Below are 72089 nucleotides of genomic sequence, written 5' to 3'. Positions count from 1 at the left end.
GGGAAGGTTTAGGTCTAATAGAAGTGACTAATTCTGAAGTTATCACAAGACTCTGGGTTGTTTTTGCTGCTAAGGACTAACAAGGCTTCTCTTCCTCCCTCCCGCTCCAGAAATCGGACCACAAATTAACGAGCCAGACTTCTAGAACGGCATTCGGCAACAAATAAGATCTGGGAGTTAATACACAACTTTGATCTCTGGTCCACAGTTGTTGGGGTTCTGACAAACACATGGTTTATCCCTCAATGCTGGAAGCGATGGAGATAAAAGTAGGCATGACTGGATGCATCACAGGATCATTTTGTTTCTTTTGAAATTGGTCTACATCACAGTTATACAACATACATTTCTTCATGTGATGCTTTTACCCATTGCACATCACGGCAACATCCTTGGAGGGCAAAGGGACAAGAAACAAATGTCCAAAGTGAATAAACAAACCAATCCATAACACTATGCAACATGATTTTTGTTGCTTATAAATGCCATTTCCTAACTGGTTCCATCATAAAAACATAAGCAAAGTGTTATGGTTGAGCCTTCGGGCTCCGATAATAGAAGAAGGGGGCATAAGACTCCTCGAGAGTCAGACTCTTTCGAGGAGCGTGAACGAAAATGGCTCCGGGATTTGTTTACAGACCCGATAGATGAGGACTCATTTGAGGGTTTTTCTGAGGGTTTGGAGGAAGAGATGGCCAGCTCGGAGGAGGATGACATGGAATGGACTCGTGTGAGGGAGGATTTGGGTGTTGGGGAAACAGGCAATGAAAGCATGGGAGGTGAGTGGCGGGTTGCAGGATCAGACCCATGGACTGGCTGGAGGGATGGAGCGGGATCCACAGCTGGGGATGCTGTGGGGCGTAGTCAAAGGTGCTTTAGCTCTGATGAGGATGATGAGTTTGGGGCGCCTGGAATTGGGATGGCAGCTGACAGCGATGATGAGCTTGAACTGGGATAAATTGGGGTTTGGGATCAATGTCTAATTGCGTTGGGCAAGGTAATCTGGACAGACGCTTGGGCTTTTGTTGGGGAACTTCCTGAAGACGGGTGTGATTCGTTGCTGGATACGTAAGTTTACCAAGGACACTGGGCATCGACGGCGGGAGGAACTGTGCGGGGTTTTTCTCTGTGCAACTTGTGTTTAATCTCAATAGCTTGGACCTCCGTCGTCTTTTTGACGGGCAATACCTACTCACACTGGATTGACGCTGGACTGACTGACTTCGATTCTGGATTATCCCTTCTGCTGCTTATCGGTGAGACCTTTGGATTCCTAGACGGCTACGTTTGGCTATTGACCTCTGGACCGGATTGGGACCCTGCTGACTGCCGTTTCCCTGACTGCTGAGCCTGGACCTGGATATCATTGGCTGTTGAACCTTAAATTGAATCCTGACTACGACCACGTTTTCCTTCGCTGCAGGGAGGAATAAACAAGCCTGGTTTAGTCTCCTGCTGTTTCTGAGTAGCAGAGAGGAATCTGCTACCAGTCTGTTGTTTACATTCTGACTCCTGTTGATCCTCCTTTGTTTGCATTGTTTGCCAGGCTGAAGTAAGCACTTTTGATTTAATCCGGATTATACTTCTGTTTAACCCGGTTTTTTCCCTTTGAGTTGTTTAAGCTCAATCTGAGTTGTTTTTTGTTACCTATCACACTGAAGTCAAGTGTTTGCCCTGTTTTTTGTCTCCTACGGGCATTTTTAGTTTTGTAATCTCAATAAACTGAGTTTTGCTTTACTCACTGGCGTTCTGTCTCTGACACAAAGTTTATAAACTGCAAAAACATTGTTTTTGCGGGAGGGACATCCTGCGGCACATTTTACTCTAGTTTTCAATGAATCTCTCATAGGGTTGTTGTGTGTTTTCAGAGTTGTATGGCCATGTTCCAGAAGTATTCTCTCCTGACATTTCGCCCACATCTATGGCAGGCATCCCCAGAGGTTGCTATGCCTCTGGCCATACAGTCTGGAAAACACACAACAACCCTGTGATTCTGGTTATGAAAGCCTTCGACAACACAATCTCTCATAGAGGCTCGACCACTTCAACATGAAAATGAACAAAATCTGGCTAAGAGTATTTTTTAAAAAACAATTTTAAAATCAGACAGTAAATAAAGAGCAACACCCCAAAAACAGGGCAATTCCAGACAGGAAACAATTAGGGCCAGCTAACACCTCCTAACAAAGGATTCTCCCCAGAAAGGAAGCAGCCAGGCATTGAAGCTGCAAGGCTATTCAATGCTAATCAAGTTGGCCTATTGCAACATTTACAATTGTCTCAAACAGACAAGAGTTCTTTCTCCCACCCTGGGCATTCCACAGATATATAAACCTCACTTTATGTGGGTGAAATGTCAGGAGAGAATGCTTCTGGAACATGGCCCTACAGCCCGGAAAACTCACCGAAACCCAATTCAACATAGTTTGAAAAACGAAGTTCCCGGAGTATAACAACTACTTCCAAAGTAAGGATTGTACAATTGAACACGAAATGACACTTTCAAACTAGGAACAGAAACACTTTCAAATTTTGTTACATGGTGTAATAAATCCCTTGATTGTGTGTACATACCATATTAATATTAGATACACAACAAAATTAGTACACAGCAAACAAGATCACTATCATCTTGTTTGCTGTGTACTAATCTTGTTGTGTATCTAATAATAATAATAAGATATGTACACAATCAAGGGATTGATTATACTATATTATTTTATTATGACACAGCAAACAAGATAGATATGCTGGATATGTGATACGAAATGCAGCACACTATATTATTATTATTATTATTATTATTATTATTATTATTATTATTACTGTGTTGTCGAAGGCGTTCATGGCCAGAATCACTGGGTTGCTGTGAGTTTTTCGGGCTGTATTGCCATGTTCCAGTAACGTTCTCTCCTGAGGTTTCACCTGCATCTGTGGCAGGCATCCTCAGAGGTTGTGAGGTCTGTTATTATTCCCGGGTGTTTTCTTCTCTTAAATGATACTCACAGCATTAAAGCAACATAATTAAAAACATATAAATATGCATATTAATATATGGATTGAAACTGTTAAAAACCAATAGCTGAAATTATTTAAAACCATTAAAACTGGTTTATTCATGTGTAGTGTTTATTTACAATCAAGGCAGCTAACACCTCCCAACAAAGGAATCTCCCAGAAAGGAAGCAGCCAGGCTTTGAAGCTGCAAGGCTATTCAATGCTAATCAAGGTGGCCAATTGAAACATTCACACTTGCCTCAAGCAGACAAGAGTTCTTTCTTTCTTCCACCCTGGACATTTCATAGATATATAAACTCCACTTGCCTAGTTTCCAACAGACCTCACAACCTCTGAGAATGCCAGCCATAGATGTGGGTGAAACGTCAGGAGAAAATGCTTCCGGAACATGGCCATACAGCTTGGAAAACTCACAGCAACCTACGGTAGTGATTCTGGCCATGCAAACCTTTGACAATACAAAAGCAGTATAGCTTGTGTAGTGTGAAAGGGACTCCAATTTGTGCAAAAGTTTGCCTGGATCTACACTGCTAAATAGTACAGTTTGAACTGCATTATCTGGTCAGTCTAGTAGCCTTATATAATGCAGTTCGAACTGCAATATTACAATAATATTTATTACAATATTTATATTCGGCAGTGTAGATCCAATTCTTGTCAAGGCTGGAAACTTAGGGAAAATACAACAAAAAAAAGAGAGGAAGGGGTAAATAATAGAGAGAGAAAGAAAAAAAGAGAGAAGAAAAACAGCCCCAGAAGACTCCTTAGTGTATAAATTCAATTTTGCTTCTTTTTTTCCACAGAAAAACAACCTGGTCCCCACCCCTGGAATCTGGAATCTCATGACCAAGCAGCTGATTTAGGAAATTGGATCCTTGGCATTTCGCTAGCTGCTGTTTTTATGAGGACCAGATGTAGAAAGGGGAAAAAAAGAGAGAAACTTTCCCCCCAGAACACCAGCCACTCAGCCCCGAGGAATGTGTTTTCTTTTTTTCAAAACTTCCAGACATTGCTAAGCGAATTAATCCCCTTATATTGTCAGGAGGCATCGCGCACTGACTGTCATGGAAAAAAGGGGATGACGTCACAACAAGTCTAATTATATTTACTGGGGATGGATTGCAAAAGTCTGGTTTAGAGTCTTGGTCGGGTGCATCAACACCAGACATGGGCAAACTTGGGCTCTGCAGGTGTTTTGGACTCCAACTCCCACCATTCCTAATAGCCTCAGGCCCCTTCCTTTTACCCCTCCTCCGCGCATGCGCATAGTGCAGTTTTCGGGTTTTTTGGGTTTTGAGTGACTTCCAGTTTGAATTGGTTTTTTTTAAAATGTCTAAACAGAGCCGGGATGACCATGTCTTTTGTGGCCAAGTTTCATGGGTTTTGGGTGTTTAGTTTTGCTGTTTACCTTAAAGCGGAAATGGTCAGAACATATACAGCAATGCAATACATAATAATAATAATAATAATAATATTTTATATATATATATATATATATATATATATATATATATATATAATTATTATGATGTATTGCATTGCTGTGAGTTTCCCGGCCTGTCTGGACATGTTCCAGAAGCATTCCCTCCTGACGTTTTGCCCACATCTATGGCAGGCATTCTCAGAGGTTGTGAGGTCTGTTGGAAACTAGGCAAGTGGGGTATATATATCTGTGATTATTCAGGGTGGGAGAAAGAACTCTTGTCTGCTTGAGGCAAGTATGAATGTTGCAATTGGCCTCCTTGATTAGCATTGAATGGTCTTGTAACCGGCTGCTTCCTGCCTGGGGGAATCCTTTGTTGGGAGGTGTTAGCTTTCCCTGATAGTTTCATGCCATAAATTTCCCTATTTTTTGAGCATCATTTTTTATTTACTGTCCTGATTTTAGAGTTTTTTCAATACTGGTAGCCAGATTTTGTTCATTTTCATGGTTTCCTTCTTTCTGTTGAGATTGTCCACATGCTTGTGGATTTCAGTGGCTTCTCTGTGTAGTAAGACAAGGTGGTTGTTAGAGTGGTCTAGCATTTCTGTGTTCTCAAATACGAGGGTTATCCAGAAAGTAGATTACGTTTTGGAATTAAAAATGAACAAAGTATAGGAGAAAACATTTACCATATGCAGTTGAAAGCCACACCCAAATACCACTTCTCAACATAGTCGCCATTCAAATCTAGGCACTTATCATAGCGATGAATGAGCTTGGCAACTCCTTCCCCACAAAACTCTGCCGCTTGCGTCCTCAATGCAGCGTTTTTGCAACGATGCGCAGCTGCGGAAAGGGCTGGTTGAGGACAGAAGCGGCAGAGTTTTGTGGGGGAGGAATTGCCAAGCTCATTCATCACTATGGTAAGTGCCTAGATTTGAATGGCGACTACGTGAGATGTGGTATTTGGGTGTGGCTTTCAACTGCATATGGTAAATGTTTTATCCTATACTTTGTTCATTTTTAATTCCAAAACGTAATCTATTTTCTGGATAACCCTCGCAATATGCTGTTTCCAACAGACCTCACAACCTCTGAGGATGCCTGCCACAGATGTGGGCAAAACATCAGGAGAGAATGCTTCTGGAGCATGGCCATACAGCCCAGAAAACTCACAGCACCCCAGTGATTCAGGCCATGAAAGCCTTCGACAACACATTTATTATTGTATTTATTTATACCCTGCCGTATCTCTCCTGCCGGAGACTCAAAGTGGTTATGCCATTGCAATCATGTCAAGATGCCAACAAAATTCCAGCATTTCTCTCCAAAACATTTGCTTTTCCAAATGTTTTGGAGCATCTTAAAAAGACGAGAAGCATAGAATAACAGAGCTGAAAGAGACCCCAAAGGCTATCCAGTCCAACCCTTTTCTGCCAGGCCAAGTAGGCACTCGACATCACAATCAAAGCACTCCCGACAGATGGCCATCCATTGGCTTTTAAACTACTGTTTCACACTGTTGACTCATGTTCATCTTGTGTACTTATAAGACTCTTAGATCCTTTTAGCATGGGCTGTTTTCGAGCCAGATGTCACTCGTCCTATATCTGTGCATTTCCTTTTCATTGCCTAAGTGTATCCATCATTTCTTTCTTCCCCATTTTCTGCCATTCTTGCAATGAAGTATATGCAGCCTTCTTCTGCCTGAATGTGCTCATTGTCCAATGGGCATTCCTTGCTTCTGCACAGCAATATACATATATACATATACATATGTGTGTATGTATATCATGTAAATTATTTGCATAAGACATCATTAGGATGTTGACGTCTTGATTCAGTAAAGCAAAGGCAGTAGGTTTCCATGCTTTTGGCAGTCTCCTCCCTCTTTTTTATGTTAATGATTCTTTTAGTGCTTCATCTCCTTGGAAACATGAGTCTTTCAAAGCATTTATAATGATTCCAGATCTCGTTATAAGGATTTAAGGCAAAGCATCAAGAAAATAGGGAAACAAAACGCTCCATGCCTAGGGATTATCCAGGTTTGACCTTGTTATGACACTCTTAATTTATGGGTTGTGTGAGTTTTCCGGGCAATATGGCCATGCTCCAGAAGCATTCTCTCCTGACGTTTCGCCCACATCTATGGCAGGCATCCTCAGAGGTTGTGAGTTCTGTTGGAAACTAAACAAGGAAGGTTTATATATCTGTAGAAGGTCCAGGGTGGGAGAAAGCACTCTTGTCTGTTTGATTCAAATGTGAATATTGCAATTAATCACTTTGATTAGCATTGAATAGCCTCACAGGTTCAAAGTCTGGCTGCTTCTTGCCTGGGAGAATCCTATGTTGGGAGGTGTTCACTGGCCCTGATTGTTTCCTGTCTGGAATTCCCCAGTTTTCTGAATGTTGTTATTTATTTACTGTCCTGAGTTTAGAGGTTTTTTTTTTTAATACTGGCAGCCACATTTTGTTCATTTTCATGGCTACCAGTATTTTTAAAAAAACTCTAAAATTAGGACAGTAAATAAAGAACAACATTCTGAAAACATGGGAATCAATCAGGGCTAGCTAACACCTCCCAACAAAGGACTCCCCCAGGCAAGAAGCAGCCAGGCTTTGAAGCTGTGAGGCTATTCAATGTTAATCATGGCAATTAATTGCAATATTGACACTTGAATCAAACAGACAAGAGTCCTTCCTCCCTCCCTGGACTTTCCACAGATATATAAACCTCACTTGCCTAGTTTCCAACAGACCTCACAACCTCTGAGGATGCCTGCCATAGATGTGGGTGAAACATCAGGAGAGGATGATTCTGGAATATGGCCAGACAGCCCGGAAAACTCACAGCAACCCAGTGATTCTGGCCATAAAAGCCTTCGACAACTCTTAATTTATGTCTTCAGGATGTACAGTAGAGTCTCACTTATCCAACATAAACGGGCCGGCAGAACGTTGGATAAGCGAGTATGTTGGATAACAAGGAGAGATTAAGGAGAAGCCTATTAAACATCAAATTAGGTTATGATTTTACAAATGAAGCACCAAAACATCATGTTATACAACAAAATTGTCAGAAAAGGTAGTTCAGTACACAGTAATGCTATGTAGTAATTACTGTATTTACAAATTTAGCACCAAAATATCACGATGTATTGAAAACATTGACTACAAAAATGCGTTGGATAATCCAGAATGTTGGACAAGCGAATGTTGGATAAGTGAGACTCTACTGTATCTATATTGCAGAATTAAAGAACTTTGATACCACTTTTATCTCCACGGCTCAATGCTTATGAGATCATGGGGATTGTAGTTTTGCAAACGTTTTGCTACAACTAACAGGAGTCCATGGCACTGAGCCATGGCAATAAAAGTGGTGTCAAACTGCATTAACTCTACAGTGTAGATGTTCCTTTGGTGCATTTTTCATCTTCGCCTTGAGCTCAAAAGAACTTGGTGGTTGCTTTGGAGTGGTTGAGGCTTCCCTTTTGTTTTCGTTTTCCCTTTCAAGGCTTGTTCTTTGCAAGGCATGGGCAAGGAAACCACACTGGAAATCCCAGACAGCAATTAGTCTGCAAACCACTGCACATTTGTTCCCTGGCGTTGACTTGGGCCTGGTTTTGCAAAGCTTTGATCCCTGTCTTCCACAATTTGAGACAGCCTTGCCTTCAAAGAGCATTTGTGGCAACAGAAAGAATTACTATGAGTAGCCAAGCCATTGAAAGCTCAAAGTGGGAGGAGCCATTAAGTCCTTTTGAGAGTATCATGAGCAGAGGGCGTGGCCAATTCCAGAATGGGCGGAGCCAAGGGAGGAGCCTTGGCTTTTCTATAGATCAGTGAATGCAGGAGGGAGAAGTGGGCGGGGAAAATCCAAGAAAGGGCGGGACCCTGGCTTTCCTTAAACCAATGAATGTAGGAGGGAGAAGTGGGCGGGGCCAGGTCCAGAAGGGGCGGGGCCAAGGGAGGAGGGTTGGCTAAACCAGTGAATGCAGGGGAGAGAGAAGAAGTGGGCGGGGCCAGGTCAAGAAGGGGCGGGGCCAAGGGAGGAGGCTTGGCTATAGACCAGTGAATGCAGGATGGAGAAGAAGTGGGCGGGGATAAATATAATAATAATATTTAATATATTATTGTGCTAATAATATAATATGCATTATATATATATAGTATATTATACATAATATGCAATAGAAAGTACTGTACAATAATATATACAGTAATAATATTACATATTGTATATACATATAATATTGCTAATACAGTAGAGTCTCACTTATCCAAGCTAAACGGGCCGGCAGAATGTTGGATAAGTGAATATGTTGGATAATAAGCAGAGATTAAGGAAAAGCCCATTAAACATTAAATTAGGTTATGATTTTACAAATTAAGCACCAAAACATCATGTTATACAACAAATTTGGCAGAAAAAGTAGTTCAATACACAGTAATGTTTTGTTGTATTTACTGTATTTACGAATTTAGCACCAAAATATCATGATATATTGAAAACATTGACTACAAAAATGTGTTGGATAATCCAGAAAGTTGGATAAGCGAGATTCTACTCTACATATAATATTGCTAATATAATGTAATGCAATATAATATTAATAATTATACAACATAATAATATTAATTATATATTATATATTAAATGTAATATTACTAATAATATAACAATATAATGGTATAATACAGTATAGTAATATATAGTACTAATATTGTGCTATGCTAATAATATAAGCTGATCCCAGAAGGGCAGTTGGTTCTCGCAGAAGCAGAGGCAGCAGGAGGACATTTTTGCTCCCTGGCTTCAGGTAGGATTTGGCTAAGATTTTAAACTGAGTGTGGGCTTGGCTCCTGTGGTCAAAGTCTAACTGTTGTGTGACTGTTGTGTTGAAAGAGAGCCAGGTACTTAAGTTGATTGACAGCAGGCATTGTCCCCTGTTAATTGAGTTTCTGGGAAAGCTTTATTTGCCAGTGTGAGTTTCTGCCAGAGCCTGATCCCAGAAGGGCAGTTGGTTCTCGCAGAAGCAGAGGCAGCAGGAGGACATTTTTGCTCCCTGGCTTCAGGTAGGATTTGGCTAAGATTTGGCTAAGATTTTAAACTGAGTGTGGGCTTGGCTCCTGTGGTCAAAGTCTAACTGTTGTGTGACTGTTGTGTTGAAAGAGAGCCAGGTACTTAAGTTGATTGACAGCAGGCATTGTCCCCTGTTAATTGAGTTTCTGGGAAAGCTTTATTTGCCAGTGTGAGTTTCTGCCAGAGCCTGATCCCAGAAGGGCAGTTGGTTCTCGCAGAAGCAGAGGCAGCAGGAGGACATTTTTGCTCCCTGGCTTCAGGTAGGATTTGGCTAAGATTTGGCTAAGATTTTAAACTGAGTGTGGGCTTGGCTCCTGTGGTCAAAGTCTAACTGTTGTGTGACTGTTGTGTTGAAAGAGAGCCAGGTACTTAAGTTGATTGACAGCAGGCATTGTCCCCTGTTAATTGAGTTTCTGGGAAAGCTTTATTTGCCAGTGTGAGTTTCTGCCAGAGCCTGATCCCAGAAGGGCAGTTGGTTCTCGCAGAAGCAGAGGCAGCAGGAGGACATTTTTGCTCCCTGGCTTCAGGTAGGATTTGGCTAAGATTTGGCTAAGATTTTAAACTGAGTGTGGGCTTGGCTCCTGTGGTCAAAGTCTAACTGTTGTGTGACTGTTGTGTTGAAAGAGAGCCAGGTACTTAAGTTGATTGACAGCAGGCATTGTCCCCTGTTAATTGAGTTTCTGGGAAAGCTTTATTTGCCAGTGTGAGTTTCTGCCAGAGCCTGATCCCAGAAGGGCAGTTGGTTCTCGCAGAAGCAGAGGCAGCAGGAGGACATTTTTGCTCCCTGGCTTCAGGTAGGATTTGGCTACGATTTTAAACTGAGTGTGGGCTTGGCTCCTGTGGTCAAAGTCTAACTGTTGTGTGACTGTTGTGTTGAAAGAGAGCCAGGTACTTAAGTTGATTGACAGCAGGCATTGTCCCCTGTTAATTGAGTTTCTGGGAAAGCTTTATTTGCCAGTGTGAGTTTCTGCCAGAGCCTGATCCCAGAAGGGCAGTTGGTTCTCGCAGAAGCAGAGGCAGCAGGAGGACATTTTTGCTCCCTGGCTTCAGGTAGGATTTGGCTAAGATTTGGCTAAGATTTTAAACTGAGTGTGGGCTTGGCTCCTGTGGTCAAAGTCTAACTGTTGTGTGACTGTTGTGTTGAAAGAGAGCCAGGTACTTAAGTTGATTGACAGCAGGCATTGTCCCCTGTTAATTGAGTTTCTGGGAAAGCTTTATTTGCCAGTGTGAGTTTCTGCCAGAGCCTGATCCCAGAAGGGCAGTTGGTTCTCGCAGAAGCAGAGGCAGCAGGAGGACATTTTTGCTCCCTGGCTTCAGGTAGGATTTGGCTAAGATTTGGCTAAGATTTTAAACTGAGTGTGGGCTTGGCTCCTGTGGTCAAAGTCTAACTGTTGTGTGACTGTTGTGTTGAAAGAGAGCCAGGTACTTAAGTTGATTGACAGCAGGCATTGTCCCCTGTTAATTGAGTTTCTGGGAAAGCTTTATTTGCCAGTGTCGCGCGCGCCTCACGGCGCGCACGAAAAAGGCACCTTTACTAACTATCCTTTGCAGTACATACAGGAAACAAAGCAACATAAACAAATACACAAAGAGGTGGTTTGTTGCAGTTTGCACATAAAGTGCGTGCATATTACTTAACTGTACAAAGATCCCACTTGGCCACCACGCTCACCAAGAGATGCAACAAAAGCAAAACATTCCCATCACATGCACCAGCTGTGGCATGTTCCGCTTTTTCACACAAAAACTAGACAACTACATCTGCTCCAAATGCAAACAGATGACTCTGATGGAGCAGAGGATCCAACAGCTCGAGTACCGTATTAAGACCCTTAAGGACATTCAGGCACTCGAGCTCTTCTTGGACACTGCACAACACGCTGCTGTAGATCAGCAGCCTGCATCACACCAACACCACCAAGACCATGATCAGGAACCTTATGGGGAGATCAACTCAAAGGTAGACAGCCCTCAGGCTTGGAAGGTGGTCACCCATAGAAGGAGACGCAGGACCAGGCAGCCTCCGCAGAACTCCTCTGCTCAGCTGCATTTACACAACAGATTTGAAATTCTTACATCATTAACATACAATCAGGAAACACATCTTGTGGAGGACCACAGTTTCTTAGATACCACTCAGTGGACCACCCTGGATCAATGCGCAGGGGATAGCCCTGACGGGGAGAGTGCATCACCACAGTCACACTTATGTAATCATGCAAATGCTCCATCCCCAATCATAGACCAGGAGCAACAGGAACATCCTTGGGAGAGTAATGGGCTCTCGGATGTATCTCAATGGATTGTCATTGATGAATGCACTGGGGATGTTGAGGAGGAGGACAACACTTTACACCTACATGATTCACTTCAACAGGAACACTCTTCAGGGGACATACACACTGTCTTGCACAAAAGGGACCCTGTCAATCCTCAAAGGAAACAGGCCTTGGTAGTAGGTGACTCCCTCCTTAGAGGAACGGAAGCCATCATTTCCAGACCGGATGGGATGGCTCGAGAAACATGCTGCCTCCCGGGGGCAAAAATACACCATATCACTCAGAGGCTCAGCAGGCTCCTAAAGCCCCATCACCCTCCCCACCTTATGTTGATTCATGTAGGTACCAATGACACCGCTAGGCATACTTTTCAAAAGATCACAAATGATTTTCGAGCTCTGGGAACAAAGCTAAAACTGTATAATGTACATGTGATCTTTTCATCCCTCCTCCCTGTTGTAGGACACGGCTCTACAAGGGCCGGAAAAATAGTACAGGTCAATAACTGGCTCAGAAAATGGTGTCAAGAGGAGCATTTTGGCTTCCTTGACCATGGTCTACTCTTCCAAGAGGATGGACTACTGGCAAGCGATGGGGTGCATCTCACACAAGTAGGAAAACATCTTTTTGCACACAGACTCACAAACCTCATCAGGCGCACTTTAAACTAGATCCACTGGGGGAGGGGAACAACAGCCTGGCGAACACTATATTACCCACGACCACAAAGAACCGCCGAAAGGCTAAACGGAGGGCTGCACAAACACAGCAAGGACCAAGTACAGAGAGCACAATAATCCCAAATAAACAGTTCAAGGGGAGGTCACAGGGGCTTACATGTCTTTACACTAATGCTCAGAGCATGGGAAATAAGCAAGACGAACTCCAACTCCTAGTACAGCACCACACATACGATGTCATAGGCATCACTGAAACCTGGTGGGATGACTCCCATCACTGGAATTTAACCATTGAGGGCTATAACCTCTTTCACAGAAATAGAACAAAGGGGAGAGGAAGGGGAGTAGCTTTATATGTCAAAAACAGTTACGTTGCAGAAGAAATGCAAGACTGTAATCCGGGAAACCAGCTTGAAAGCATCTGGATAAGAATCAAGGGAACCGGGACTCAAACAGATCTTGTCGTGGGTGTCTACTACAGACCTCCGAGTCAGGATGAAGGACTTGATGAAGCCTTCTGTCAACAGCTGACCAAACAGGCACAAAGAAGAGATATAGTAGTCATGGGCGATTTCAATTATCCCGATATCTGCTGGAAAACAAACTCAGCCAAGAGTACAAAGTCCAACAAATTCCTCACTTGCCTTGCAGATAATTTTATGGTCCAGAAGGTAGAAGAGGCAACAAGGGGATCAGCAACTCTTGATCTAATCTTAACAAATGTGGAAGACCTGATCAATACAGTTGAAGTGGTTGGATCCTTAGGGGCAAGTGACCATGTGCTCCTGCAGTTTGCAATACAAAGGAATGCTGAAACTAAGACAAGTCAAACACGCATTCTGGACTTTAAGAGAGCTGACTTCCAAAAAATGAAGGAATTACTGAGCGGCATTCCATGGACGCCGATATTAAAAAACAAGGGAGTTAAGGATGGATGGGAGTTTTTCAAAAGTGAAATACTCAAGGCGCAAATACAAACAGTGCCAACAAAGAAGAAAAATAAGACAAGTGCAAAGAAGCCAGAATGGATGTCCAAAGAACTTCTAACTGAGCTAAAGCTCAAAAGTGACATGCACAAGAAGTGGAAAAGGGGAGAAATCACCAAAGAAGAATTCAAACGTATAGCCAACACCTGTAGGGAAAAGGTTCGCAAGGCTAAAGCGCAAAATGAGCTCAGGCTTGCCAGGGACATAAAAAACAACAAAAAAGGCTTTTTTGCTTACGTTGGTAGAAAAAGGAAGAAAAAGGAGGCGATAGGGCCATTGCAAGGAGAAGATGGGGTGATGGCGACAGGGGACAGGGAAAAGGCAGAACTACTTAATGCCTTCTTTGCCTCGGTCTTCTCAGAAAAAGAAAGCCATCTTCAACCTCAGCAACACGGAATGGACGAAGGATTGGGGGAAATCCAACCCCAAATAGGGAAACAAGTTGTCCAGGAACACTTGGCCTCTCTAAACGAATTCAAGTCCCCAGGGCCAGATCAGCTACACCCAAGAGTACTGAAGGAACTAGCGGAAGTTATTTCAGAACCACTGGCAATTATCTTCGAGAGTTCTTGGAGAACGGGAGAAGTCCCAGCAGATTGGAGGAGGGCGAATGTGGTCCCTATCTTCAAGAAGGGAAAAAAGAACGACCCAAACAATTACCGTCCGGTCAGCCTCACATCAATACCAGGCAAAATTCTGGAAAAGATCATTAAGGAAGTGGTCTGCGAACACTTAGAAACAAATGCGGTCATTGCTAATAGTCAACACGGATTTACCAAAAACAAGTCATGCCAGACTAATCTGATCTCTTTTTTCGATAGAGTTACGAGTTGGGTCGATACAGGGAATGCTGTGGATGTAGCGTACCTGGATTTCAGTAAAGCCTTCGACAAAGTCCCCCACGACCTTCTGGCAAACAAACTAGTAAAATGTGGGCTAGACAAAACGACGGTTAGGTGGATCTGTAATTGGCTAAGCGAACGAACCCAAAGGGTGCTCACCAATGCGTCGTCTTCATCATGGAAAGAAGTGACAAGTGGAGTGCCGCAGGGCTCCGTCCTGGGCCCGGTTCTGTTCAACATCTTTATTAACGACTTAGACGAAGGGTTAGAAGGCACGATCATCAAGTTTGCAGACGACACAAAACTGGGAGGGATAGCTAACACTCCAGAAGACAGGAGCAGAATTCAAAACGATCTTGACAGACTAGAGAGATGGGCCAAAACTAACAAAATGAAGTTCAACAGGGACAAATGCAAGATACTTCACTTCGGCAGAAAAAATGGAAATCAAAGATACAGAATGGGGGACGCCTGGCTTGACAGCAGTGTGTGCGAAAAAGACCTTGGAGTCCTCGTGGACAACAAGTTAAACATGAGCCAACAATGTGATGCGGCTGCTAAAAATGCCAATGGGATTCTGGCCTGCATCAATAGGGGAATAGCGTCTAGATCCAGGGAAGTTATGCTCCCCCTCTATTCTGCCTTGGTCAGACCACACCTGGAATACTGTGTCCAATTTTGGGCACCACAGTTGAAGGGAGATGTTGACAAGCTGGAAAGCGTCCAGAGGAGGGCGACTAAAATGATTAAGGGTCTGGAGAACAAGCCCTATGAGGAGCGGCTTAAAGAGCTGGGCATGTTTAGCCTGCAGAAGAGAAGGCTGAGAGGAGACATGATAGCCATGTACAAATACGTGAAGGGAAGTCATAGGGAAGAGGGAGCAAGCTTGTTTTCTGCTGCCCTGCAGACTAGGACACGGAACAATGGCTTCAAACTACAGGAAAGGAGATTCCACCTGAACATCAGGAAGAACTTCCTCACTGTGAGAGCTGTTCGACAGTGGAACTCTCTCCCCGGGGCCGTGGTGGAGGCTCCTTCTTTGGAGGCTTTTAAGCAGAGGCTGGATGGCCATCTGTCGGGGGTGCTTTGAATGCGATTTCCTGCTTCTTAGCAGGGGGTTGGACTAGATGGCCCATGTGGTCTCTTCCAACTCTACTATTCTATGATTCTATGATTCTATGATTCTATAATACAGTAGAGTCTCACTTATCCAAGCTAAACAGGCTGGCAGAAGCTTGGATAAGCGAATATCTTGGATAATAAGGAGGGATTAAGGAAAAGCCTATTAAACATCAAATTAGGTTATGATTTTACAAATTAAGCACCAAAACATCATGTTATACAACAAATTTGACAGAAAAAGTAGTTCAATACACAGTAATGTTCTGTTGTAATTACTGTATCTACGAATTTAGCACCAAAATATCATGATATATTGAAAACATTGACTACAAAAATGCCTTGGATAATCCAGAACGTCGGATAAGCGAGTGTTGGATAAGTGAGACTCTACTGTACATATAATATTGCTAATATAATGTAATGCAATATAATATTAATAATTATACAACATAATAATATTGATTATATATTATATATTACATGTAATATTACTAATAATATTACAGTATAGTGGTATAGTACAGTATAGTAATATATAATGCTAATATTGTGCTATGCTAATAATATAATATATTGTATGTACATATAATTTGTAAGCCGCTCTGAGTCCCCTTCGGGGTGAGAAGGTCAGGATATAAATTATTAAATAATGAAGAGTATTGTCGAAGGCTTTCATGGCCAGAATCACTGAGTTGCTGTGAGTCTTTCAGGCTGTATGGCCATGTTCCAGAAGCTTTCTCTCCTGACGTTTCGCCCACATCTATGGCAGGCATCCTCAGAGGTTGTGAGATATATTGGAAACTAGGTAAGGGAGGTTTATGTATCTGTGGAAGGTCCAGGGTGGAAGAATGAACTCTTGTCTGTTGGAGGCAGGTGTGGATGTTGTAATCAATCACCTTGATTAGCATTTGATGGCCCTCTGGCGCCATGGAGAAGAAGAACTCAACAAATTCCTGGACCACCTCAACAGCATCCACCCAAACATCCAATTCACCATGGAAAAATAAAATGAAGGAAAACTGCCATTTCTAGATGTTCTGGTCATCCGCAAACCCAATCAACAATTGGGCCACACAGTCTACAGAAAACCTATACACACTGATAGATACGTACATAAAAACCCCAACCATCACCCAAGTCAAATAAAGAAGCACAATTAAAGCCCTGGCAGACCGTGCACAACGAATCTGTGAACCTCACCTCCTCCAAGGTGAATGGAACATGAAAGACACTGCAGACTCACTCAACCAGAGAAATAAGCCATAACAGAGCACTTGATGAACCAACCTGGACACAGCATATTATTTGAAAACACAGAAATGCTGGACCACTCCATCAACCTCCATGTCAGGCGACAAGCATGTGGACAATCTCAACAGAAAGGAGGAAACTAGGAAAATGAACACAATCTGGCTACCAGTATTTAAAAAACTCTAAAATCAGAACAGTAAGTAAGGAATAACACTCTGAAAAAAGGGGAATTCCAGACATGAAACAATCAGGGCCAGCTAACATCTCCAAACAAAGGATTCCCCCAACAGAAAGAAGCTGGCAAGACCTTTGATGCTAATCAAGGTGATTAGCAGACAACAGACAAGAGTTCTTTCTCTCACCCTGGACCTTTCACGGATATATAAATCTTCCTTGTTTAGTTTTTCCAATATACCTCACAACCTCTGAGGATGTCTGGCATAGATGTGGGCGAAGCGTCAGGAGAGAATGCTTCTGGAACATGGCCATACAGTCCAGAAAACTCACAACAACCCTGAACACAATATGGCAACCAGTATTTAAAAAAACGTCCAAAATCAGGAGAGTAAATAAAGAACTACACCCTGAAAAGTAAATAAAGAACAACACCCTGAAAACAAGAGAGTAAATAAAGAACAACACCCTGAAAACAAGAGAAAAACATGAAACAATCAGAGCCAGCTAACACTTCCAAACAAAGGATTCTCCAAGGCAGGAAGAAGCCAGTCCTTGAGGTTACAAGGCCATCAAATGCTAATCAAGGTGATTAATTACAACAACCACACCTGCCACAAACAGAGAAGAGTTCTTTCTCCCACCCTGGACTTTACACAGATATATAAACCTCCCTTGCCTAGTTTCCAACATACTCACAACCTCTGTAGAAGCCTGGCACAGATGTGGGCGAAACGTCAGGAGAGAATGCTTCTGGATCATGGCCACATAGCCCGAAAGACATACAACAATCCTGTGATCCGGGCCATGAAAGACTTCGACAACCCATACAGCCCGAAAGACTCACAGCAACCCAATGAAGAGGAGGCTTGGCTTCCCATAGGTAAAGGTAAAGGTTTCCCCTGACGTTAAGTCCAGTCATGTCTAACTCTGGGAATTGGTGCTCATCTCCATTTCTAAGCCGAAGAGCCGGCGTTGTTCATAGACACCTCCAAGGTCATGTGGCCGGCATGACTGCATGGCTTCCTATGGACCAGTTGAATTCAGGAGCGAGTAGTGGGCGGGGAAAAGGTAATAATAGGCGGGGCCAAGGGAGGAGCTTTGGCTCTCCCCAACCAGTAGACGCAGGAAGAAGAAGAAGTGGGCGTGACCAGGTCTGGAGTGGGTGGAGCCAAGGGAGGAGCCTCGGCTTCCCCGAGAGAAACTGCATCAGTCGACTAGCGGCAGCCGAGGAGGAAGGATCGAGCGCGCTGCTGGTACTGTCCTGCTTCCTCGAAGGCTGGCGAGGAGCCACCGCAGCCGGGATGAAGGCGGCTCCAGAGGCGGAGGCCTTGGAGCGGGCCCGGACTCGAGAGCGCCTGGAGGCCACGTTAGCCGGCTTGGCGGAGCTGTCTTTCCTCCGGCGGCGGCAGGAGCTGCGCGTCCAGCGGTGGATGCCTGCCGCGTTGCCCGCCCAGGAGGCGCCCTCGCCGGCTGCGAATGCAGAAGGAGCCGCTGCCGCGCCGCGGAGCTTGGAGGAGCAGTTCTTGGAGGAGAACATCCTCCTCTTAAGGAGGCAGCTGGTGAGCCAGGCCTGGGCCAACTTGGGCCCTCCGGGTGTTTTGGACTACAACTCCCACAATTCCTAACAGCCTACCGGCTGTTAGGAATTGTGTGAGTTGTAGTCCAAAACACCCGGAGGGCCAAAGTTAATAATAATAATGCGATTTTGGAAATGGTTTTGTAACTTGGGAGTTTTTATTACTGGGATTTATAGTTCTGAAGATCATTCAGAACTCTACCAATAATGGAATTGAACCAAACTTGACACACAGAACATAAAATCCTGGAAGGCTTTGGTGGGCATTGACCTTGATTTTGGGAGTTGTAGTTCACCTACATCCAGAGAGCCTTGGCCAATAGATACTCAAAGATTGATTACTGAAAAGCATGACATTTTCCTCCTTTGATGGATGTGTTGAATGGTCCTGGGATTTCTGTGTTTCAAGGATGCCGGATGCTTTGTGTTTGCAAAAAAAGGATGCGTCAACTGGCTTGTCCTTGCTGCATGCACCAAAACTGGGATTTAATAGACTTACATGGAACCTAGAGGTATTTAGGGGACAATGGGGGTCATTTTTCCCTGCAGAAATCCCCGCCAAGTGGGTGGAGAGTTGCATTGCCTTCGCTTTCAGCCACGACGAAGCAATGCTTTTCTGCAGTGTTCTTGAAAGCATTGGCAGGCAAGGGTTTGAGCTGCGGGGAAACAGAGAAAAATCAAGGTCAGGCTGGGCTGATTTATTTGGCTGAAAGTGTTGTATGTCAGCACTGCTTTTTGCAATGATAGGTTTTTTTTTAAATAGGTTCCAGAACCTGTGGATACTGAGACCCGTAGATACTGAGACCCGTAGATACTGAGACCCGTAGATATTGAGACCTGTGGATATTGAGACCTGTGGATACTGAGACCCGTAGATATTGAGACCTGTGGATACTGAGACCCATAGATACTGAGACCCATGGATACTGAGACCAATAGATACTGAGACCCGTGGATACTGAGACCCATAGATACTGAGACCCTTGGATACTGAGACCCGTGGATACTGAGACCCGTGAATGCCAAATCCCATGATATCTCCTGTGGGCCAAATGTTTTGGGAGGATAGATAGGACTTTCTCACCCCGTTTCATTTCTATCTTGAGTCTCATTCTCTTTTGCAAGATCACAGAATCATAACATTGGGTTGTTGTATGTTTTCCGGGCTGTATGGCCATGTTCCTGAAGCATTCCCTCCTGACGTTTCGCCCACATCTATGGCAGGCATCCTCAGAGGTTGTGAGGTATATACCTCCATACCTCTGAAGATGCCTGCCATAGATGTAGGCGAAATGTCAGGAGAGAATGCTTCAGGAACATGGAGGTATACCTCACAACCTCTGAGGATGCCTGCCATAGATGTGGGCGAAATGTCAGGAGAGAATGCTTCAGGAACATGGCCATACAGCCCGGGAAACATACAACAGTCCTGTGAAAACCTTCGACAACACAATCATAACATTGGAAGAGCAATCCAAAATCAATCCAGTCCGACCCCATTCTGCCATGCAGGACAAGGCAACAGTCAAAGCCCTCCCGACAAATGACCATACAGCTTCTGCTTAAAAATCTCCACCCACTATTGCACTGTCAAACAACTCTTACTTTGTGTTGTCGGAGGCTTTCATGGCCGGGATCACAGGGTTGTTGTATGTCTTTTGGGCTGTGTGGCCATGTTCCAGAAGTATTCTCTCCTGACGTTTCGCCCACATCTATATCATTATCAGGCATCCTCAGAGGTTGTGAGGTCTGTTGGAAACTTAGCAAGTGGGGTTGATATACAGTAGAATATCGCTTATCCAAGCTAAACGGGCCGGCAGAACCTTGGATAAGCGAATATCTTGGATAATAAGGAGGGATTAAGGAGAAGCCTATTAAACATCAAATTAGGTTATGATTTTACAAATTAAGCACCAAAACATCATGTTATACAACAAATCTGACAGAAAAAGTTGTTCAATACGCAGTAATGTTATTTTGTAATTACTGTATTTACCAATTTAGCACCAAAATATCACGATGTGTTGAAAACATTGACTACAAAAATGCGTTGGATAATCCAGAACGTTGGATAAGCGAGTGTTGGATAAGTGAGACTCTACTGTATGTGTGTGTGTGTGTATATATATATATATATATATATATATATATATATATATCTGTGGAATAATGTCCAGGGTGGGAGAAAGAACTATTATCTGTTGGAGGCAAGTGTGAATGTTGCAGTTGTCCAGCTTGATTAGCCTTGAATGGCCTTGCAGCTTCAAAGCCTGGCTGCTCCCTGCCTGGGGGAATCCTTTGTTGGGATTCTCCCAGGAAACTCTTACTTTCTTGCTGTTTCTTTAATTTGAATCCTTTGGAAGAGATCCCCAAAGGCCATCTAGTCCAACCTCCTGCTGTACAGGAAGGCACAATCCAAGCACTCCCAACAGATGGTCATACAGCCTCTGCTTAAAAACCTCCAGAGGGGAACCCACCCAACTCCGAGGCAAACCTATTTCACTACTAAACAACTCTTACCATCAGGACATTCTTCCTAATGTGGAATCTCTTTTTCTAGTCTCTGGAGCAGCAGAAAACAAGCATTTTCCTGCTTCCAAATGACATATTTAAACATGCCTATCAAGTCCCTTCTCATTCTCCCACTGATTTGCACACCCCTACCCATTCTGCCCTGTCTGGGCTTCCTATCAATAGGGGTTTGTACGGAAACACGTTCAGGGAGAAGGTTGGTTCTGTTGCTCTCATTTTTTTATATAAAAAGGAAGGATTGTGGTAGCGACAGCAACAGCAGACTGTTCACGAGTTCCTTGCCAAAGAGGTCTGAGTTCCCTGTTAAGGGCGACGCTTCAGTGCTAGCAGAAATACAGTTTCAGCAAAATTCGGTGATGCACAAATAATAAAATACTGCAGACAGAAACCCAGCACAATCACTATGCTTTGTGTTTTATTTGTGTCTACAGCAGGCATGGGCAAACTTGGGCCCTCCGGGTGTTTTGGACTTCAACTCCCACAATTCCTAACAGCCGGTAGGCTGTTAGGAATTGTGGGAGTTGAAGTCCAAAACACCCGGAGGGCCCAAGTTTGCCCCACTGCAATCTCCCAACATGGTTACAACGGACAGATAATATATAGGTAAAGAAAGGTAAAGGTTAAAATAATTGCACATAACAAAAAGTGACATTAATACTAATACAATGCAGCTTGAAAATTCGTGGTTTTAAAATTAACTAGAGATTCTTAGAACTTATTCATCAAATCCACAAATGTCATCAAATTTGCAAAAGTGAAACCTGTAAATGTAGCTTTGTGGGAGTGGCGTACTTTGGTTGACAAGGAGCCATGGTGGCGCAGTGGGTTAAACCCATGTGCCGGCAGAACTGCTGACCTGAAGGTTGGTGGTTTGAATCTGTGAGATGGGGTGAGCTCCCGCCTGTCAGCCCCAGCTTCCACGTGTTGACATGAAAAAAGCTTCCCACAGGATGGTAACACATCTGGGCAACATCCTTGCAGACTGCCAATTCCCTCACACCAGAAGTGACTCTCAATTTGCCTCTAACATGATAAAAAACTTTGAGTGATAGCACTATGCAACTTTTTTTTATATGTGTGGCCAAACACATTTTGGACTAGCAACTCGTTTTGCACATGGTCTTGTACATTTGTGCTGACAGCAGAGTGTCCTATTGCTTGGATGATGCAGACTAGGCTAAATGTGCCTTACGATTAGAGTGGCCAATTCAGGGCCATCCCAGGCCAAAACCCGAGATCAAGTGCTGGCTACTTGTAATATCATTACTTATCATGTGCCAAGTATCAGCAACAGTTGCTTATGGCTTGTCTTTCAAGGGAAGACAGAGGGGAAGAACCTTTCTTTTCCTGTTTCAAAATTGAGACAGCTAAAGGGTCTATTTCCAAAACAAAACGTGGGGATTATGCATTCTTGCTTTCATAGGGAAATAGGATAAGGAGCATTTAATGTACTGCAGAGAAGCTACACTTGCTTGGTTGTAAGAAGCAGAGGTTTCAATGGGAAGTGTGAGCCTGCTTTGGGCTGATGAGAGAGTCAAGTTATTGCGTGTTCCTGTTGTTGTTGTTGTGTGCCTTTCAGACTTCGGGCAAACCTAAGTCTAAACTTTAGAGCAGGGGTCCCCAAACTACGGCCCGCGGGCCACATGCGGCCCATCAAAGCCGTTTATCCGGCCCCATGGCACAAAGGCAGGAGGCGGTTGGACTAAATGGCCCAAGGGTTCTCTTCCAACCCTCTTTTATTATTATTATTTATTATTATTAACATTGAGGCTGGGAGGCCATCTATCAGGAGTGCTTTGCTTGTGCTTTTGGTGCACAAAGGCAGAAGGGGGTTGGACTAAATGGCCCAAGGGGTCTCTTCCAACCCTCATTATTATTATTATTATTATTATTATTATTATTATTATTATTAACATTGAGGGTGGGAGGCCATCTATCAGGAGTGCTTTCCTTGTGCTTTTGGTGCACAAAGGCAGAAGGGGGTTGGACTAAATGGCCCAAGGGGTCTCTTCCAACCCTCTTTTATTATTATTATTATTATTATTATTATTATTATTATTATTAATATGGAGGCTGGGAGGCCATCTATCAGGAGTGCTTTGCTTGTGCTTTTGGTGCACAAAGGCAGGAGGCGGTTGGACTAAATGGCCCAAGGATTCTCTTCCAACCTTCTTTTATTATTATTATTATTATTATTATTATTATTATTATTATTATTATTAACATGTAGGCTGGGAGGCCATCTATCAGGAGTGCTTTGATTGTGCTTTGGTGGGAAGGTAACAGCACTCCATGCAGTCATGCCAGCCACATGACCTTGGAGATGTCTACGGACAATGCCGGCTCTTCGGCTTAGAAATGGAGATGAGCACCAACCCCCAGAGTCGGACACGACTGGACTTAATGTCAGGGGAAAACCTTTACCTTATTCTTAAAGAAAAATCCCAAAAGATGTCCATGTTTTGCTCAAAACCCAATAGGTTTGTGTTTATGACTCCTACTCACCTTTATAGAAAGTGGAAATATTACTTAATTGTGTAGCTCCATACTAACCTTTCTGAGTTGTGGGATTTAGGGCGGGCAGACTTCAGATTGATATAATTGGTCTGAAAGGGCTCCCGATGTTACAAAGAACTCCTGACTCTCTAAATCGTTGACATCTCAAGGGACTTGGTGAAGAACTTGCCTCAAAAGAAGTGAAGAACTCATTTTCCCAGAGGCACTTTATTGCAGTCCTGTATCTCCAGATGTAAACGTGGTCAGGGATGGTTCTTGCCCTCCCTTCCAACACTTTGACTCCATGATACTGTGATCTCAGAGTGGTGAATTTTCATGTTCAGTCCCAGTTTCTAGAGAGCTATCCAAGGTATTGAAACCTATTCTGCCTAAAATGGGTTCAGCACCTTGGATTTGTTGTTGTGTTCCTCCAAGTCAGACCTGTACAACGAAGGATGAGTAAGGGGCTGGAATTAGATTGGCTAAGCCTCTTGGGGCTGCAAATAGGTTTTAGCACCTCAGCCTTCCAAGTGAGGTAGAATTGATGACTAACTAGGGTTAGTGTTGTTGGCGTGTGCCTTCAAGTTGTTTCAGAGTTTTCTCATCAAGATTTATTCAGAGGGGATTGGTGTTTGTCTTCCTCTGAGGCTGAGAGATTATGACTGGCCTATAATCACCTAGTGGGTTCAGAGAGACCTTCCCAGATTCAAACCACGACACCATCTATCTATATATATAAAAGAGTGATGGCATCACGGCGACCAACAAAACTACAGGCCCCCCAACCTCAAAATTTGACAACACAACCCATCATTCACGGCTCTAGGTTGATACAACAAAAAGAAAAGAAAAATAAAGTCCTAATTACAGGGAGAGGAATAATAGTTTTTATCCAATTGCTGCCAGTTGGAAGGCTAAGCTCTGCCCACTTGGTCTCCTAGCAAACCTACTCAGCCCAGGGGACAGGCACAGTTAGGCCTCACTTAGGCCTCTTCCACAGATTATCAGATTTTAACTGGATTATATGGCAGTGTAGACTCAAGGCCCTTCCACATCTATATATAACCCATTTAGAATCTTATATTATCTGCTTTGAACTGGATTATCTTGACTCCACACTGCCATATAATCCACTTCAGTGTGCATACTAAACATAAACAGCCATACAACAGACATTCAATACCACCACTACCTCAACAATTTCTCACCAACACCACCAGACAACGCCACAGCAACGCATGGCCGGGCACAGCTAGTACTTTCTGAATTTCTTTCCTCTTTTTCCTACTTACCTTTCATTCTTTCCTTCCCTTTTCCTTCCTCTGAGAGAGTGTGACTTGCCCAAGACCTATGGAACACCCTCCCAAATGAAATTAGACAGGCTCCCTCCCTCCTGTCTTTCCGAAAAAGAATGAAAACATGGTTATGGGACCAGGCCTTTGAGCAAGAGTAGCGGTAGAAATGAGATACGATTATTATACGACTCACTGATTGCCCCCACTTGAACTTGAAACGCGCCTGAATGTATATTTATATGTATAACTATGTAGGTTTTTTTTAATGTAAGCTCTCAATTTTAATGTAATTTTTAATCTGATTGGATTTTTAAATGTGATATAAATTGTTTTAATGTATATGTTCATGTTGTAAGCCGCCCTGAGTCCCCTGAGGGGTGAGAAGGGCAGGCTAGAAATGATGTAATAAATAAAAAATAAATAAATAAGGCCACTCTATGGGTTTCTATGACTGAGCAGGGATTTGAACCCTGGTCTCCAGAGTTTCTAGTCCAACACTCAAAACATTATCCCACACCTTTTTCCTTGGAAAACTGCATTAAAATTCAGACTAAAGCCTGAAATGGATTCACAGCCCAAGTGGCATAGAGGCCATCAACATCCACTGATGGCAGTGGTTCTTAATCTTCCTAATACAGTTCCTTGTGTTGTGGTGACCCCCAACCATAAAATTATTTTCGTTGCTACTTCAGAACTGTAATTTTGCTACTGTTATGAATTGTAAATATCTGATATGCAGGATGTATTTTCATTCACTGGACCAAATTTGGCACAAATACCCAATATGTCCAAATTTGAATATTGGTGGTATTGGAAGGGTGTTGATTTTGCCATTTGTGAGTTGTAGTTGTTGAGATGTATAGTTCACCTACAAAGAGCATTCTGAACTCCACCAATGACAAAACTTCAATGACCAAGAGAAAATATTGGAAAGGTTTAGTGGGCATTGGCCTTGAGTTTTGGAGTTGAGGTTCACCTACATCCAGAGAGCACTGTGGGCTCAAACAATGATGGATCTGGACCAAATTTGGCACAGACGGAAAGACTTTCAGGTTTCTCTGCCAAAGGGGTTCCATCAGAAATATGTGTTTTCTGATGGTTTGATGCCCCCTTGCAACCCCCCCCCCCCCCAGGAGCCCCGACCCCCTGGTTGAGAACCACTGGCTTATAGTATTAGCCTTGCAAGCAAAGGAGTCTTTACAAAAGCGGATAAACAAAGAGATAGAACCTATTTTGGAACAATTGGGATGTTATATATAAATCCTTGCACACTGCGTGGCAATATGTAGCCTTGAATTTGCAATGATATATGATAGAGGTCACCAAACATCATCACCATGGCATATGCCCATGCAATTTAGAGGTATTTAAGTGGCCTTGGGCTGTGTGAATTGCCTTTGAATCACAATATGCCAATAATAAGCAAATGTCTCAGCATCACCCGATGGCACCTCTGCCGGTTAATGAATTTCTTCTTCTTCTTTTTCTGAGCAGAAACACCTTCTGGAAGGCAGAGCAGTGAAACCGTGCAAGGCGCAAAGCAAATTGTGTAGAAAAAGCCTTCTCCAACGGGTTGGCTGATGGATAGAGATAATTATAAGATTCAGCAGGAAAAGTGATTGCTCTGACCCGAGGGTTAATGAGCTTATTTTAAACTCCTTCTTTGTAGCGGTTTGCATCAAGAATACCTTTGCAAAACTGCTTGTTATTTCAAGAAAGCAATGCATTAGTATAATTGAGGGTAGAGAAGGGAATTACCAGGTGTCCTTCTCTTGCATCGATACAGCTCATACAATCCGATCTGCTCGCTTTATAAGGATATAGATCCTTTGTGTGTAAATGGAGAGTGGCATAACTGAATGCCTGCATTATAATATAAGGTTGAATGTCTACTTGAAATGCCCAGAAAATATATCTTTTAACTCTTTCAAAGGGCCCATCTACACTCTAGAATTAATGCAGTTTGACTTCACCTTAATGGCCATGGCTCAAGGCTGTGGAATCATTGGGTTTCTATCTTTACAAGGTCTGTTGCTTTCTCTGGCAGAGATTGATGGTGCTTCACCAAACTACAAATCCCAGGATTTCATAGCATTGACTCATGGCCATTAAAGTGGGGTCAAACTGCTTTAATTCCACAGTGTAGATTCACCCAAAGATTCTACACTGCCATATAATCCAGTTCAAATCAGATAATCTGTATTTTATAGGCCATTTTTCTATGTTTTTTTTTTTAATTGAAAGACATATTTTGGATGACAATGTCTTTTGTGGCCAAATTTGGTGTGATTTGGTTCAGTGGTTTTGTTGTACACCGATCATTACATTCTCCTCTGCCCCCTGATCTTCTAGGCAGATATAGCCGGTCAACATCACTGCGAGGGTGCAGTGAATGATGAATGGTCATGAGTTTTCTTGTTTTTCTGTCCAAATTGTCCAGTTCAGCCTGTGTCCAATTTATAATGCCAGCAGTATATCTTATGACAGGTATGGCCCTGGTGTTTATGGCCTTGATGGTGTTGCCTCCATTGAGTTTGCTTTTGAGAATTTTTCTGACCCTTTGTGTGTATTCTGACCATCTGTGTGGGCTCGGGCTGTGGCGCAGGCTGGAGAGCAAGCCAGCTGTAACCAGCTGCAATGAATCACTCTGAGTTCGAGGCCCGCTCGGAGCCTGTGTTTGTCTTGCCTTTGTTCTATGTTAAAAGGCATTGAATGTTTGCCTATATGTGTAATGTGATCCGCCCTGAGTCCCCTTCGGGGTGAGAAGGGCGGAATATAAATACTGCAAATAAATAAATAAATAAATAAATATTCTTTGCTGACCACAGTTTTCATATGTTCATACTTGATGTTGTTCAGCTGTAATATGCCCAGATATTTATAGGCCTCTGGCTGGTGACACCTTATTGTTTGGCCATTAGGCATATTTAATGATTTTAATGATTTTTTTTCAATGATTTTTTTCCCTTCAATGCTACTGTCGAACATTTGTCCAAACCAAACTCCATGCTGATATCAGTGCTAAAAATTCGGACAGTGTTAGTCAGAGACTGGATTTCAGTTTCCGTTTTCCCATACAGCTTCAGGTCATCCATGTACATCAGATGTGAAATTTTGTGAGATTTCTTAGGTGTTTGATAGCCGAGGTTTGTTTTTTGCAAGATTGTTGACAGAGGGATCATAGCAATAATGAAACGCAGAGGGGGCAATGAGTCTCCCTGGAAAATTCCTCTTCTGATGTTGACAAGTCCATAGCTTTCATTTCCAACATACAGTAGTTAAGTAGGTGCCACCTTGCCGTGGTGGGGTGGCTTAACTACTCCAGTGATGACTGAGAGCTGAGAGGTCTCAGCTGAGGAGTAGAACTAAGAGCACCTAACCCATTAGCATTATGGAGAATGAAACCAAACGAAGTCTGTACTGGCTCGGTTGTCGCCCAGGATAAAAAGGACCATGATGGATGCTGCTGATTCTGGACATCCATTGACACGTGGGCTATGGAATCAAAATGCAAATGAACAGTCACAGAAGCGGCAGAAATATACAATGCCAGAAAACTGCATTATTATTATTATTATTATTATCCCTTGCAGATATTGCACTATGAATGCAATAATCCCAAAACACATCTAGTCCTAAGCATCTTGATTAAGGGATCACCAACCTGTAATACAGTGGTTCTCAACCTCTGGGTCCCCAGATGGTTGAGACAACAAGGAATGACAACAAGGAATTCCCAAAATCCTCCAGCTATAACGGCCTATTTCCAAGCTTTGCAGTCCTGAAAAATGGAATTCTGGAAATTGCAGTATTTCTCCACTCCATAACAAACCACATTTCTGCTTTTTGATCAACTCAAGTTTTGTCTCCAGAACTGCTGAAACTATTATAGCAGTGGTTCTCAACCTCTGGGTCCCCAGATGTTTTCGCCTTCAACTACCAGAAATCTAAACCGATTGGGATTTCTGGGAGTTGTAGGCCAGAACACCTGGGGACCCACAGGTTGAGAACCACTGCTATAATAGTTTCAGCAGTTCTGGAGACAAAACTTGAGTTGATCAAAAAGCAGAAATGTGGTTTGTTATGGAGTGGAGAAATACTGCAATTTCCAGAATTCCATTTTTCAGGACTGCAAAGCTTGGAAATAGGCCGTTATAGCTGGAGGATTTTGGGAATTCCTTGTTGTCATTGCCATAAGTCAGTCTTGACTTAGGGGGAACCTGTGAATGAGATGCATCCAATCACCTTGCCATCGGCAACCCTGCTCAGGTCTTGCAGATACAGGGCAACCGTGACTTTCTTGATGGAGCCTCTTGATGGTGCTTTCCCTTTGTTCTTGAGGTCTTCTGCCATCCAAGCAATATTGCCTTTTCTAGTGAGTTGTCTTCTCCTAAAGCTGGCATGGGCCAACTTGGTCCTTCCAGGTGTTTTGGACTTCAACTCCCACCATTCCTAACAGCTTAAGCGGCTGAGAGGGAAAAGGAAGGGGCCTGAGGTTGTTAGGAATGGTGGGGGTTGAAGTCCAAAACACCTGGAGAGACCAAGTTGGCCCATGCCCGGCCTAAAGTATGACAGTCTTGGTTTATTCCCATTGATTTCCAGGCTTGATTTGCCTTTGATCTGTCTTTCTAGCAGTCCGTAAAACTCTTCTCTCGCACCACACTTCAAACAAAGTTGATTTTCTCCCTATCACCTTTCTTCTCTGTTTGGCTTCCGCAGCCATACATAGCAACGGGAAATATAATTGCCTGTACCTTCCTCAAAACGTTGATTGTTACAGTTAATTTGCTCTTCCTGGCTTGATCATGTCTTATTTAAACAGGCATTTGGTGCCTAATTGGCTGTGCAGATGGATTTCTTTAATGAGACTTCTGTGCTGCAATTCTGTCTTCACCGTTGTTGAATTTTTTGAAACTCTTTTACATTCTTGGCACTTTAATAGGATAGCTAATTTAATGTTGTTGTCTTTTTTAATGTTAATCGTCAGGTTTTTAGTCGTATCTTGTTTCAGCATTGCTGCAATCCATCTTGGGTCCCTGATCTGGAAAAAGATGGAGTTATAAATTAAATAAAACGAATGAATTGACAAGATTGTTTTCTTTTCTGTAATGGCAGAACTGCTTGAGAAGACGTGATGCAGGACTCTTGAACCAGCTGCAAGAACTGGACAAGCAGATCAGCGATTTGAGGCTGGATGTGGAGAAAACAGCAGATGAGCACCTTGAGACGGACAGCCGCCCCAGCTCAGGTGGGTGATTTATTGTGACTCCTTTGAGATATAGTTACCATTATTTTTTAGTCAGCTTTAGGATGTGTTTCTGCACCTGAATTCTGCAACTTTTTCATTTCGAGCATGGATGCCTCTCTGCATGTGAATTATGCATGTGGCACGTATTTCCCATGCCAATAAGATAATGCTCAAGATCCTGCAAGGTAGACTCCGGCAATACATGGAGCGAGAGTTGCCAGATGTCCAAGCTGGGTTCAGAAAAGGCAGAGGAATGAGAGACCAAATTGCCAACATCCATTGGATAATGGAGGAAGGCAGGGAGATTCAGAAAAACATCTATTTCTGTTTTATTGACTATTCTAAAGCCTTTGACTGTGTGGATCATAAATTGTGGCAAGTTCTTGGTGGTATGGGGATACCAAGTCACCTTGTCTGTCTCCTGAGAAATCTCTTTAACGACCAAGTAGCCACAGTAAGAACAGACCACAGAACAGACTGGTTCAAGATTGGGAAAGGAGTACGGCAGGGCTGTATCCTCTCACCCGACCTATTCAACTTGTATGCAGAACACATCATGCGACATGCGGGGCTTGATGAATCCAAGGCTGGAGTTAAAATTTCTGGAAGAAACATCAACAATCTTAGATATGCAGATGATACCACTCTGATGGCTGAAAGTGAGGAGGAGTTGAGGAGCCTTATCACCAAGGTGAAAGAAGAAAGTGCAAAAGCCGGGCTGCAGTTAAACATCAAGAAAACCAAGATCATGGCAACCAGATTGATAACTGGCGAATAGAAGGAGAAAACGTGGAGGCAGTGACAGACTTTGCATTTCTAGGTGTGAAGATCACTTCAGATGCAGACTGCAGCCAGGAAATCAGAAGACATTTACTTCTTGGGAGAAGAGCAATGGCCAACCTCGATAGAATAGTGAAGAGTAGAGACATCACACTGGCAACGAAGGTCCGCATAATTAAAGCAATGGTATTCCCCATAGTAACCTATGGATGCGAGCGCTGGACCATAAGGAAGGCTGAGCGAAGGAAGCGTCTCTTGAACTCTGGTGCTGGAGGAAAATGCTAAGAATGCCTTGGACCGCAAGAATATCCAACCAGTCCATCCTCCAGGAAATAATGCCTGGCTGCTCACTGGAGGGAAGGATATGAGAGGCAAAGCTGAAGTATTTTGGCCAGATCATGAGAAGACAGGAAAGCTTGGAGAAGATAATGATGCTGGGGAAAATGGAAGGAAAAAGGAAGAGGGGCCGACCAAGGACAAGATGGATGGATATTATCCTTGAAGTGACAGGCTTGACCTTGAAGGAGCTGGGGGTGGCAACAGCTGACAGGGAGCTCTGGTGTGGGCTGGTCCATGAGGTCACATAGAGTCGGAAGGAAGGAAGGAATAAACAACAAAAAAGCTGTTGGTATTAAGATTGCGAAAAAAACAAAAACAAAAACCATAATGCACACATGATCTGGCATCTTGTTAGTTATGCACATACAGCTATAAATCCAGTGCACACCTATACATGTCCATTTGTGGTTACTGTGGAGCTGGAGCTTGGTATTCCTCCCTCCGTATCCAATCTGAAGATTAGGAAGTAATTAAGTACTTGATTGTATATATTTTTTTAAAAAAATACAGTTCACCCTGTACAGTTCATGCTGGCGACATGACTTTGGAGTTGTCTATGGACAACGTCGGCTCTTCGGCTTAGAAATGGAGATGAGCACCAACCTCCAGAGTCGGTCACGACTGGACTTAACCTCAGGGGAAACCTTTACCTTTTAAAAAAAAGATAATTCTAAACAGGGCTTGAGAGGAGAGACATAGTATTGTTCACCCTGAGTTACATTTATGCTATACTGTGTGTTATAGTGACTTGGCCGCAGGGTGGTATCAAGTCGGAGACATACGCAGGTGTGACCAAACTTTACATTTGTATATGTATTTTTTTGATCATGCTGGATGGAGGAATTCATCACCTCCATCTGACATATCTCCCATCTCAAGTCGTGGGGTTATAAATAAATATAATAATCATAATAATGACAATACCTTCCAGCTACCAGGCTGGTCACTCCTTCCTAGACCCATTCATTGGTTGTGGACTTCTATAAATGGATGGTGAGGGGGCTCGTGTATTCACTTGCAACAGCTGTGGTATGTTTGTGTTTCTGCCCGAGAATGCCGTAGGATGTATTTCAGAGGAAGGAACTGGAAAAACCACCTCTGTGTATTCCTTGCCTAAGAAAATCCTAGGAAATGTATGGGGTCACAATAAATCAACATAAGACTTGAAGGCACCTGTATGTATGCATGGATATATATATATTTTGTCCTGACCTGATACAACATTAATGGATTCTCTTGCTGTTGCTTTAGGGTTTTATGAGCTGAGCGACGGCACTTCTGGGTCCCTCTCCAACTCCTCCAACTCTGTTTTCAGCGAGTGTTTGTCCAGCTGCCCCTCCAGCACCTGTTTCTGCAGCCCGTTGGATGCCTCCTTGAACAGCTCAGATGGACGCCCCAAGTCTGCAGGTAGGGCTGGAAATGGACAGACCGATACAGGAATCATTTAAGAGTATGGCTAACAGGCGTGCTCCTGTCACACGGACTTTTCCTAATACTCTAGAACAGGCATGGGTAAACTTTGGCCATCCAGGTGTTTTGGACTTCAACTCCCACAATTCCTAACAGCTGATATGGCCCAGGTTTGCCTATACCATTTGGACTACAATGGCCTAAACCAGGGGTCCTCAAACTTTTTAGGTGGAGGGCCGATTCATGGTCCCTCAGATTGTTGAGGGGCCGAATAATCATTTGAAAAAAAACAACAAAAAATGAACAAATTCCTATGCTCACTGCACATGTCTTATTTGTAGTGCCAAAAAACAAACAAACCCAGCAACAATTATTTATTTATTTGCTACATTTATACCCCACCATCTCTCAGCCCGAAGGGGACTCAGAGCAGCTTACAAGTTGTATGTACATACAATATATTATATTACTAACATAGCACAATATTAGCATTATATATTATTGTACTATACCATTATACCGCAATATTATTAGTAATTTACATTTAATATATAATATAAATAATATTATTATATTATACAATATTATTATAGCCACCCTGAGTCCCCTGTTGGGAGAGAAGGGCGGGGTAGAAATACTGTTATAAATAAGTAAATATTATATTGTATTACATTATAATATTATTATCAATATTATATGTATACACAATATATTATATTATTACCATATCATTCATTTACAATATTTCATTTATAATATTAGTAAATGAAAGAACAATACAATATTTAAAAATAAAAATAATTTTAACCAACGTACTGTAAACTTATCAGGATTTCAGTGGGAAGTGTGGACCTGCTTCTGGCCAATGAGATAATCAAGTAGGATTGTTGTTGTTGTGCCTTTAAGTCATTTCAGACTTTGGCGAGCCTAAGTCTAAAACTGAGGGCGGGGGCCAGGTAAATGGCCTTGGAAGGCCGCATCCGGCCCCCGGGCCTTAGTTTGGGGACCCCTGGCCCAAACACTCCAGTAAGCAGGGACATATGTTTCTGAGTGTCGTACTCCCAAATATTTCAAGTCATGAGTTTAGCCAGTCTGTGTAATATCTGAAGATGTTATTCATTTGTCCATCGAATAGTAGAACTGTAGTGACAGAGGGAACCCAAGAGTCATCTAATGCAACCTCTTGGTTCATTGCAGGAAACCATCAGTTAAATCTGGGTATCCCAGTTTTCATCTATTGAACTCAAAATATGATATACATGGCTCTCCTCCACCCCATTTCATCCTTAACCACAATCCTGTTGGTCTGGCTCAGAAAAACGGAGTCGCCTAGTGACTTTTCAAGGCTCTGTGAGGACTAGAACTTGGGCCTCCTAAGTCAACCCATCCTTCTCATTATTACAGTGCAATGAATCTGCAATTCCTGATCAACCAAGCATTTGTAATGTGGGTTGCTGTGAGTTTTCCAGGCTGTATGGCCATATTCTAGAAGCATTCTCTCCTGATGTTTCACCCACATCTATGGCGAGCATCCTCAGAGGTTGCCTACCATAGATATGGGTGAAACGTCAGGAGAGAATGCTTCTGGAATATGGCCATACAGCCCAGAAAACTCACAGCAACTCAGTGATTCCAGCCATGAAAGCCTTCAACAACACATTTGTAATGTGTTCCTTAGCACACTTATCTTTGGTTAGCAGACAGTAGATGGATTAGTTATTGCAGACCAACAGCACTGTGGTGGTAGGAATGGACATGCAATATCTGCATAGCAGGTCAGCCACAACTGCCTGTCTGGATGATTTGGGCTGTTATAGTTCAAACAAGTACATTTTCCAAGCTCCATGGCAACACGCCAAAGTGAGAAGTTCTGGACACCCCACTCAAGGTAGTGACATAGGAAATAGGAAATTAGGAGTATGGTTGAGGGATGCAAGAGGAAAAGCCAAGGGATTTCCATTGCTGCCTCCAGTCCCAAACATCTTCCACATGAGGCAGTTGCCTCATATTGCTGATCGGTAGAGCCCATCTTGATGAATCTTTGGAGCAAGGGTTGTGTTGGTTGGTGGAAACTGGTGGTTTCCATGAATCCATTTTGGCAGCCAGTTAGACCTCTAAAGGAGCTATCCAGAGTGCTGAATTTGTTTGAACTAGGATAGGTCCTTGGATAGATTTTTTAAAGTTTAGAGTTTCTAAACTTTCTTAAGTTTGTAAACTTTAGAGTTTGTTACCAGGTGAGTGTACAGTGGAATCAGCAAAGTCCAGTTAACACCATGTGCAAAAGACTCAGACCAGGCAGAGGAGTAGAAAGAACAAAAGGAAACTTTACTTGTTGAATTGAAGTCAAATAAACAGTTCAGCAATCATACAATGTCCTTGTAGTTGCATAGGATCAATAACTAATCAATCAGCATTCAATATATATACAGCATAGCATATTTAAAACAGCTACTTGACCGTAGCCAGAGAGCCTGTCTATTTCTGTGCTCTCCCTCCAAGCTCAAATTCCCAACTGACAAACCAACTGACAAACCAAGCCATCTGCCAGCAAACAGATACATTGTTTCGAGGCGTGGCTTTGCCTCTGCAAAGCTGAGCTCTTTTGCAGAGATCTCCTGCAAACATCTTTGCAAGGATTTCTTTACACACACACATATAGCAATTTGGCGCAATAGAGTTTCCCAATTCCAAAGTCAATGGGGCACAGATTCACTGCCCCACTGGCTTGGAAGCCAACAGCTCAGCACTTTCATCAGTTCTCAAAGTCGGCAACTTTCTCAGAATTCTTCTCCACATTGAGTCACGTTGCTCCTTATTCTTGCATCATTCAGAGCTAAAAACCACAGCACCCCCTGACTTGATCTTAGCTTTGCATTGCTTACAAGACATAGATTTTGTATGTACTGTTGTTTATAATACAGCTGTTTTGCAAGTAGAACCTTAATCCTTGGTCTTGTCAGTACCACTGAGCCCTAATCCTTAGCAGGATCAGTAAGCATCATGTCTGTTTCGCAGTAGATCTATCTAAATGCCTATCTGTTCTTGGAAGTTAAGCAGGATTGGCCCGGGTTAGTGCTTGAATGGGAAACCACTAATAAATACCAGGTATGGGATGCTTTATTTCAGAAGAAGGAGGTGACAAAACCACCTCTGAGGATTCCTTGTCTGAGAAAACTCTATAAAATGCATTTGGTTGAAAAGGCATGACATATACGCATGGGCCATGAACATTTTACTTCAGTGCTTCACTTTTCAACCAGTAACAACACAGAAAGCATGGTTACTGTTCATGCTTCAGGTGATCTCACGCATGTGGCCTGGTGGGAAAGCAGAACAACCGAAAGACAACACTTCTTTGCCTGCTCTTCTCTATTCCCATGCTCCAAATTGGATGGGTGTGTTGCAGAAACCTTTGCTAGGAATGCTAAAAGAATGCTTTGCCAAAAGCCAACGGAGCTTCCAGTCTTAAGCTTTTAATTTTTATGTGAACATTAGCAAAACGCAGAACAATGGTGCTCAGATAAGAGGAGGAAGAATAGTTTCAATTCTCGTGGGGTGTGGTGGAACAGTGCCCCAGTTTTAAGATTCATAAGTTTGGAGAAGGGAGGTCTTGGCCACCAGTCATGGAAATCAGAGTTTGCCGGAAACTGTGTCCTTGAGTAATCCTCTCCTTGGGATTTTGCTGAACTTTGTCGACTTTAAAAAGGGTGAAAAATATAAAATACTAGCTGTGCCCGGCCACGCGTTGCTGTGGCGAAGTCTGGTGGTATGGGAAATAAAGTATTGAGGAATTGGTGGTAGTTAAGGTCAAGGGTCAAGGTTTTCCCCAGACATTAAGTCCAGTCGTGTCTGACTCTGGAGGTTGGTGCTCATCTCCATTTCTAAGCCAAAGAGCCGGCGTTGTCCGTAGACTCCTCCAAGGTCATGTGGGATGACTGCATGGAGCGGCGTTACCTTCCCGCCGGAGCAGTACCTATTGATGCACTCACATTTGCATGTTTTCGAACTTCTGGGTTGGCAGAAGCTGGGGCTAACAGTGCGGGCTCTCTCCGCTCCCCCAATTCAAACCTGTGGCCTTTCGGTCCAGAAGTTCAGCAGCTCAGCGCTTTAACACGCTGCACCATCAGGGGATATTATTTCCTAAAGGTTGTGAATATACAATATTTCTGATTGGGTTTTTTTGTTTGTTGGAGGCAAGTATGAATGCTGCAATTAGGAAAAATGATTAGGATGTAATGGCCTTGCAGCTTTAAAGCCTGGCTGTTTCCTCCCTGAGTGAATTTTTTGTTGGGAGGTGTTAGCTGGCCCTGATTGTTTCCTGTCTGGAATTCCCTTGTTTTCAGAGTGGTGTTGTTTGCGATATTTTATGTGCTTCTACTGTCTGTGGCCCTGAGAAAACAGAGGATTTTCCAGACTTTGATGATGGGAATACTTTTTTGGGAGGTGTTTAGCTGGCCCTGATTGTTTCCTGTCTGGAATTCCCTTGTTTTCAGAGTGGTGTTGTTTGCGATATTTTATGTGCTTCTACTGTCTGTGGCCCTGAGAAAACAGGATTTGCCAGACTTTGATGATGGGAATACTTTGTTGGGAGGTGTTAGCTGGCCCCGATTGTTTCCTGTGTGGAATTCCCCTGTTTATTTACTGTCCTGGTTTTAGAGATTATATTGTTCTGCATTATTCTATCCCAGTAATTATTTCATATTAAAGAAGAATCTCACTTATCCAACATTTGCTTATACAATGTTCTGGATTATCCAACGCAGTCTGCCTTTTCATAATTAATGTTTTTGTAGTCAGTGTTTTAAATTCATTGTGATATTTTAGTGGTAAATTTGTAAATACAGTACAGTAGAGTCTCACTTATCCAACATAAATGGGCCGGCAGAACGTTGGATAAGCGAATATGTTGGATAATGAGGAATTAAGGATAACCCTATTAAACATCAAATTAAGTTATGATTTTACAAATTAAGCACCAAAACATCATGTTAGACAACAAATTTGTCAGAAAAAGTAGTTCAGTACACAGTAATGCTATATAGTAATTACTGTATTTATGAATTTAGCACCAAAATATCACGATATATTGAAAGCATTGACTACAAAAATGCGTTAGATAATCCAGAACGTTGGATAAGCGAGTGTTGGATAAGTGAGACTCTACTGTAAATACTACATAGCATTACTGCGCATGGAACTACTTTTTCTGTCAAATTTGTTGTATAATATGATGTTTTGGTGCTTAATTTGTATAACGATTACCTAATTTGATGTTTAATTGGCTTTTCCTGAATCCCTTCTTATTATCCAACATATTCACTTATCCTGCCGGCCTGTTTACGTTGGATAAATGAGACTCTACTGTATATTAATAATCTTAAATTATCTGCTTAGAACTGGATTATATGAGGCCCCTTCTTCACAGCTGTATAAAATGCACACTGAAGTGGATTATATGGCAGTGTGGAGTCAAGATAATCCAGTGCAAAGCAGATAAGATTATAAATGGGTTATATAGCTGTGTGGAAGGGCCTTGAGTCTACACTGCCATATAATCCAGTGCAAATTAGATAATCTGTGGAAGAAGCCTAAGTGAGGCCTAAATCTGCCTGTCCCCTAACTGAAACCTGGCTGTCCCTTGGTTGCTAGGCAACCAAGTGGGCAGAGATTAGCCCTCTAAACTGGCAGCAATTGGATAAAAAAAATTATTGCTCTCCCTCTAATTAGGACTTTATTTTTCTTTTCTTTTTGTTGTATCAACCTTGAGGCGTGGATGATGGGTTGTGTTGTCAAATTTTGAGGTTGGGGGGCCTGTACTTTTGTTGTTTTGTGAATTGCCGTGATGCCATCACTCTTTTATATATATAGACTAGCTGTGCCCTGTCACGCGTTGCTGTGGCCAATTGGAATTGCAGTGAATAGCCTCGCTGCTTGAAAGCCTGGCCGTTTTCTACATAGGGTATCCTTGGTAGGCCAGGTTGAATGAGATGGAGTAGCCTCGTGGTTTCCAAAGTCTGGCTTTGAAGCTGCGAGGCTGTTCAGTGTTAATCGAGGTGGGCCACAAAGGGGTTGATATATGTGTGGAATAACGTGCAGTGTGGTAGAAAGAACTGTTGTCTGGTTGAGGCAGGTGTTGCCATGGATCTCCTTGATTAGCATTGAATAGGCATGCAGCTTCAAGGTCTGCCTGGTTAGTACCTGGAAGAACCCTTTACTGGGACGTGTTAGCTGGGTGTGATTATTTAAGTTGTTTAGCATTGAATGGTCTTGTAGCTTCCAAGCCTGGCTGCTTCCTGCGTGAGGGAATCCTTTGTTGGGAGGTGTTAGCTGGGCCTGGTTGTTTCCTGTGTGGAATTCCCCTGTGTTCTGAGTGTTGCTGTTTATTTAGTGTCCTGATTTTAGAGATTATATTGTTGTGTATTGTTATTAGAGCACAGTAATTATTATTATTGCTAATGTTATATGATTTGCCTGGAACAGGATTATATGAGGCCCCTTCTACACAATGGTTTAAAATTCACACTGAAGTGGTGTTTTTTTTTTTTTTTGCTGTGGCCTAGGAGGCAGCCTGGCTTTGAAGCTGCAAGGCTGTTTAGTGTCAATCAAGGTGGGCCACAAAGGGGTGCATTCCAGTTTTTGGGGGTTTTTTGGCCCCATGGAGGTTAGGGATCTGTAGTTTGTTAGTAAGAATGTAGAAACGTGGATGAGGGGTTATGTTGTCAGTTTTCTAGGTTGGGGGGCCTTTAGTTTTGTTGTTTTGCCCGGTGGAGCGATGCCATTCTCCTCTCTCTCTCTATATATATAGATGAAATTTCCTTTTGGCTTTTGGAAGGTTTCATGGGCCCAAATTTACTAAGGTAGTAATGACTGTGTAATTTAGAGCTAAACATTCCTTTTAAATTCTAATTTTAATAGAAAAAAATGGAAAGAAAACAAGAATGCTTATATAGACATTAAAACATTTACATTACTGATGTCACAGTTTCTCTCATCAACATACATCTCTACTCTAAACACAATTCTAAAGTACAAACATCAAACTGTTTTAAAATAGGATTTTCTGTGTTTATTCATTTATTTATGTATTTATTTCTAGCATTTCTATCCCGCCCTTCTCACCCGGAGGGACTCAAGTTGGCAACAATTCGATGCCAGCAACATAGTTAAAACCATAACAATATATAAAATCCATTAAGAACAATTAAATGCAATATAAAATATAAGACATATAGTTAAATTCGTTCATCCAAGATCCTCATGCTTTATCCATAAATCAGTGTTGTCAAAGACTTTCATGGCTGGACTCACTGAGTTGCTGTGAGTTTTCCAGGCTTCATGGCCATATTCCAGAAGCATTCTCTCCTGATTTTTTGCCCACATCTATCAGGCAACCTCAGAGGTTGTGAGGTCTGTTGGATATTAGGCAAGAGGGGTTTATATATCTGTGGAAAGTTCAGGTTGGGAGAAAGACCACATGGTTGTTTGAGGCAAGTGTGAATGTTGCAGTTGATCACCTTGATTAGCATTTAATGGCCTTGCAGATTCAAAGCCTGGCTGCTTCTTGTCTGAGGGAATCCTTTGTTGGGAACTGTTAGCTGGTTGTTTCATGTTTGGAATTCTCCTGTTGTCAGAGTGTTGCTCTTTATATACTGTCCTGATTTTAGAGTTTTTTAAAATACTGGTAGCCAGATTTTGTTCATTTTCATAGTTTCTTCCTTTCTGTTGAAATTGTCCACGTTCTTGTGGATTTCAGTGGCTTCACTGTGTAGTCTGACATGGTGGTTGTTAGAGTGGTGTAGCATGTCTGTGTCCTCAAATAATATACTGTGTCCAGGTTGGTTCATCAAGTGCTTTGCTATGGCTGACTTCTCTGGTTGAGTTAGTTTGCAGTACCTTTCATGTTCCTTGAAAACTCACAGCAACCTATAGGACTTTCTGCTTCCTGTTTTCAGTTTCTCTATAGTTTTGTCTTCCCCCTTATGTCTAACAAATTATTTACTTTGCTTGTTTTTACATTAACAATAAATATCCCAACAGTTAATATGCCCAAGTAAACATTAATATTCTACATATACACTCATTTATACCTACATGCATACCTACAAGATGGGACTACGTGGGAGGAGCACATGGAAATAAAGTGTTTATATGTTTCCCATGCTCTGGTTTCAGTACGTTTTTGAGAATTTGTATAGTATTTTGCTGGAGCCAGTAAAAAAGCCCAAATCCAGCATAATGCCTCAAGAGTTCCTTAAATTTTGGAATAGTGAGTTTATGATTGTTTATGCAAGTTAGAGAGCCAGTGTTGTGGCTTGAGTGATGGTCTAAGACTTGCTGCAATAACATGTTTCATTCTTATATCTATGTTTGATGTTTTTATAGTTTTAATGGTTTATTCTGCATTTATATGTTTTTGATTTAGATATGTGATATAATTTTATATATATGTGAGGCATTTAATTTTGCCATTTATTATGTTGTAAACTGCTTTGAGTCCCCCCAGGGGTGAGAAAAACGGTATAGAAATGCAGTAATAAATAAATAAAATTTAGGGAATGCATAAATCTCCACTTACCAGACAACAGCTATTGCAAGCAACAAGGGTCTGTTCCCTGTTAACAGCTTTCATGTAAGTTACTTCTAATGCAAGAGAGAGTTGTAACAGAGACCCTGCATTTGGCTGTCACACTTCATATCTCTCACAAAAGGGGTGTGTTAATATCAATTGCCTCCTTCTTGTCTGAGAGAGGAACAGATGGTCACTTGCAGCAGCTGCTGCTTAGTAAATGGGGAGTTGGGCTGAGGGACACTATGTAGCTGTGAGATTGTGGTGGTCTGTCTTAAGGATTTTCAGTTGTGCTTCTAGAATCATAGAATCATAGAATAGTAGAGTTGGAAGAGACCTCATGGGCCATCCAGTCCAACCCCCCGCTAAGAAGCAGGAAATCGCATTCAAAGCACCCCCGACAGATGGCCATCCAGCCTCTGCTTAAAAGCCTCCAAAGAAGGAGCCTCCACCACGGTCCGGGGGAGAGAGTTCCACTGTCGAACAGCCCTCACAGTGAGGAAGTTCTTCCTGATGTTCAGGTGGAATCTCCTTTCCTGTAGTTTGGAGCCATTGTTCCGTGTCCTAGTCTTCAGGGCAGCAGAAAACAAGCTTGCTCCCTCCTCCCTATGACTTCCCTTCACGTATTTCAACATGGCTATCATGTCTCCTCTCAGCCTTCTCTTCTGCAGGCTAAACATGCCCAGCTCTTTAAGCCGCTCCTCATAGAGCTTGTTCTCCAGACCCGTAATCATTTTAGTTGCCCTCCTCTGGACGCTTTCCAGCTTGTCAACATCTCCCTTCAACTGTGGTGCCCAAAATTGGACACAGTATTCCAGGTGTGGTCTGACCAAGGCAGAATAGAGGGGGAGCATGACTTCCCTGGATCTAGACGCTATTCCCCTATTGATGCAGGACAGAATCCCATTGGCTTTTTTAGCTGCCGCATCACATTGTTGGCTCATTGTTGGTTTAAAGTCTTAAAAACTTTATCATAGTCATGGAAGTTAACATTCTCTATAACTTAAGAGTTTTTCTTTACTTATTTCTCTTCCCTTTGAATTTTAGATCTCATTGGCTGGCTGGAATGTAACAAGGGAAGCCAACATGAAGACCAGTCTGCAGGGATGGCTTCTTCCTCTCCTTCTACACCACACTCCAATTCCTTGGATGTGATTGCTGATGTGCATCCAAAATATCAGTGTGATCTGGTGTCCAAAAATGGGAATGATGTCTACCGCTACCCCAGTCCCCTACATGCAGTTGCTGTTCAGAGCCCGATGTTTCTTCTGCCAGTGATCGGTAGTCCCTTGAGAGAAGAGGAAGAGAGATCTGATGGCAACACCGCTGATGTTGATGCTGGAGCTGAACCTAACTCAGCCAAACCAGGTTCTCCGTGCCTCCCACACATCCCTCATTCTGCGTCCTGTCCCACCGCCAGCCGCAAAATGGACAGCTACATCTTGAGCCTTGTGCAGAAACGCATCCCTTCGGTGAGGACTAACAAACCAAGAACCAACCTGAACGCAGACCCCACTAAAGGGATTTTGAGACACGGAAGCATGTGCCTTCGTCAGGTGCCGGGCACGGCCCTCCACAACGCTACAACTCTTAAGAATTTGGGTCAGGTATTTCCTCCTTCGGGTGGAACTACCGCTGCCATTGAAAACGGTGCCTTCTCCCCCTTAAAGCAGCACACAAAAGAAACGGAGCATCAGGAGACCAAAAAGATGCCTCCCACAAATGCTAACAACGAACTTCAAAGCAAACCTCCGACAAGGAATGTCAAATCCCAAGAGGTGGCACGTTGTCCTGTAGTCGGCAAGGGGGACATGGGCAAGGAAAGTGGCCAGTCCATTGTGGCGTGTCCTAAGGAAAGCCCTTGCCGGCATGGGACGCTTCCGAAGGACAATAAAGCCACCCACGTTCCCAAAAAGATACTCTTCAAAAACAGTGGGGTACAAGTATCTTGCTCCATTCCTCTGACACAGGAAACTAGGCTTCCCTTGGATTTCAAGAGCGAAGGCTCATCCTCTCAGAGCCTGGAGGAGGCTGCGCTGGTGAACGGCTCGTATATACCTGCCGAGCCCCAAACATCGAGACTTCACAAGGGCTCCAGGAGTGTCAAAATCCTCAAGAGCTCTATGGCCAAACACAGGTCCCATCTGGTCACCGTGATGGAAAACGGGCCACTGGTGGCTCGTGAGAAAGGCAAATCCATGAGCAAAAAGTGCCGCTTCCCTGATGACTCGGATACAACTAAGAAGCCGAAGAAGGTTGCCGCGAGAGGGAAGAAGAGCAGCCATTTGCTGCCAGAGACGGGCCTTCTCAACCGCCCGCCGGGTGGGTTGAAATCCGGATTGAGGCCCCACGGTCACGGCCGAGAACCCGTGGTAGCCAAACCCAAACATAAGCGGGCCGATTATCGCCGCTGGAAATTGTCGGCCGAGGTGTCGTACGAGGAAGCCCTTCGGAGGGCGAGGAGGAACCGGAGAGAAGCGGCCGGCGTTTATGCGCAGGTCCCTCACCCGTATGCCAGCCCCTATGCCTACGTGGCCAGCGACTCGGAGTATTCGGCAGAGTGCGAATCCCTTTTCCATTCCACGGTCGTGGATACCAGCGAGGACGAAAGGAGCAACTATACGACCAATTGCTTTGGGGACAGCGAGTCCAGCTTGAGCGGGGTGGAGTTTGTTGGCGAAAGCACCACGACCAGTGACTCGGATGAGAGCGGGGGCCTCATCTGGTCCCAGTTCGTCCAGACTCTTCCCATCCAGGCAGTGGCCACGGCTTCGGAGCTCCACGAAAACGCAGCCAAAGCTTTCGTTAAGATTAAAGCCTCACATAACCTTAAGAAAAAAATCCTACGCTTTCGATCTGGCTCGCTCAAACTGATGACGACTGTCTGAATTTCTACAGGTCATCAACAGTAACGCCAATTATTTTAATAACGATAAGGATACCACACCTGCCTGCTGAAGGGACTTGGGTTTGTGTATGTGCCTCCAGTGGGTGTGTATATATGTCCGGGTTTTTATGGAGCCTTGGGTGCTTTTGTTTAGTATGCAGAAGGCACAAAACTAGTGCTGTCCCTTCTACTCGTTCAAATGAAGTGTCTCCTAATTCACAAGAAGTGGGATGTACAAATGGAGAAGTCAGTTATGGTGGTGTAACCTATTCAGGTGGTCCATGGCAGCAGTATTGGTATTTGTGTATGTGTGTGTGCATGTAAAGGTTGCCCAGGGGCCTAGATACCAAATCCCATTTAATCTGGGAAGCTAAGTATGGTCGACTCTGGTTAGTACTTAGCTGGGAAACCACCAACAAATACCAGGTGTTTGAGGCTATATTTTCGAGGAAGGAACTGGTAAACTCAGAGGAGCTCTTCTTTGTGAAAAATCCATGGGGTTACCATAAGTCAACAGGTGAATCGAAGGCATGTATTTCATTTCAATAAGGTTTGCATTATCCATCATTTTGCATGCCTATACTCGCTTATCCAACATAAACGGGCTGGCAGAACGTTGGATAAGCAAATATGTTGGATAACGAGAGATTAAGAAGAAGCCTATTAAACATCAAATTAGGTTATCATTTTACAAATTAAGCACCAAAATATGTTATACAACAAATTTGACAGAAAAAGTAGTTCAATAGGCAGTAATGCTACGTGGTAATTACTATATTTACTAATTTAGCACCAAAATATCATGATATATTGAAAACATTGGCTACAAAAATGCATTGGATAATCCAGAACGTTGGATAAGCGAATGTTGGATAAGTGAGATAACTGTACATTGAATCCAAGGATTGGCATTTTGCAGCTTTTTAAAAAACTAAATTGCAGACATAGTAGAAAGCTGATGGGAGGGTTAACCCATTGCTTCTGCACTATACTTCCATTGAAAATTACCCTCACTGTTAATTCCTGTCTAGCTTGAAAGGAAAGGTGCTATTGCAAAAAAGAAAAAATGCCTCATTTATCAACTTGTTTGGCAGGGACAGCCTGAATTAATCTTCCGTCATCCCAGATTTGCAACTGCTTTTAAAATGTCCCAATTTCTCTCTCCGCCTCCTGCTTTCTCCCTTTGTCCTCAGTTTACTTCAGTTGCTGCAAACTGAGTTCAGAATCCAAATGTAATTTGCACTGAGTTAACCCAATTCAACTAAAGGTAGCTTGCATTCAACTAGAGAGAAAGGAGAGGTGAAACCCTGTGTTTCCCAAGCGGCTCAGGCAAAAGCAAACTGTCCCAGTCTCTTCTCAGTTTGTGTGTTCCTTCTCATTGGTAACTTGTCATCTTGACCACTCTGATGATGATGGGCTACACATATCCTAGTTTTGAAATCTGTGAAATCTTGGAAAGGATTAATGTCAGCTTCCTATCCCTGGCGAATAACAGCTAGGGAAGATGGTAAACAGAGACTGTTTTGGTAGAACCATTTGCTGCATTCCCAAGGCCACTGAAAGGAAATAATGCAATGGCATGATGCATAATGTGATCTTAGAGGTCACCTAAGAATATGCAGAAGGAACCTGACATTTCTAGTTAGGGGTGTAGCTACAATGTTGGAGACAAAATGAGACCAATTCCTCCCCAAGAGTTATCAGGGTGAAAACTGGAAAAGCCTCCTGTGTCTAGGTTATTTGGAAGCAGGGATTTCTGTGTGCAGGTTTATATCTGAAGAGTAAGAAAACAAAAATAGCAGATGGTTTAAATCACTTTAATACAAAGAAAGGATTCCCTGAAATGCACAGGCAAGAGCCACTATAGCTAGAAGTGAAGTCCAATAATATGAACTATAAAACAGTCATTAAACCAAAATATAATCCATGTGTTACCAACACACATACATTCATAGAAAGTATAACTCTATATTCAGAGTTTGTGAGTCCAATGCCCACCAGAGTTCATGTTCCACATGGAGGACTGAAAAAGTCACTAATTGTGAGTCCAAATTTAAACGTCCAAGTAAATGAATTTCTTTTATGAACTCCAATGTTTTAAACAAGTCCAAGGTTAGTCACCATCCACGACTGGTTTCGACTGTGTAGTCTTCCTCAGGTGGTGGTTATGCAGGTATGGAGAACCTAGAGTAGTCAATTTTGTCCTTCGAGTATATAATTTCAATGTGTCATTATCAATGACGGAGTGGACCTACAGGGAATACATACGAGTGGCTAGAAACACTTGTACAGAATAAAAATCACAAATTACAAAGTATAGTAAAAGCATTGAAGACAGGAGCATGTATACTCACATAAGCTCTCCTCCATGAACTCTCTTACAGAGGTGCTCTGCTACTGGTTTGATTCCTTAGGCAAGCACAGGAGAAGCAGGTAGAATCACTTTAAGCCATATGATGAAGGCATTGTAATAGCTCAAGATTTTCCATGCCTTGGCTCTGTCATTAATCCGAATGGAGGCTGCAGTTAAGAAATGAGAAGGCAAGGTGTGTGCATCTGGAAGGAATTAGTCAAGATTTTGAAATACAATGATATATCACTGAATGTTAAAGTTAGGATTGTCCATACCATCCTTGTTTCAGTTTCTGTGCGTGGTTGGGAAAGCTAGACAGTGAAGAAAGCTGATAGGAAGAAAACCAACTCTTTTGAAAAGGTCTGGATAATAGTTCTGTTATTTTTAAAAAGATGAATAAATGGGTCCTAGGGAAAAGTCTAACCCTCCCTAAAGGCCAGGATGACTAAACTTTCTAGTAAAGGTAAAGGTTTCCCCTGACGTTAAGTCCAGTCTGAGGGTTGGTGCTCATCTCCATTTCTAAACCGAAGAGCCGGCATGGTCCGTAGACACCTCCAAGGTGATGTGGCCGGCATGACTGCATGAAACGCCGTTACCTTCCCGCCGGAGCGGTACCTATAGATCTACTCACATTGGCATGTTTTCGAACTGCTAGGTTGGCAGAAGCTGGAGCTAACAGCGGGCGCTCACTCCGCTCCCCGGGTTTGAACCTGGGACCTTTCGGTCTGTAAGTTCAGCAGCTCAGCACTTTAACACACTGAGCCATCGGAGGCTCCAAACTTTCTAATTCAGTCATATTACGAAAAGAAAGAGCACTGAATGGAAAAGATAATGATGTTTGGTAAAGTAGAAGGCAGTAGGAAAAGAGGAAGGCCACATTCTGATCAGTGATTTTCAGCCTGTGGATCCCCAGATATTTTGGCCTTCAACTCCCAGAAATCCTAACAGCCGGTAAGTTGGCTGGGATTTCTGGGAGTTGTAGACCAAAACACCAGGGGACCCACAGGTTAAGAACTACTGTTCGAGATAGGCTAAATCAAGGCAGCTATGGCCTGAGTTTATAAGACTGGAGCAGGATTGTTGAGATTAGGTTGACTTGGAGGTCTCTCATTCACAGAGTTGCTGTATGTTGACGTGTTGTTCGCAAATACAACCGGCGCAGGAGCCCTCTTCCGTTCCAAATTTGGTTACAGTAGAGTCTCACTTATCCAACATAAACGGGCCGGCAGAATGTTGGATAAGCGGAAATGTTGGATAATAAGGAGGCATTAAGGAAAAGCCTATTAAACATCAAATTAGGTTATGATTTTACAAATTAAGCACCAAAACATCATGTTATACAACAAATTCCACAGAAAAAGTAGTTCAATACGCAGTAATGCTATGTAGTAATTACTGTATTTACAAATTTAGCACCAAAATATCACGATGTATTGAAAACATTGACTACAAAAATGTGTTGGATAATCCAGAACGTTGGATAAGTGAGACTCTACTGTACCTTGCCCTCCCAGCAGGAATTTCCCTTGATGACGTTTTCCATCATTCCCATGATTTTAAGCATTGCAGTAACTTATAACTTCACATAAACATCTAGCAATACTGTTTGAATAGTCAAAGAAATTGTTTTATTTTATTTATAGTATTTAAACCTCACCCTTCTCACGCCGAAAGGGACTCGGAGTGGCTTACAGAACACATACACGGCAAATACTCAATGCCAATTATGCCCGGGCTGTGGCGCAGGCTGGAGAGCAAGCCAGCTGAAACTAGCTGCAATGAATCACTTTGACCAGGAGGTCATGAGTTCGAGACCCGCTCGGAGCCTATGTTTGTCTTGTCTTTGTTCTATGTTAAAAGGCATTGAATGTTTGCCTATATGTGTAATGTGATCCGCCCTGAGTCCCCTTCGGGGTGAGAAGGGCGGAATATAAATGCTGTAAATAAATAAATAAATAAATTAATGAGGACAGACAACATAGAGGTAAAGGAAGCGTTTCCCATCTTATTTCTGTCATCTTGGAGGCTGTGCTTGACTCTGGCCATGGAGTTGTGGTGGTGCTGTCACTCCCATCTTCCATGCCAAGGAGCTTTCCTCCTGATCGATGTTCTTAAAGTCACCTTTATTATCTCCCCACTAAAAGTAGTACCTATTTATCCACTTGCATTTCTGCTTTCGACTTGCTAGGTGGGCAGGTGAGCTGGGGCTAACAGCAGGTGCTCACCCCAACCTGGGCTCAAACTGCCGACCCTTCAATCTGTAGTATTTTTCTGCAGCACAGCGGTTTACCCTGCTGTGCTAAGCCCGGCCCAGCAAAATTATGAAGGAGATATGAATGCAGACAATGTGAGATATTTAGGTATGAGTATTTTCACCATTTCACCCTTTTGGGATGGAAGGAAAGTTTGAGTTGGGCAGAATTCTTATTGAAGGGGGAATTATTGGCATCGGGGTTGTTGTATGTCTTTTGGGCTGTGTGACCATGTTCCAGAAGTATTCTCTCCTGACGTTTCGCCCACATAAAAGCATCGTTTTATGTGCTTCTAGTGCATCCCAGAACATGCCAGGAGGAAAAATGGTTTTGCAAAGACATGGGTCCAAACTGAGTAAATGCCTGTGTTGGTTGCATGTGACATATCAGGGGCAGGAAACACACCAGCTCTTTTCTAGTTTACAGAAACGTTTGCGCATTTGGTTGCTTGAAGATGCCTTTTGCCACTGCGCAAGCATCTATGCCTGGAAACACAACAGAAATATAACCAATCCCTTGCTCTATGCAGAACCTTTCCTTGGTTTCTGGTGCTATTCTTCTCCAGAGATGCCAAAATGCAGTTGAATAATCACCATGCTTTGGTGAGCATGTAGGTGCTGATGTGCACATATCTCCCAGCTGAGACAAGGTGCTTTTTGTACATAGAATGCCGTTATGTTTGTGTTCTTAAAGCAAAAAAGATGCATGTGTTTTAAACCTTTGAACTGCTCAAACAACATCACTTGGACCTCAGATTTTTGTGTCAATACCAGTGCCTTTAAAGTGGCAAAACAAAGGCCGCTAGGCTAGTTTTTATCCAAGGGCTGGCAGATTTGAACGGTCACAGATTTGGAATATATAGAAACAAGACCTCTAGGCATGTTTCCTTTTTGTATGGGTTCAGGCTACAGAAGATCTGAGCATTTTGCTGGTCTTTACTTCGGTTTCGACAGATCCGTTGTTTCTATAGGACATTCAGAGAGGCAGAAATATGCCATTTTAATACAGAGGTGGAAAGATCAGTGGACTTGATGGAATGGGGTGGAATTACAATGACACCTTATCGTCCACTAGTGCATTTTTGATTTTCATCGGCAGGTAAATATTTTCAGAATTTCATAAGAATGAAGGAAGTGATCAGGCGATGTCCGTATAATCCAGTATGGTCAGCCCTGGATACAGTAGAGTCTCACTTATCCAACATAAACGGGCCGGCAGAATGTTGGATAAGCGAATATGTTGGATAATAAGGAGGCATTAAGGAAAAGCCTATTAAACATCAAATTAGGTTATGATTTTACAAATGAAGCACCAAAACATCATGTTAGACAACAAATTTGGCAGAAAAAGTAGTTCAATATGCAGTAATGCTTTTAGTAATTACTGTATTTATGAATTTAGCACCAAAATATCACGATATATTGAAAACATTGACTACAAAAATGCGTTGGATAATCCAGAACGTTGGATAAGCGAGTGTTGGATAAGTGAGACTCTACTGTAGTATCAACTTTCCAAAGTTTCAGGCTTAGGCTGTTCTTTGTCATCGTCTCATCCATGGTCCAAATCTTGACTTTTGGGGAAATTTCTCAAATTTTGATTGTGACATGTTCGATCTCAAACAGCTCTTCATGTTTTTGTAAGTTTGGAAAACTTTGAAAGCCAATGTCAGTATTGAGTGCCAATTGTTTGAAACTTTGCTTTGAGGTTCTATTTGCCAAACTGTATGCATCCATATTGGGAAATGTTTCAGCGCTATGGAGACATGTTCATATTTATTGTACACTGAGAGAGAACATGACTCTAGGATTCTCTGAGTTTTTTGGTGCATTTCTGTGGGCAACATCTGGCAGAGGTTGGCCAAAGATCCATGCTGGAAGAGCTATAGATTCCTAGAGAAATGTTTTCTCAGCTTAAGTAGCATGTTTTTATTTGCCATTTTTCTATTTCATGTGGATCTGGTGCCCTTAAATCAGGCCTGGGCAAACTTTGGCCCTCCAGGTGTTTTGGACTACAACTCCCACAATTCCTAACAGCCTACCGGCTGTTAGGAATTGTGGGAGTTGTAGTCCAAAACACTTGGAGGGCCAAAGTTTGCCCAGGCCTGGCTTAAACACAATGAATGTGGAGGGATGGCTGTATGTGATCCCTATGATGTGATGAGAACTAAATCATGGCAATTTCCTTCAATGGTGCAGTGTCAAGAAAAAATTAGCTCTGTGCCTTATACTCAGACTGACAAAAGCTTGTAAAATATCATTGTGTCTCCTTCCTTTCCTCATGTGTAGTCCAGACGGAACATAAAAATAGATGCAAATGGGCATAATTTCCCCCTCAAATTTGGAAGCAATTCTGTTGGAACAATGTAGTACAACATGTTTATGAAGTACCTTGGATAGTTCTGTTAATGTTCGGACTAAAGCCCAGACTAGTTTCATAGACTAAAGAACATTGGAGCTAGCAAACCTTGAGTATTATTAAGAGAGATAACAAGTACTCTCTATCTATTTCCTCTACTCCAGGCATGACTCTGAACCTTCATGCTACATAGCGGAAAAGTTATGATTCTACTTGTCTTCACCCCATGAAATCATGGGATTTCTAGTTTTGTCAGACAGAAAATTCTAAATAGCTCTTTCTGAAACTACCTAGTAAGTAAGTAAACTTTTATTACAGTCAATGACCGGCTCATATCAAGGGTATCCAGTCCCATACATCCATATCAAACCCGAAGGGTTAAATACTTCAAACTTCAATAATAATAATAAAAAACCATCATAACATTGAATCATTTATTTACTGAAACTACTAATCTCACAACTCCATTCAAAGGAACCATTGCAGTTAAATTATTACAACTCTAGTGCTGAAGAACCTCTTGGCTATGGTCTACCTTACTCTTCTTCTAAACGCAACGCCCTTTCCAAATATTGTAATTTTTGCTCACAGTAGAGTCACTCCAACCCCCATAATCTCCAATTTTTCCATATCCTGGTGACTAGAACTGTACAGAGTATCCCAAGTATTTAAATGCCTGGGTCGTTTTCTGACAACGTTCCTCCTTTTGGACTCTGGGCAAAACCCAAAAGGTTTTTGGATTATATTGTGTAATATATGTTTTCTTGAAATCCACGCAAATATGCATGTTTAAGAGCATGAGCGTTGACTGTGTTAATATTTCCGTCGGTGTCCGATAATTCTACATCATAAGCAGCTGTGTTTTATATCTATGTATAAATCATATCGCTTTGTAAATTTAATATAATTCAACAATATGCTGTAATAAACACTTGTCTTTTAATCTGGCATCATGTGTACTCTGTAGCCCTCAACTACTTTTGGGAACAAAGGAACTACCTTGTTGGGTTGGACAGAGCAATTCTATAGACCAGGCATGGGCAAACTTGGGCCCTCCCTCCAGGTGTTTTGGACTTCAACTTCCACAATTCCTAACAGCCTATCGGCTGTTAGGAATTGTGGGAGTTGAAGTCCAAAACACCTGGAGGGAGGGCCCAAGTTTGCCCATGCCTGCTATAGACCAAGGGCAAGACTCATCCTCAAATGTTGTACTTATAGTACAATCAGTCCTCCACATTTATGGATTTGATTACAATGTTCTCTCCAAGACTCCAGGTTTTAGCTTCACTCTGTGGTCAACTTCTGTCCCAAACTTCACTGAATGTGGAGAGCTGACTCTAGTAGTAGTAGTAGTAGTAGTAGTAGTAGTAGTAGTAGTAGTAGTTATTGCAAACCTTCAAGTCATTTCAAATGTACAGCAACTCTTAAGGCAAGCCTATCACAGGGCTTTCTTGGCAAGATTTGTTCACAGGAGGTAGTCATTGCCTTTCTCCGAGGCTGAGAATGTGTGACTTGTCCAATGTGGGTTTTGTTCCATGTCAGGAGTGACTTGAGTAACTGCAAGTTGCTTCTGGTGTGAGAGAATTGGCCATCTGCAAGGATGTTTCCCAGGGGACGCTGGGATGCTTGATGTTTTACCATCCTTGTGGGAGGCTTTTCTCATGTCTCTGCATCGGGAGCTGGAGCTGACAGTGAGAACTCACCCACTCTCCCTGGATTTGATCCATCGATCTGTCAGTCAACAGTCCTGTGGACACAAGGGTTTAACCACCAGTTGCGCCACCGGTTGTCCAAGGTCACTCAACTAGGTTTCCATGATTGAGTTGCGATTCAAAACCTAGTCTCCAGAGTGATCCAACACCCAAACCATTACACCATATTGGGTTGCTGTGATTTTTTTGGGGCTGTATGGCCATGTTTTACTATCCTTGTGGGAGGCTTTTCTCATGTCCCTGCATGGGGAGCTGGAGCTGACAGAGGGAGCTCACCCGCTCAACCCGGATTTGAACCACCAATCTGTTGGTCAGCAGTACTGCAGGCACAAGGGTTTAACCAATTGCACCACCGGTTGTCCAAGGCCACTCAATAGGTTTGCATGAGTTGAGATTCAAAGTCTAGTCTCCAGAGTGATCCAACACCCAAACCACTACTCCATATTGGGTTGCTGTGAGTTTTTGGAGCTGTATGGCCATGTTCCAGTAGCACTCTCAGTAGTGTTCATCCAGCTTGAAAAAACTCATAGTAACCCAATGATTCTGGCGAAGAAAGCCTTCGACAACACATTACACCATGTTGGATGTCCTAAATCTTGTTAGACCCAAAATCTGTCAGCATGGGCCATACTGGCTTAGACTGTTGGGAATTTCAGATATCTGAAGAGTTACATCAATTCCATCATGGTGCAAGCATAAGGTGAATTGGCCTTGGATAACAGCAAAGGAGCTATCCAACGTGCTGGATCTATTTGGAAATAGATTTCAGCACCTTGGAGAACTTAAAGCTTTGGGATAAACCTGAAGACTTGGGGCCCTTCCAGACAGGCCCTATATCCCAGGATTTCTGCTTTAAATGGGATTATATGAGTCTGCATTGCCAGATAATCTGGGATAAACAGAAAACCTGGGAGCAGATCCAGGGATATAGGACCTGTTTCGAAGGGCCCATGGGAGCCACCAAATCTAAACTCGGCTTGAACTCATACCAGCAGGATAGGGAGGTGCCTGTAAAATGAGTATCCTCCCATTCATCTCGATGGAGATAATGGCAGATATTGCCCACTGGGGCTAGTGAGGTGGAGAGTGGAGTTGCTAGAGATAGAATTAATTATATTTAGTTGACAACCCAAACTCCTCCTTTGAGTTTGGGTTGGGATCATGTTTCATAAGTTCTCTTATCAAATGGGACATCTTTCTCTAATATGACTTGAATTGGCTTTTCAGAAATGAGGCTCTCCATGTGGTCTTCTGCATGCAGTGCTTGTCAGAGTAATTGCAGTGCAGCAGTAGTTGGATGGAGTCAGTGGAATGCAGAATGAAGTGACATCAGAGACTATGGTAAAACTATATACAAGTTTTACTGTAGGCAGTAATAATCAAGACAAACGGACTTGCAGACAATAGACGAACACAGAACTCTCACTCTCAGCAGACAGCACTCAACTCAACTGACCTGATGCAATCAGTAATGCATACACACTTGTGTCTGGACACTCCCTGGTTCCAGCCACACATCAAGGTCAACACAGCTTCTCAGCAATTAACTCTTTCCAGACTATAGTACACTCTGGATGATGCAATCAGTATGCAATACAGGCAAGACACAAATTTCATTTAAACACTATCAATACACAAATCCCACATCAACAGTGCTATTGCATAGGTGTGGGCACTGCCGGTGCATATCCCATAGGCAAGTGCGCAAGCATGGTTGCCCATTGTGCACCGTAATTATTCTAAGGAGGCCATGTTGCACAACTGCATTCTGTTGTGAGTAAAGTAACTCTGTCAGAATAAAGATATCATTTGGTTTCCAAGGGTCCAAAGAAGGACAATAAAAATAGTCAAAAGGTCTGGAAGCCAAGCGCTATGAGGAACAGCTTAGGGAGCCAGATATGTTTAGCTTAGAGAATAGAAGGCTGAGAGGAGACATGAGAGCCAGGTTTAAATATGTGAAAGGATATAACATTGAGGATGGGCCAAGCTTGTTTTCTGCTGCTCTAGAGAATACGACACGGAGCAATGAATTCAAACCACAGGAAAAGTGATACTATCTTAACATTGGGAAAATGGTCAGAGCCATTTAACATTGAAATGCAGTGCTTAGTGTTGTGGTGGAGTTCCTCTGCAGGCTGTTACACTTTTTTCCCCATGTTGGATCTCAGTTTTTGGTGCAATGGGTACACACTTGAGTAAGTTTCAAGATTGAAAGAAGCAAAGTGTCTTCCTGTTTTGTCATCTTCCCATTGTGTTCAAAGGTTTGCACAGGGATCTAAGAAATAACCTAGGAATTGCTTCTTTCCCTTGTGCCTCACAAGTAAACTGCCTAATGCCCAAGATAGCTTTCTCAAGTTCTCCTTGATTCGGGTTCATTCTGCCGTCTTGTCTCCCTCTTCTGCTACCTCCAAATGCTTCTAATTGCACCATCAAATCCTTAAGCAAAGATCAGGAATTTCTCATCAATCTCCTTGAAGGGTGTGGTGTGGGTAAACAGACCAGAAATGCTACCAGAGTTTCTTTCCTTTTGTCTGGAATGAAGTAGGGGCTTTTGGAAGATGGGAATTCACTGCCTTGCAACCCTTCTTGTGAAACAATGGAACTCCCCTCTTCTAAATTAAAATAAATGGAATTCTTAACCAGTTGCCTTTGTAATAAGGGATTTAGGTTCCTAAGAAATATGTGTTTTATGATGGTCTTTGGTGACACTGAACCCCGCCTCGTGATACCCCCAGGGGTCCCAACCCCCAGGTTGAGAAACACTGTTATAGAGTATAGTAATTGCTGCCGCAGGATGATCAATCCATTCAGGTATCATCATGCCCATCACCACCACCACCAGCACCACCATCATCATTAACTCAGACTCGGCATGCATCCTGTTAGTGACACATGCAATCAAAAGTTTCATAATGAATGCATTTTTACATTGTGCAATTTCCATATTCGGTTGTCAATTTCAGAATGGTGAATTTAGAACCATTATGCACGTAAATGCACAAGAGTATATTCATTGGGTGACTGTCACTGAACACTGCACATTGGGCATTCCTGAATATATGTTGTGCAATGAAGCTATTCTATAAGGAGGTTATATAAAGGAAACCATTACCAGTGGATATTTATACGAGGGTTATCCAGAAAGTAGATTACGTTTTGGAATTAAAAATGAACAAAGTATAGGAGAAAACATTTACCATATGCAGTTGAAAGCCACACCCAAATACAACTTCTCAACATAGTTACATTCAAATCTAGACACTTATCATAGCGAGGAATGAGCTTGGAAACTCCTTCCCCACCAAACTCTGCCACTTACTTCCTCAACCAGCTGGGCATTGTCGCCAAAATGCTGTGTTGAGGAAGCAAGTGGCAGAGTTTGATGGGGAAGGAGTTTCCAAACTCATTCCTCACTATGATAAGTGCTTAGATTTGAATGGTGACTATGTTGAGAAGTGGTATTTGGGTGTGGCTTTCAACTGCATATGGTAAATGTTTTCTCCTATACTTTGTTCATTTTTAATTCCAAAACGTAATCTACTTTCTGGATAACCCTCGTATAAATATCCACTGGTAATGGTTTCCTTTATATAACCTCCTTATAGAAGTCAGTCAGTATGCATCAGATGAGAGTGTTAGTCTATATGCAACAGACACTGAAACAGAATGCTTAAAGAACAGACTGTTTAAACTTTGAACCAATAAGCAATGTACCTGTATGCTGAATACATGAAGTTTTGTAAGTAAACCAACTATGTTAACCTTTACCGAAGACTACAATATATTTTATGGGAGCATAGACGTTTCTTTTGGGCAACTGAAAGAACACTTCTGAAAATCTGCTATATATTTTATGCACTGTTCCTAATAGTTCAAAGAGAAAACCAGGGATATCAGTCTAACAACTGAGAAACCTAAATTGCCTTGCAGGAACACTAGTGGATATTATTTACCACTATGGAGAAGATTGACTCAAGCAAGTTTTTAACTCTTTTCAGGAAGATCATACTTTACAAAATTGTTATGAGAATTCAAAATAGTGTGAATGCCAATTGATCTCCAAAAAGGTTCATGCTTCCAAATGGGTATGGAGATTCTGGTTTTCCAAAATTGCCCTTGAGTTCAACACAAATCTGCAGAAACATCAATCCAGGCTCAGCTTCCAAATGGGTATGGAGATTCTGGTTTTCCAAAATTGCCCTTGAGTTCAACACAAATCTGCGGGAACATCAATCCAGGCTCAGGAATCCAACAGGAGAAGGCTAATTAGATTAATTAGATCTAGAAAATGAGTGTCAAGCTGCAGTCCCTATCGCCGCTCTGGCCTTCCCAGTCCCTCTGGCCACCACCCTTTGCCCCTCCGAACATTTGGCAGATGGTCTGAACGCTGCTTTGTGCCAAAAAGGTAGTCTCTCTGGTTTCCAGAGATTCTCCTGGAGATAAAAGCCACCAGGCTCTTCCGCCCTCTCGTTTGTAACCGTCTGTTCAGTGAGTTCAGATTTCCCCCTGTTTCCTCCCCCTTAAAAATAGGCACAGTTCAGTACTTCTGTACTAATTATGTTAAAACAATCCCTTCCTATATTGTTTCTACCTACTTTTTAGGGAGAAAAAGAGTAAAGATTTGGGGGTTGGATTGTTTTATTTGGTTTGGGTCACAACCCTTATGTGTGAACCCAGCTAGTAGGCTAACCTAGCACAATAGGTCAATGTCATTTACCTAAGTGTCAACTCACAACTTAGTAGTTCATTCAACTAGTAAGAATGGACTAACAAGTCCCAGAGTCCTACAGTCAGTGTGTCTACTGGGCCATTATTCTGTTTTCTTGATTTGTTGGTAGATTTTTGTTAGAACTTGGATGTATTCTATTTATGTAGCTTGAAATAGCACTCTTGGTGGGCTGATTCCACTTTCTAAAAAAAATGTAGGTTCATCTTCAAAGGTTTTTCCTTTCATCCCTTGCAGTAAATAAGCATTGGGGAACTTTTGCAACTTTGGATCTTGAATAACTAGAGGTAATGAGCATATAACATTTGTGCCTCGGAGCAGATCCAATATATACCTGCTGTGTTTGGACACTCCAATTGATCCCCATGATACCTGTGTTGCTGCTGCTGTGGTTTGCGGATCCAACAACCCAAATGCAACAATCATTGGGAATTTCCTTCAAACTGCACAGTATCCCTTGACTTTGCTTAGTGCTGAGCAAAGACAACTTAAAGGCAAGAAAACTGGATCCTAACTGGAAAATAATGTGCATCATGATGACTATTTATCTATTGTGTCAGAAGTGCATTGAGAATACAGTTATAATGTATAGAAAAACCACAAAGTTAAAAACTTGGCATGATACTAAATGTCCTTTGACCAGAAGCTGGCCACTTGGAGTGCCTCTGGTGTCCCTGCAAGAAGGTCCTTCCATTGTGCATGGGCTCAGGCTGCATTGTAGTAAGTGATCAGTGGTTTGCTCTTCTCCACACTCGCATGTCTTTGTAGCCCCATTTGTAGCTCTGCATCTCATGATGCCAGAGCGCAGTCTGTTCAGTGCCTTCCAAGTCTCCCAGTTATCTGTGTGCCCAGGGGGGTGTTTCTCATCTGGTATCAGCCACTGATTGAGTTTCTGGGTTTGAGCCTGCCACTTTTGGACTCTCGCTTGCTTAGGTGTTCCTGCAAGTACCTCTGTAGATCTTAGGAAGCTATTTCTTGATTTAAGGCATTGGCTTACTGGCTGATATCCAAACAGAGGATGGGCCAGAGATATCACTGCCTTAGTCCTTTCATTATTGGCTGCTACTTCCCAACAGATGTCAGGTGGTGCAATACCGGCTAAAAAGTATAATTTCTGCAGTGGTGTAGGGCGTAGACATCCTGTGATAATGCGGCATGTCTCATTAAAATCCACATCCACTGTTTTAACATGGTGAGATGTATTCCACACTGGGCATGTGCATTCAGCAATAGAGTAGCCAAGCGCAAGGGCAGATGTCTTCACTGTGGTTGGTTGTGATCCCCAGGTTGTGCCAGTCAGCTTTCGTATGATATTATTTCTAGCACCCACATTTTGCTTGATATTCAAGCAGTGCTTCTTATAAGTCAGAACCTTATCATGAAGACTGCCAGCACTTGATTCAGGATGACTATGTTTTCTTATTAGTGTAGACATGCCCTTGGTAATATAGTAATTATCATAGAGGATTCTTCACCAATATCTCCCAGACCCTGCCCATCATTGTAGCACTAAAGTTGAGTTCTTCTTTTCATTTGATCCAAGTATCAGGTTTAACTCTGACCCCTTCTACACAGCAATATAAAATCCAGAATATCTGCTTAGAACTGGATTATATGGCAGTATAGATTCAGATAATCCAGTTCAAAGCAGGTAATGTGGATTATCTGCCTTGAGATTCTGGATTATATGGCAGTGCACAAGGGCCTTAAGAAAGCTTCCAGGTAAGTGAAGAAGGGGTTGAAATACACCCTATAGTTCCAAATGCTATTGATGGATATATGTTTCTCATACGGAAATTTGACAGTAGTTTTTTTTTTTTAAAAAAAATCTACTTTCTTAAACACTTGTTGCATTTGTTGGTGTCTGCTATAAATCCGGACCACTGTGCCAATGGTTGGATGTAAATGGTTGAAAGCCTGAAGCATAGATAACATTTGGAGGCAGGAAAATTGTTCCTCTTATATTCAAAGCCCCCTGAAAGGGCCACATTCTCCTTCATCACACATAAAAAAAATACATTTCTTCCCGCTAAATGTACCCAAATGCTCTCATAAGGCTGCAGGTGCATTTTATAATATTTTTTAGCCCTTGCCTGCCAATTTGTGTCGAGGAAGGCCGCCTTTTTTAACAACAGTAAGTGACCAGAAATCTCCTTTCAATCTAAAATGTCTATAAAGGCAAGCAAAGCCATGGCAAAAATGCCCTCCATATCTGCTGCTGGATATTAAGAATACATTTGGATGACTTGGGGAACCACAAGAATAAACCTGAAGCCCACAGAATAAACGAATGCCTACTTTGATACGAATGGTTCATACAGTTTTATTTAATGATATATCTGACCTCCCCGATTTCCCTTGCTTCCCATCCAGCCCTCCGGCAGTTTTCTTTGCTGTGTGTAGATGTGAATTATATGAAAAGCAAAAGATGCTGATTTAATTTTTCAAATGGGGCTGAATGCGCAGATGGGAGTCAGCAGACGGTCCTGCGTAAATGTCACAAGGATAAAGTTTCCCCAAATCTGGGAGCGTAAACCTAATACCTGGACAACTGTCAGTCCTTGTGCTTTGTCTCCGGAGGGAAAAGGCAGCGGGGATGATGGGGAAGAAGCCTCAACATAGAGGCTCCTCTCAGTAGAAACCCTTCTCTGATCTCTATCATTCAGCCTCTGGCATTTCGGAAGAAGCTGATTGACAGGCGAGAGGTTCTTTGTGGGCAGATGGCAGCTCAGGAGTTCAAAGATGGGGCGCCCGCACCTTTAATCTCTCGCCTTTGCAGTGGATTTTAAAGAAACCAAAGATAATATCTAGGCTGCATTATATGGACCCCCAATAACCTCTTCTATCCTGAGTCTTAGAAGTGAAAGAAGATAAGAGGATGAAAGTGAGACTCAGATGTATCTCTCCCCTTCCCTTCCTCTCTCTGGCTTTGCAGCAAAATACATTGCAAGATCCCAAATCCACATAACAGAATTACCTTCATTGGAGTTTTCCAGGCTGTATGGCCATGCTCACACCCTTTAAAAACACAAAGTCTAACTGCTTCTTGTGTTTTTATTGGGGACCAGAAAGGATTTTAATGTTTGAAGTACAGTGCAATTGTAAGACAATTACCTTTAAAGGGTCCTGGCTCAGGAGGGAAATCAGGCAGAAAAAGTCTCATTAGAGATGCAAAAAGCAAAGTTTATTATCATAGCTATGATAAGGCTAACAGTCGTAGGCACCCACTTCAATGGGTCCCGTACCATGCAAATGGCTGCCGCAACATGTGCGTAGCAAACAAAGAATTTATACCTTTTGCTTATCTAAAATTGACCAATGGCTGAGGGTCTTCCTCACCTTCCACACCCACTTGGCATAAGTGATACCTGTGACCTCACTTGTTGATTTCAAGCTAACTTTTGGTCTTGGAACTTTCTGGAGAAAGGCACCAAGGGGCATATGTAGAGGCAAAGCTACATAGGCAATAGTTTACTATTTTCTGGCTTATGGTCCCTTCACAATGACTTCACAAAGCACACAGCACAAATGTGGGGAAAATTCATTCTCACAGTAAAAGTTAAAGCATCACCCAAGGAGAAAAACAAAAGACAATGTGGTTTTGTCCTTGAGTGGTTCCTTCATATGTGTAAAATGCAGGTGAGAACTGTGTTTAGCTGCTGACATGTTAAAACAGATCTCAGTGTATTTGTTTTCTCTTGTACTTTCTCTAAAAGAGAAGGGATGGAAATTAGAGTCACCAAAGAAGATGGAGGCACTTTGGCTCTAAAGCAAAAAGATCTTTTAAACTTTATATCCCATAAAATACAATTCAACAAGCAACCATGTGCAAATGTACTTACTTATTTATGTAGGCAATCCCTTGTTGTCTGAGTATGTGGACCCCTATTCTTGATCTGGATGTTGTTCCACAGTGAGGGCATCAGTTTCCAGGTAGAAGGTGGTCCTGGTCAGGGTTGGCTTGATGTGTCTTCCTCTTGGCACATTTCTCCCTTTCACCCTCCATTTGTGCCGCTTCAAATTCCACAGCACTGCTGGTCACAGCTGACCTCCAATTAGAGCGTTCAAGGGCCAGGGCTTCCTGGTTCTCGGTGTCTATGCCACAGTGTTTAAGGTTGGCTTTGAGCCCATCTTTAAATCTCTTTTCCTGCCCACCAACATTCTGTTTTCCATTCTTGAGATGGGAGTAGAGTAACTGCTTTGGAAGACAGTGGTTGGGCATTCGGACAACGTGGCCAGCCCAGCAGAATTGATGGCGTAGGACCATGGCTTCAGTGCTGGTCGTCTTTGCTTCTTCCAGCATGTTGCCATTTGTCAACCTATCTTCCCAAGAGATTTGCAGAATTTTTCAGAGGTAACGCTGATGGAATCGTTACAGGAGTTGAGTGTGATGTCTGTAGTCCACATTTTGCAGGCGTATAACAGGGTTGGGGGAGCAATAGTTTTATAAACAAGTGTTGTGACTCAGCTGGAACCTCAGAGTGACTCTGATGGGGATTATTGGATTAAGGTTCAGAGTGTCCCTGTTGTAGAAGATGAGGAACAGAGAGTTTTTCCCACAGCAGGGAATGATGTTGATGGTACTGAAATTAGCCAGGTGCAAATTGACTCAGAAAAGGAGGACAGTTCTTAGTCTGATAGCAAGCAGGCAGACGCTAATGAGCAAGTTGGCCTTGATGGAACGGAATCCCTAGATCGAGCTGACCATTTGGAATTCCGGGTTCAAAGAAGTGTGAGAATAGCAAACAAGAAGGAGGTCAGAAGCCAAAGAAATGCTTTCATGCCTTGCAAAGGGTATTAAAACAGTGTGTTTGGAGAAAAATCTTTGTCAAAGCAACTTTTCGCTCAAATGAAGAAGCAAGCCCTCATTTTCCTGGATTATCTTGCAGCCTTTGTGTGTTAATGTTCATAGGACTTTGTCATGCTCTAATGGGACTTTGTTTATACCTTATGATTTCTTGGATTATTCACTGAAGCCTTGTTTTGTAACAATCTTTTGGAACTTTACTTTTGCTTTTAAAGAACGATTTATTTTCTATTTCCTAATAAACTACAAAAGACTTCAACCTGTGTGCAGCTTGGTGTGTATAGCAAGGTGGAACTAACCTGAGGTGCAACAACAAGCACTTTTGGTATCCCTACGGATGTCCCAATCCTCAAACACTCTCTGCTTCATTTGGAGAAATGCTGCTCAGGCGGTGTTGTATTTCAGTGTCAATGTTGATTTTTGTGGAGAGATGGCTGCCAAGGTAGCGGAAATGGTCAACATTTTCTAATGTTACACCATTAAGCTGTATTTCTGACGTTGCAGAGGGATTGATGTGACTGCTGGAAGAGCACATTTGGTTTTCTTGATATGCAATGAGAAGCCGTGCTTCTCATATGCTTCGGCAAAGGTGATTAAAGTGGCTTATAGGTCTTTTCCTGAATGTGCACACACTACGTTATCATCGGCATATTGGAGTTCTATAAAATATGTTGTTGTGACCTTGGTTTTGGCTTTCAATCTCCTGAGACTAAATAGTTTGCCATCTGTCTGATAGATGATTTCCACTCCCATGAGAGCTTCCCATCAACAAGATGAAGTATCATAGCAATGAAGATGGAAAATAAGCTTGGGACTATAACACATCCCTGTTTGACACCTGATTCCACCTTAAATGGGTCACTTTGGGAGCCATTACTGTCCAAGACTGTTGCCATCATGTCTGTGATGTCCCAGGGACCTTCGAGTCATGACCCCGCAGCCATTATGGATCAGACTGAAGAGGATATGGGGTTTGTGCCAACTCAGTAAGATTCTACTCCTTTCCAGATGTCGCCTGTTGACAGTTTTAGCCCACAGTTAATTACAAAAGCCCTTGAAACAGAGCCTGGTTCCCCGGAGAGTGCTCTGTTTGATAGGAAATTGTTTTTGGAAACATTCCGCTCTGAGAAACAGAATAGGAGGAAAAGCGCGAGATTAGCGGAGAGAGCGAATTCCCAATTAAACCAATTCCCTTGAGAGTTTCCAGGGAGGTTTGCATCTGGCAAGTTGTTGTCTTCAGTCCATTTTCCCTTGGGAAAAAGAGTTCAGGCACCTGGTTTGAGGGGAGATTCGAAGTCCCATAAAAGTTCTGCGCGCAGGCTGGCCTTTGCGGTGTCAACGTGTCAGTTGGGAAACCAACACCATCTCCAGTTCCTACTCTCGAGTAGACCGGGCGTTGTGTCTTGTCTCCCTGCCAAGTCTGGACTGCGTTTCAGTTCCACCATGACCAACTTTGCCTTGCCTTGTTATCTTAGCCTCGGACATTGAACCTGGGACTCCTTGAAATACCTTGCTTAATTCCCCACTAAAACTGCTTGTTTGAGTGTGTTTTGGTTATTGGATTTAAAAACTTTGAACTCTAATACTGGACATCTAACTTCATATTACTGGACTATATTTGACCTTTCCTAAAAGTACTATTGCTGGACTATATACTCTGCTTATTTTTGTTTGATTCTTTTATTTCCTTAATAAAGATATTAGATTGTTTATTGGCCTCCGTGTCTGGTTCCCTGTGCTCTCGCAGCCTAGAGGCGTCACAATGTCATTGTGGGAGAGCCGCAATACATGTGTAAATGTATTGCATGTGCAATGCTGCATAAGTAATCTTGAATTAAATACTTTTCATGAGATAAAAATGCCTAACCCCATCTATAGGGAAGTTTTGTGTCTATAAGACACCATCAAGATTCTGGCCATTTTCCTTAACATTTAGAAACGACAATTAATATTGTGTTCTTTCCAAGAAGCTTCTGGCTTAAGATCTGCAACAATGCCTTTGCAATTGAAAGGGGGAAATGTTCGAAATAATTTCCTTGTTGCTTATCCTTAACAATTTTGCCCTGCATAATGAAACAATTATTGATATCTGTTAATATGGATTGCTATCTAATGTCTTTTCAGTCTGCAGCTATTTCTCCCCCACCTGCAAAGAACGGAGGGAATAATCACTAGTCAGTATAATTTAGCGCATTTTTTTCCATTGTTGATGCTGCGATATTCATCTGTAGCTCTTGAATTGCTACGATTGGAGTTATGTATTTTCAGCGGCAGAGAGTGAACATAATGGCGCCTTCAGTCATTGAACTAGGAATTAATTGCCGAAAGAAGCCACCCACAACCTGGCACCCTCCACACATCTTGGACTATAACTCCTAGATTCCCCTGCATGGGAACGGGAGTCTGAAGATTTTATCATCTCAACATATTGTCTCGTCACAATCACATTATTTTAGAAAACGGAAACATATCATTATGGGAATTGTTTCTTTCACACCTTGGCGTAATTGCACAATGTTGGCACTTGACTGATGCTAATTCCCACACAGCCTTGCTTTCAATTTAATTTGCCCTACCCAGTGCATACACACTATGTTTTTTTCTATGCTCTTTCTTTTGTCTACCTTTATATTTAGGAGCCTCTGGTGGCTCAGTGTGTTAAAGCGCTGAGCTGCTGAACTTGCAGACCGAAAGGTCCCAGGTTCAAACCCGGGGAGCAGAGTGAGCACTCGCTGTTAGCTCCAGCTTCTGCCAACCTAGCAGTTCGAAAACATGCAAATGTGAGTAGATCAATAGGTACCGCTCCGGTGGGAAGGTATTGGCACGCCATGCAGTCATGCCGGCCACATGACCTTGGAGGTGTCTACGGACAACGCCGGCTCTTCGGCTTAGAAATGGAGATGAGCACCAACCCGCAGAGTCGGACACGACTGGACTTAACGTCAGGGGAAACCTTTACCTTTACCTTTTTATATTTTGGCACAATTGCACAATTACACAGTTTTGGTGTTTTTGTGGGACCCTCCTGCACTTTGAACGTTCGTGCAATTAAGAACAGTGGAGCAACAACAATATTGGATTCAAGATGACTTTTTCCTGCCAATGAAAAGAATGACCCCATCATGAATCAAATCCAATGTGACCACAGGACAACCACAACTTTCTGCAGAAAAGCCCCATCAACAGGAGCTTTTATCCTGCTGCAATTGCACTTTAACATCCTTGTGTGACAAAATCCTATGACATCTGGAAGTCATCCATTTGGGAGAAACTTATCATGAGAAGCCATTAAAAATATTTGGACCCACAGATGTGTGGAATAATGGCCAGGGATTCTGGAAATTGAAGCTCTAAAGACAACCAAATGTTGAAATCTACTGCCTTAAAGAAAGGGAGGGCATGAGAAGGCCTCTCACACCTTGTTGGATTGCAAGTCCAATCACTCCTCAACATTGGCTCTGCTAGCCATCTTAGTCAATACTGAGAAAAGCCCTTCAAGGATATCTAATAGGCTACAACTTTCCCTTTTGGAAAATGGAAATCTCTATAACTCTTTAGAGATTTAATGATCTTTGGAAAGGCATGACCTTGTTAGAAGTCATAACCTTTTGAAAAATGATGCCATAACCTTTTGGTAATGGGTTATGACTGTTAGAGTCATAACCTTTTGGGGAAATGGCATTCATGGAAGGCAATCAGGTTTCTCGGCTGTTAAACTGATGTATCTAGACATGTCTTTCAACTGTTAGGGACGACAGGCCAATGCACAAAACACATTTCAGAAGTGTTGAGAACCACTGGTCTAAAGCATCTCTCTGGGTCCCCTTGGGGGAGAAGAGCGGTATATAAATTAATTAAATAAATAAAATAAATAATAAATAAGAGTCTAATAGATTCTCTGTTTCTAGTCTGAAAGTCTAATGGCTTCTGTAAGCATATTGTTTCTACTGCCATCTGAAAGCAAACATTTTCTACAGCCTTCCAAACGGCACTGTTTATAAACTGGAGTCTGAGTCCTGAACAAGCCCAGATCTGATCGCGTGGTCTGCAGTCCCTCCCACAACAAAGAGTTAAGATAAACTGAACACAATACACACATATACAATATAGTAAGCAATTTGAAGTATATACACAACAGATAAGTTATGGAGGCTTGAGCAGGTTGCTATTTCCAACATTCCCAGCACCGGAAGTTTGAGACGGATGCACAAAACACATTCCTTCCTCTTTGCACCTCTATATTTGTTTATTTGTTTATTTATTTACAACATTTATACCCCGCCCTTCTCACCCGAGGGGACTCAGAGCGGCTTACAAAAATTGGCAAAATTTAATGCCCAAAAAATACAATCATAAAAGCAAAACAATACACATAGATCCGTTGATATCATTGTTAAAATACATTATAGAAACCTTTAAAACAAATATATAATTAATTCTATACAACTTTAAAGCTGTCTTAAAGAGGGAAGTGACCTTTCCCGAACTGATTGAAAACAAATGTACAATTTTAAATTCTGTAGGTGCATTTACAGTGCCACTGCAAAGAGATACAGGTACAGCAGGTAATACAATATACATTTTTTTTAAAAAAACAAACCCTATACCTTAAATGCAAATAATAGCTAGAATCCTATTAGTTATGAAGCTAATGTTGATGTGGAACAATGACTTCAATTTATAGGAAAAGAGATTCTACCTGAACATTAGGGAGAATGTCCTGTCTGTAAGAGCTGTTCAGCAGTGGAACTCTCTGCCCCAGTGTGGTGGAGGCTCCAGCTGATATCTGTCTTTGAAGGATTTTAAACAGAGGCTAGATGGGATGCTTTGAATGCGATTTTCCTGCTTCTTGGCAAAATGGGGTTGGATGGGATGGCCAACTCTGTGATTCTATGATTTTACTCAAATCAATACATGAAAGTTTTCCAGACATTTCATGTTGGTGACACACTTTTTAGACATGCATCATTTTGTGACACTATTATTTAGTTTTGCTTGCAAACTGGTTATTAAATCAAACCTTTACAAGAGATATGGACACATAAGTAAACTGTAATAAAGTGTATGGAAACACAACACATCGTATGAAAACCTTTCATTTATATTTTCAAAGACATATGATTTGTAAGTTAATAGCATACATTTCCAGGATTTTTTTTGTCATTTATGACTAACAATGTATAAATATGTGCAAGAATATTTTTTTAAAAAAATGTATAACACTAATAAAATAACTACTTGCCATTTTAACGAGATGTATGAGGCTGATGGGATGAACATAGCTTTTGAATATTTGATGGTATATTAGACAAAGACACTAAAGCAGCATTTCGTCATCAAGCAGAATTGGGCATATGGTGCAATTTCACAACAACGTACACTGTACCCGGAAAGGCCATCCATATCTGATTGCGCTTTTGCTTGTACGTTTGTCACAGGTTCAGTTACCACTCCATCTAAGAATGGCACGGGATAATTTATGCGCAGTTTGGCTTATGGAGATTAAGCCATTCCATCCTGATGTAGGATCTCGGCCAGAATGTCTAATTAGGACTGGAATTTCAATAGGATTGTTGGCATGCACTCTGCTATTTAGAAAAGACAAGTAACCCAATTCCTTGAGCTATTATTTGAAACAGTGGATGTGGCTCTTAATGAGACATGCCGCATTATCAAAGGATGTATATGCCCCACATTGGAGAAATTACACTGTTTAGGTGGCATGGCACCACCTAAAATCCGCCAGGAAGGAGCAGCCAAAAATGAAAGGACCAAGGCAGTGACATTTCCGCCTACCCCCTGTTCATATATCAGCCAGCAAGCCAAAGTCAAGAAATAGTTTTCTAAGATCTACAGAGATACTTGCAGAAACACCTCAGCAAGCGAGAGCCCAAAAGTGGCAGGCTAAAACCCAGAACCTCAAGCCATGGTGGATACCGAATGACAGACTCCCTCTTGGGCACACAGAAGACTGGGTGACTTGGAAGACGCTGAATAGACTTTTGGCTTGTGAAATTCAGTAAAGGTAAGGGAGACGGGAAATGCTGGAAGTGCGGAAAACATAACGGAGATTTTATACACATGTGGTGGGGATGTATTTATTTATTATTTATTTACAATATTTATATTCTGCCCTTCTCACCCCGAAGGGGACTCAGGGCGGATTACAATGAACACATATATGGCAAACATTCAATGCCAACAGACAAACAACATATATAGACAGACACAGAGGCATTTAACATTTTTTTCCCCAGCTTCACGATTCCGGCCACAGGGGGAGCTGTTGCTTCGCTGTCCACTAGTGGCTGTACTTCCTCATTCCTTTCCTCATGTTTTGCTCGCAGTTTTTTATGATGTTGTAAATTAGCTAAATTAGCCTCCCGCATAAAGCGTACCTAAATTTCCCTACTTGACAGATGCAACTGTCTTTCGGGGCTGCATAGGTCAACAGCAAGCCGGGCTATTTAATGGTCGGGGGCTTAACCCAACCTGGGCTTCGAACTCATGACCTCTCGGTCAGTAGTGATTTATTGCAGCTGTTTACTAGCCAGCTGCGCCACAGCTGTAGGAAAATAAAAAGGTTTTGGCAGGAAATCAACAAAGAAATGGAGGAAATACTCCAAATTAAATTTGATTTAAAACCAGAATGCTTCCTTCTAGGTATGGTAGATTTTCAGATTGATTCCAATACGGAAAAGCTCTTCATATATATGGTAACAGCTGCCAGGATATGTATAGCCAAAGTATGGAAAACGCAAGAAATTCCCACAATAGAAAAATGGATGCTGAAACTAATAGACATTAAAAATATAGATTTATTAACACAAAAAGTATCACAGAACATCTCATCAAGACAATGGACCAACTGGAACAAACTGAGACAACATTTGTCAAAGAGAAATATTGAGCTTATATGATTTATGCTCATAGGAAATCCTAGGCTTCAGGTCATAGACAGATGCTTGCCGAAAATTATTTGATGATGAAAAGAAAGATATACAATGCAATGCAGAGGATCTGGAAGTGGAACATTGTCCATGTTGGGTCCTTTTCTTCTTCTTCTTTCTTTCCTATCCCCATCACCTCTTTCTTTTCTATCCCTCTTTACATGTTCTCCCACTTTTAATGTATACACTTAAATCATAAATAAAATGTTATAAAAAAGAGAAAGAAATGGGGCTACAAAGTGGAGTCCACACTCGCACAACATGTGAGTGTGGAGAAGAGCAAACCACAGAATACTTACTACAATACAGTCTAAGCCCTGCCACATGCAGAATGGAGGACCTTCTTACAGCGACACCAGAGGCACTTCTGACACGATAAATACATAATTTATTATCTGCTTGCTGATGGCTCAGTGTTTCACGCACAAAAGATATTTGTATATCACATTGCCTTCAGGCTATGTGTTCAGGTGTATACAACTACAGGTGTATACGACACAGAAATAAATCTTGTGTTTAGACTCGAGAGCCTTCTTCAAAATATCCCATTGTGTATATAATGAGATATCGTGGTGATGGAACCCAACATTCATTTTGCAAATACAGGCATTCCCAAATCCGAAAGAAATCCAAGACATTTCTAGTACCAAACATTTCCGATAAAGGATGCCCAGCCTGTATTAAAGAGATTGAAAGTGTTGGGAAGATGCCTTTATTCTTCTAAACATCCCCCAAAGGATTATTTCCTTTCAATTTGTTGTTCAAGGTATCCAGCACAAAGGAACAAGACACACAGAATATGCATATAGAGATATCTTGGAAACGGAAGCCAAGTTTAAACACCAAATTCATTTTGCAAATACAGTAGAGTCTCACTTATACAACATTCGCTTATCCAACATTCTGGATTATCCAACGCAGTCTGCTTCCCGCTCAGATCCACAGCTTTCTCTAGGCCAGTGATGGGCAACCTATGACACGCGTGTCAGCACTGACACGCTTAGCCATTTTTGCTGACACGCTACCGCATGCAGATTGATTGGATGACTAATGTCTTTTGTGGCCAAATTTGGTGTGATTTGGTCCAGTGGTTTTGTTGTTTACTCCATGGGAATTATGCACATTATATATATATATAAAAATATATATATATATATATATAAAATATATATATATACTAGCTGTGCCCGGCCATGCGTTGCTGTAGCGAAGTATGGTGGTATGGGAAATAAAGTATTAAGGAACTGGTGGTAATTAAGGTAAAGGGTAAAGGTTTTCCCCTGACATTAAGTCCATTATAAATGGGTTATATAGTTGTGTGGAAGGGCCTTGAGTCTACACTGCCACATAATCCAGTTAAAATCAGATAATCTGTATTTTATAGGCAGTGTGGAAGAGGCCTAAGTGAGGCCTAACTCTGCCTGTCCCCTGGGCTGAGTGAGTTGCTAGGAGACCAAGTGGGCGGAGCTTAGCCTTCTAACTGGCAGCAATTGGATAAAAACAATTATTCCTCTCCCTCTAATTAGGACTTAATTTTTCTTTTCTTTTTGTTGTATGAACGTAGAGGCATGGATGATGGGCTGTGCTGCCAAGTTTAGTGTTTCTGGGATGTGTAGTTTTGTTGTTTTGTCCTAGGCCGAAATTTCATTACCTATATATATATATATATATATAATTATTCTATTATTATTATTGTAGTATATTATTATATAATTACTATTATATTAATATTATATTATTCATTATTCATGATTACATTGAAACTACAACCGAGAAAAACCAGCGTGGAAACTGCAAGAGGTACCATAGATTGTCGTACATGGAAATAATGGTAGTAAATAGTTTTTGATTTATTAAATACAGTTATATGTTATAATTATATATTTTTGTTATTTAAACTATATATATTGTGAAATTATGGTTTTTTTCTCAAAGTGACACACCACCCAAGTCATGCTAGGTTTTTTGGTGAATTTTGACACACCAAGTGCAAAAGGTTGCCCATCATTGCTCCAGGCAGCAAAGACTGAACTTTTTATGGATTTAATTTCCGACAGTGTTGTTGTTGTACGTTTATTTTATGAAATTCTATCGTTATTTGTAGTCAATTTGTTAGTAGCCAATATTTTTGTAGTCAGTGTTTCCAATACATTGCGATGTTTGGTGCTAAATTCGTAAATACAGCAAATTACTACACAACATTACCATGTGTTGAACTGCTTTTTCTGTTGATTTTTTGTAAAACATGATGTTTTGGTGCTTTGTTTGTAAAATCATAACGTAATTTGACGTTTAATACATTTTTCCTTAATCACTCCTTATTATCCAACATTTTCGCTTATCCAACGTTCTGCCGGCCCGTTTATGTGCAAGCATTGCAAAATCCAAAATCCACTTCTGGTCTCAACCATTTCGGATCAAGGAGACCCACTCTGTACTAAAGGGAATGGAAGTGGGGAGGATGCATTCATTCTTTGACAATGCCCCCAAAGGATTATTTCTTTTTAAATTGCTTATAAAAGGTGTCAAGCGTAAAGGAAGAAGACATACAGAATAAATATTAGCCAAAGAGAGGGGACGGAAGAGCCTTTGATGTGGTAAATGGAAGAGGTCCCCCTCCCCTCATCCCAGCCCCACGATGTTTCCCAAACTTGGCAGCTTTGGCACTTTTCAGGAGCTGGAGACGGGATTTGCCTGATGGAGGAGACACCTTCCAGCAGATGGGAAGGCTGTAAGCTCCCTGGAAGGGCTTCAAAGCAAACCGGCCCATTTGGTGCATTGCTGCAGCCTGCGGTCTCTGAAAGTGAGAGTTTCTCCTCCCTCCGGATAATGATGTCTTCCTAATCTTTTCAGAAGCCTGGCTCATGGTGGCACATTCACACCAGAGGAAATGGTGCCTAGACAACTGATTTGGCATCACCATTCCAAGGCAACAAAAGTG

General features: G+C 42.2%; 1 protein-coding gene across 1 annotated transcript; it reads left to right on the top strand.

Annotated features, from left to right (window-relative positions):
* The first annotated feature begins 18077 nt into the window (after positions 1-18077).
* Positions 18078-51896, top strand: dact1 (dishevelled binding antagonist of beta catenin 1). Its single transcript, XM_008120296.3, has 4 exons — positions 18078-18420; positions 29876-30008; positions 32379-32534; positions 42151-51896. Exons 1-4 carry the CDS (start codon positions 18163-18165, stop codon positions 43989-43991), a joined length of 2388 nt encoding a protein of 795 aa, XP_008118503.1. The 5' UTR covers positions 18078-18162; the 3' UTR covers positions 43992-51896.
* Positions 51897-72089: the final 20193 nt, after the last annotated feature.

Source organism: Anolis carolinensis, chromosome 1 (genome assembly GCF_035594765.1).
Source record: "Anolis carolinensis isolate JA03-04 chromosome 1, rAnoCar3.1.pri, whole genome shotgun sequence".
Taxonomy (NCBI): Eukaryota; Metazoa; Chordata; class Lepidosauria; order Squamata; family Dactyloidae; genus Anolis; species Anolis carolinensis.
The sequence above is the reverse complement of the archived record's forward strand: the minus strand, read 5'-3'. Positions and strand labels throughout refer to the sequence as shown.

What these genes read in the sequence shown, in the direction of transcription:
- dact1 (XM_008120296.3), top strand. Translation starts at nt 18,163, where the DNA reads ATGAAGGCGGCTCCAGAGGCGGAGGCCTTGGAGCGGGCCCGGACTCGA. An exon ending in TCCTCTTAAGGAGGCAGCTG is followed by an intron (nt 18,421 to 29,875) that starts GTGAGCCAGGCC and finishes CTGTAATGGCAG; the next exon opens with AACTGCTTGAGAAGACGTGA. An exon ending in GGACAGCCGCCCCAGCTCAG is followed by an intron (nt 30,009 to 32,378) that starts GTGGGTGATTTA and finishes CTGTTGCTTTAG; the next exon opens with GGTTTTATGAGCTGAGCGAC.